The sequence below is a fragment of the Castor canadensis genome, chromosome 18, assembly GCF_047511655.1.
Source record: "Castor canadensis chromosome 18, mCasCan1.hap1v2, whole genome shotgun sequence".
NCBI lineage: Eukaryota > Metazoa > Chordata > Mammalia > Rodentia > Castoridae > Castor > Castor canadensis.
This window is the reverse complement of record NC_133403.1, coordinates 15,108,840-15,180,928: the sequence shown is the minus strand read 5'-3', so window position 1 is coordinate 15,180,928 and position 72,089 is coordinate 15,108,840. Positions and strand designations below refer to the sequence as shown.

The window sequence follows — 72,089 nt, the reverse complement described above, 5'->3', positions numbered from 1 at the left end:
GTTGAATAGCCAGCAAGGCTTTTCTCCCATTCTATGAGATGTCTCTTGATCCTGTTAATTATTTCCTTGATGCACATGAGCTTTTTAAGCTACTTCAACCCCATTTTTTTATTCTTGCTCTTATTTCCTGGGCAATTGAAGTTCCATTCAGAAAATAATAACTTGTGCTTACATCTTCCAGAATTTTCCCTAAGTTTCCTGTACTACTTTCAAGGATTCAGATATTACATTAAGATCTTTAATTTGTTTTGAATGAGTTTTGTATATGTTGAGTGATCACTGTAGAGTTTCAGCATTCTACATGTAGATATCCAGTCTTTCCAGTGCCATTTGTTGAAGAAGCTATCTTTTATGCATTGTATGTTCTTGGTTCTTTTGTCAAAAATCATATTGCTCTTTGCTCAGTGTGTTTATTTCTGTGTCTCCTATTCTTTTCCATTGGTCTTTGTTACTATCATATTGTTGCTGTTTTTGTTACTATGTCTCCACAGTATAATTTTAAATCTAGTATTATGATACCTCCAGCATGGCTCTTTGTGTTTTGGCTGTTGAGTGTCTTTTATGTTCTCATGTGTTTTAGGATTAATTTTTCCTTTTCTACACAGATTGACATAGGGATTTTGATCAGAATTGCATTGAATGTGTAGATTACTTTCAGTAGTACAGACATTTTCACAATGTTAATTCTGTCAATCAATGAACATGCAATGTATTTCCATCTTCTAGTGTCTTCTTCAATTTATTTCAGCAAAGTTTTTTTTATTTTCATTGAAGAGAACTTTCACTTCCTTAGTGAAGTTTATTTGTTCATGTGTTTTGAATTATGCTATCTGTGGCTTAGGGCCATTTGGTAAATCATAACTTCTGTGAACAAAGATGAAGCAATTACTTTTCCTCCCCCTTATTTCCAGGATTTGGAAACAATTTGTGACTATTATTTTCTTGGCAATATAGTTGTTTCCATAAATTCAACAGCAATCTGTTCTCTTTGTAACAAGACATTCACTAGAATGTCATATTTGTAAATATTTATCTAATCTAAAGAATGAAGGCTGACGTTACAGGGCCTCAAATCCCTTTAAAACCTGAGCTGGTATATGGCTTTAAGGGTTCCCCAGTCTTCAGGAAGGAAGGTCTGGCAATCTTAGAAATAGTTTGAGGACTTTGAAGAGAATGGAATTCTCCCAAGTCTTAGGTGTTGTGGGCAAGTTTGGATGACAACTACTTGTCATGGTTTCTCGCAAGAAGAAGATTCTGAAAGCCTCATCTGGGATTGTTCTTTAGAACTTCCAACACAGCAGAGCGTAGTGGGAATTTGTGTGTTCATAACCCCAGTACATATGAGCTTTGTGCAAGAGGATCATGAGTTTGAGGATAGCCTGGGCTACATAAAGCAACCCTATCTGGAAAGAAAAACAAACAGAGAAAGGAAAGTAAAACATTTTGAGGAAGAAAACATTCAAGACCGTCTGTCTGGAGAAGAAATACAACAATCAAACCAAACAAACTCCAACAAAGCTGACTTAAAAAACACTTCAATACACATTCTCTATGGCTCAGCAGTGGCTCTTCTTGATCACCTCCACATATTGCTCAAGATTTTTAAGCAATTTTTTCATCATGATATACAGAGAAATTGGAATTGTATCAGCTTGGCCAACCCTCAGACAACACAGTGTGTCTAAGTGTCAGAGCCCTGCCTCTGGCCCTGGCCACCACACCTACATGTTGAGTCACAGCAGGTAAACATGGTGTTCCTTGTTTTATGTAAACCTTACATGTTGGGATAGGTTTAGAGAAACTGCAGGCCTTAGGGGCAGGTTTGCAGGAAAAGCTGAAAAGTCAGCCAAGTGTCTTTTCCTTGGGACTTTGCACACAACATCCTAAAAGGCACTAAACTATTATTGTTCTGTGGCCTGCCAGTAATGCCATAGAAAATTCCTCAAGAAACTACATATACAGATGTCTTCACTATATTTACTTCTGAAAAGCCCTTTGTTACTGAATTTGCCTTTCTGCCCTGCTGAATAGCAAACTGATATTAAGGTCCAATGATTCACTTAATAAAATATGACAGCCACTGACATTTGGGACTGCTCTTCTCTGGAGACAACACTGTGGGTCGCTCAGCATCAAACTGGTGTCTCAGTAGTTTGTTTTCTGCATGTGAGGCAAGTGGTGCCCAGAGTGAGGAACTACAGCAGTGCTCGGGGAAGCCTGCTTCCTCAAGCCCAGGGAAGAGAAAGGACTTCTGCTCATCCAGTTAAGAACCACAGGCACTGGATGCCTATGACAGAATTAAAGTAAGACATTTCAGACCTGCCCTATCCTAATGCTTTGCCCTTTCACTTTCTTTCCCTTTCATTCTGATGCTTCATTTTTCGCTTTCACTATGGGCCCTTCATTTTCTTGCTTACGGACAGTACACAAAGAGCAATTGCCTGCACTTTTACATTCAGCAGGATACAAGGTGGCAGAAAGATCTTACTGATTTTCTTAATACATTTTATCATCACCACCCAGGACTTCCCAAAGACACAGTTAAATGATCCTCCACAATCCAGAATAATCATGAAAAAATGTTAAATGTAGGTGTACACTCCTAGAATGCTCAAAGGTCCAGGATCAATACAGAATACTATAAACATCTATCAATTACAACCAAATCTTACTTTTATGAGAGCATACGATTGGACTAGAGTCAGCTGGCTGATAACATCTATGTAAGGGAAAGTACATAGCATTGTGAGGAAGTTACTGACATCATACTGATTGAAAATTCAAGGTGGTCACAAGTACCCTGTGCCATAAATCGCCAAAATATCAATTGTTTTACAAACTTGGAAACACAAATTTTAAAAGAAAACTCATCTCAATATACATTACACTACTTAGGAAACATATATTGATATTAAATAGAAAACAAATTAAATTTTGAAGTGAGAAAAAATAACATTAACAACATTTGTCAGATAAAAACAAAAAAGGAGACCATTACATATTTAGGGATAAATTAAATGAAATGGATTGATCAATTATGTAACATATACAAAAAGTCATAATATCATTATGCCACTACCTATATAAACTCTACTCTAACGTTCACAAGAAAGATCAATTTGAACAGGAGCACAATAGAAAAGAACAAAAAAAATAAGGTCCCTTAGAGAGTTCAAAACCACAGTGAAATAAGTTGCCTTTCAGACTGTGTATACAGAGACTATCAGAACATCTTGAATATGGAGGATCTTCAAACCACAGGAATAAAAGCCCAGCAAAGATGGACCTTAGTTCTACATGACAGTAAGGGACAAGACCTTCATATAAAGTTTGTTTGTAGACATAGGAATTCATAGAAAATCCTAGAAAGTAAATACTTGTCTTTATCAGTAGAAAATGCATTGATATAGAAAGAGTAAGAAATGACAAATTTCAAAGTAGACTATGTGGTGGGAAAAGTATTTATCAGAGACTAAATAAAAGAGACAATTATGAATTGAACCTAGATATTACATATCAAACTTTAGAAGGTATGAACAAAAATCTCACTGCCACATATTTTACTTATTAATAAAAATGCCAATTCTATAATATAACATACTCTAATAATCAGAAGAAAAAGATCTGGCTAAACTCAGATGAGCATCTTTAAAGGAAAAATTAAGTGGAGAAGGTAAAATTTCAAGTGGTCATAACCAAGTCGTAACTGCAGTGCATGTGAGAATGATAAATGCCATGTTAATATTTGAGGGAATCAGAATTCACAAGGAAATCTCCTAAATTGAGGACATGCTCTAAGCATCAGCATAGGCCTGACCACACATGATATTTTCATCCAAGTGTTGATACAAATATACAGACAAAATCCAAGGAAAAATGCTTCCAGAAATTGTTATAAAGTATCAAGATACACTAAGTTAAAATCCAATAATTTGCATGGATTAATTGTATATTTAGAAGGAGACATTAGAGTAGCATATTAATAATCATTAAGAAATCTATCCCCACAACATGGAAAACACCCAGAAGACACATATTCATAAACATAAATTAATACAAAGTAAATATGAGAGATTAATTCAAAATTTAGTAACAGTCCTAGAACTTTCTAGGGTAAAGTCCTAGTGTAAAGTCAAAATGCTATAAAAGTCTATAAAAAACAACAAAATATTTAGTACATGCAAAAGTATTTGTGTAGTGTCTGCTTATTGCTAAATGATGTGTATGTGAAGATTATGAAAACACCATAGAATTGAGAGAAATTTTCTCATATTTTGGTGAGAAATAAATCAAGGTGTCCATAGATGACAAGCACCAATAATAGCCAATTTTACTGGAAGATTTACACAAAAGAACATAAAAATTTGAAAGAAACTTCTTAAATTGTGTTTCACTTCTCAGGAAGTATATATTGAGATTAAACTAGTATTTAACATTGAGATGCATAAAATTTTAAAATAAAAGATATTCAAAAATAAAAACATTATTCTGTGATATAAGATTGAGAATTGAATATTGTGTTTTAAGGACAAAAAGAACCTAAAATCAATTAATCAATACTGTTACATATACAAAAAACCAACATGGCACAATATTTAGATCTTATTTCAATTTTCTTCAGAAAGAAAAATTTAAATCATCCCAATCCATAAAACAAATCAATATTATCCCTGAGAATTTGATAAATTATAATGAAGTAAGTTGACTTTCACCCTACTCTCTTTCTAACAAGAAACCCAAGAATATTGCAGAAAGTTTGGTCTTTGATTAAAAAGGATAGAAGAGAAGGAATACAATTCCATGTGGCAGGAAAGGCCAAACTGGGATATGATATATGTTTATTGAGATTGGTAGAAACTCACACTAATATACAGAAAGAAAACAGGCACAAAGTTATCATGGTAGAAAATACACTTGTATGCTAATGATAGAAAAGGACCAAATTCAAAGAAAATATAATAGAAAGGGAAGTAATTAACAACCTGTGGAAGGCAGGGGAATGTAACACTATATTCTAAAAATGAAGTAAAAATTCACTAGGCATGAATAAAAAATTAGCTACACCTAACAAAATAACAATTATGGAAATGTGCCAACACCTGGATAGAATACATTTTTCATGAGAGAAGGGATTGTTTAAAATCCAGTCAGTGTCTCCAGAGCTAAAACTGAGTGGAAAATGTGAATTATCAGGTTGCCATATTATCAGGTTGCTATAACCTAGTTTTTTCTATCACTATGGACCTGTACATAAACTGGACATATAAGAATTTAAGCAAAATCTGGGAGTTCACAAAAACATCTTAAAAGGAACTCAGCTCATGTCCCAAGCTTTATGATGGGCCTAGCCTAAAATCATCAACATTCACTCAAGAGAGCTAGAAATGTAGACAAAAAATGAAATGAAAAGAAAAACAAACTGATTACCAATCTTTAGTTATAAATTATCCTGTGATGAAAGTGTTAAAAATTTGGTAATGTGGATAAAGCAATAAAACTTTGTGATGTGTGCAATGAACTTCATGAATAACAATCCTTATACATTCCATCACAAAAATGGAAAAAAAGAAGCCAAAGATACATGCCTTAAAATTACCATCTGCTTACCAGAGTAATCATGAAGAAAAGTTACACCTAAACTCAGACGTGCACTCTATAAATTTTCACAAATCCAAGATAAACAGAAATCTCCATAGAAATCTAGAAAATGTAATAAATACACAATACATGGAAACTAAATTAATGAAACGGTTTCAGCTGACTGCTAAGCACTATGTATATGAAGGTTAACAGAACAAAAAAGAACATTTAGGGATTGTCTGACACCACAATGACAAATAAAATAAAGATAGCCACAGGAAAGTTAAACTAAAACTTGCCTATATATGCTAGTACAGATTACAGAAAGAGACAAATACATTTAAAGGAAACCCATTCTTAAATACATTCCACAATTTATGAAATAAGCACATTGAAATTATGGAGATAAAAAGAGAAAATTTTCAAATAAAAAAATTACATATAAAAGGTGAAACTGAATAAATAGACTAATGTATTTTTAAGGAAAAATGAAATAATTCCATCCACAAAACATAATCAATTCTGTAACATACTGGCATAACAATGTCACAAGCCCATTGTGAATGTAATATATCTTCAGTAACAAAGAAAATAATTAACCCTACTATTATCTAGAAATTATAAAAATTTCATCATGTGGAACGAAAATCAGATTGAACAAAGTAGGATTTCAGTCCAATATATGGATAGGATATGCCACAAACTTGATATCTTCAGAACTGTTGATATAAAGGAAGAAATAATGAGGTCCACAATCTTTGTATTAGGATAGGCCAAGTCCATGATATAAAATGAGTTCATAGAGACAAACTGAAAAATATGGAGAAGCATAGAAGGAAAAATATGACTCAGTACAAAATACAATAGTATAAAAACAGTAAGAATGAGTAGTTTCAAAGAAGATATAATGTAAGTAAAAGACCATATTAGAAAACTACATAAGGGACAATTACTGGTACATTTCAGAAAAGAAGAAAAAAACCAGAAGGCATAACAAAACAGTCACTATATGTCTGAATAATTTTAAATGATGTCAATATCCAGATATAATTCCAAAAAAAGGATCCAGTTAAAATCTAGTCAGCATCTGCAAAAAAGACACAATGTGAATTCTAATCACTGAACATGAAGATAACCAGAATATACTAGAAATTGAACATAACAGAGAACTCACAAAGACATTTCTTTAGAAGATGAGGGCAAGGACCTTGTCTAAAAGCATTAAATTTTCCCTGAACCTCTGACAGAAAGAAGAAAATCAAAGTAAATCTGCTTTCAGATGTAATGTTATACTGTGAAGAAAGAGTTAATAAATAATCTGTGTGGAAAGATAATGTATTGAGAAATGTGCGTGACAGTGTTGAAATAACACCTGTTAAAATTGATTAAAAACACATAAAAATACCTGAAGAGACATATTTATAAATTTCCCTCCTCCATATATCAAAATAATCTTGTTGAAAAGATATTTCTAAATATATATGTATGTTCATGAAACTCTCGAGTCTAGGATTAACTCAAAATGCCATACAAACCTAGAAAATGTAACAAATATATATCACATGGAAATGGTAATATATTGCCAAGGTTTCAGCTGGCTTCTAAACACTGTATTCCTAAAACTGACAATGAAAACAAAGAGTTTAGAGTGTGTTTCTGGCATCACAATGATAAAGGTGTTCAAGGTAGCCACAGGTTAACTGGGCCTAAATTATCCAACCTAAATAAGTAAAAATTTATGCAAAGGGTAATATAAATTAAAAAGAAAGTCTTTCAAATACATTCCAAAGTTTTGTAAAACTAAAATTAGAAAAAAAGAGGAAAATAAATTTTCTTAAGTGGCAAAATAGTAATGTTTAGTACATATGTGTGATAAAATTGAATAATTATCCAATGCATGTTAGTGGAAAAAAGAAAAACATCCATTCTCACAAATCAATAAAGCAAACTTGACAAATAACCAGAACAATCATGTCTCAGGGAAACTATTCAAACCATTCCACAAAGTCTTTGTGTGAAAGGTTTAGAAAAAAATGACAAAAATACTATATTGCAGGATTAATTGTTAGAACAAAGTGAATGATAAAGTCAGGAGCCCAAAAAATGTCTTACCTGGAAAAGATGAATAATCAAACTATTTTAAGGTGACTATTTCTAAGGTGACTTAGAAACACTGGGTTTATGAACATTTCCAGGACAATTCAGATAAAAGATTGAGGACTGTGACTTCACAATGAAAAATCCAACCAAGAAAGCCATATGCTTACATTATTTAGCTTTGCCTAGGCAGAGAGTGACTTTATATTCAATGAATGAATACAATATTTTAAGAATTAAAAAGAACAATATAAACAAACCTTGTGACATAAAATACATGTAAGATTATTATAAAAATATTAATAACTTGAAAACAGTGATCACAAATATAATATATAAAGGAATATGTTTTTCTAAAAGTCCATTAATACTAGATTTAAAACTATTTTCAGAATGTAATAAGTAATTCAAACAAATATTCCATAAACAGATAAATAATAATAGAAATAAAACAATGTATGGACAAAAACTTTTGGATTTTTTGGAAGTCATATGTAATGTAAACTCCCTAAAGTCAGAAAAAAGGGAAAAGTAAGGAAAAGAATAACAAGATTCATGTAAGATTTCACTGAAACTGTACACATGAAGGTGAACAGAAATTTGAAAAATACTGAGGAATAATCCAACTTCACAATGAAAAAGACAACAAAGATGGCCACAATTCCCCATTCCCAGAATATAATATTAAATTCTAACAATAGTCATAAAGGAGTGTATTCTCATGTCTCAATATGTTGTGTTAAGAGATATCACAGAAGAATAAATTGGAGTGAGCAATAATAGAGTCACAACTATATATGAGATACTGCTGAAAAAAGATTAGTAACAAAAGAAGAAAAGTGCAGAATATACTAAACAAATATCATCTTACATACCAAAAAACTTCTGAAAAATACCAGTATGTACATATAATCTATAGCAACTCTGAAAGAAAAGAATGAAGTTGAATCCCCTAAATATCCAGGATATGGAGAAATGTGACACCTGTAAACTGAGTTTATAGATTAGTCATATATACCTGTTCAAGACTGTACTTATAGTTGGGGCCAGTGGCTCATGCCTATAATCTTACCTACTTGGGAGGCTTTGATTGAAGGGACCAATCTTTGAAACCACACTTGGCAGGGAATTCATGAGATTCTATCTCACCCAAGAGCAGGTTATAGCATCATGTACTGTGATGTCAAGCTACTCATGAGACTGAGATTGGGAGCATCACAGTTCCAGGACAGCCCTGGAAAAAAAAGAATTTGTGAGACTCCATTTCAGCCAATAAAATCTGGGAGTTGTGGCAGGAGCCTGTCATTCCTGCAATGTTAAAAAGTGTAAAATAGGAGAAACTTGACTCAGGGCAGCCTAGGCAAAAAGTTAGACCCTATCTCAAATGTAACCCTACCATAAAGGGCTGAAGTTGAGGATTAAGTGGCATAGCACACACATGGAGATACTGAGTTAAAAAAAGAAAAGCAAAAAATGGAGATAGTGTTTATGAACAGGACAGTGTAGAGTTTTGATGAAGTTGTTGACCACACAATGAAACAGTCAAGAATGATGAAACTATTTTCTTCAGACCAGATTGACTTACTGAAGATTATAAAAGACTTACCCAATTTAAAAGTATAAAGTTGAAGGACATAAATATTCGTATTCTAGAGTAAAATATATGAATACAGAGATAAATAATTTGGAAGAAACAATGTTGTACTGGCATGTACACATGAGACACTGATGAAAAATAGATCATTAACGTTATAATAAATAAAAGAAGGAAATAACTTACAAAGATATGTATTAAACAAATACCTCACCAAATAGCCAAATAATCAAAAAGGAAACATGCCAAGCCTACATATACTAGAACTTCAACATTCAAGCAATAGTTATTTTTCCATAACAATGTAGAAAATTCTGTAAAATATTTTACCTGGAATGGATGAGTAATAAGACTGGCATAAGCTGAAGCTTACTGAGCTGTCATGAAGGTCACCCTGACAATAGAATTGTGACAGTATCTAACCTCACAAAGAAGATGCCAACCAAAAGGGGTACATGTTACCAGTGCCAGAATAAACCCCATTCTTGGATATAAATATAAAGTGCATTAATAAATAGAATTAAATGCTAAAAGGCATTCCAAATTAGAAAACAAAATAAATTTTGAGAAGAGCATTTATAAATAGATGCAGGAGCAAATAAGCAGTTACAAATGTATGAGAAAGATTGCTGAAAAACAGACCTATACAATTACCCTAAAAAGTTTGCAGAAGACATAAACTTTATCCTGCCAAAACATTACAATAATAATAAAGGGAATATAAATATACCAAGGTATATTTTAATGAAATTCCAAAATTCATGGATAAATTAAAAATGTATAAAAACTAATATAGGTAGACAGTATCTTCCCTATGAAGGATAAATTATAAGACAGGTCTAGTTGGCTCTTGATAACTGTGTAATTGAAGTTCACAAATCCAACATAAGATTTTGCTGGAGTTCTGACCTCACAATGAAAAGGTCAACCAACAAGTGAACATATTCACAGTGCCCAGAAAGGATTACACTAGAATGTTAAAGATTGACACAAGAGATAGATAAAAATTTAAACATAAAATCAGTCAAAAAGATAATTTTAGAAATGGTAAAAGAGTTATTGTGATTAAGAAATGAATATTTTTTAAGAAACAGAAAATAAAGAGAAAATATATGAGTGCTGAAATAAATTGTTAAAATTAAATGGAAAAAGGGGTAATTTTCAGAAAAATTAAATTATATCAGAATGATAAAAAATGAATGATGCATATAGACAGACATACTATAATATACAAGAACTTTCAAAGTAAAGGCTGAATTTAAACTCTCATAAAAAGAGAAAATAAGAATATATTACCTCAAAAAGGTAAAGAGTCACATCAGCCTAATATGGCTACTGAACAGTATGTAGATAAATGTTAAGAAGAAAATGTTTAATTTACAGGAAGATTCAGAACACACAATTAAAAGCCAACTAAGTTAGTCACATGTTTCTAGTGTCTTAATCAGTTCACATTGTCAACTTAAAGACTGAGACTAATAGTACATGTAGTTTTAAATACTGAAACAAGCAAAATGTGGTATACTTGTAATATAGCACAAAATATATTGCCATTAAAAAGTAAAAATGAAAAAGGAGATAAAAGGGTAAACAGTATTTAGGAAAGAGTGCTGAAAACTAGACCATCAAAATTAAAGTGTAAAATAATAGAAAATTTCCAAATCGCATAAATTAAGTAATTACTGAAGCACACATCACAATATTCATAAGAAAGAATTTTAAATTTAAGTATTATTCAATTTAACTTTCAAAAGCTAAAATGAATTTAAAGATAAATGATAAAAACTATAAAGGATAGAATATGGAATAGTTGAATTATGTGGTAATCCTATGTGATTTCTAAAATATTGTGTACCCAAAGATCAACATAACAATTTGAAATTTTGAGAGAGGGCCAAATGTGAAAATGAGAAATCAAACAAAGAAGACCACATGATTTAGGGGACAGAATGAGCTCATTCTTGGTATCTGAGATGTACAAAGACAAAATATAACTTAAAAGACAAAGCATATGTAAATGACATTAAAAAGTAAAATAAAAATGTATTGTAATTACAAAACAAGAAATGCATCATACAGAAAGTACAAAGATAGAAAATGAAGTAAGTAGCAGATAATGCTCAAAAATGGATCATTATACTGATGCTTTGAACACATGCTAAATTTCTCAGATTTACTGTGAGTTTACTTATGTTCCTCAAATTATCATATGTTCTGTTTGGATGCATTCTTCCCAATATATTAATGCTCAATCCTCACGAATTTTCTTATTCTTTGTTAATAAGATAATTTATAACTTAATATCTGAAAGTATTTTTTTCTTTGATATGGTTTGTATACTTCTAAAATCATGCAGTTGAAAATGTAATGCCCCATTCTTGGCCCATCCTGATGTTTGGAGCATGTGCTCTGTTTCTGAGGAGATTTCCCTATGAGTTCTTCAGGTCCATCAAATTCAAATATTACTTAATCTTTTTCATAAGAAATTTACTTAGAAACAATCTTAGGAAAATCTAATAATTCACTTCTCCAATCATATTTTTCTTTGTAGATGATCATTTTATATTACCAAAATCATTCTCATGAAAATTTGAGTATTACATTCAGCTGTTGGCATCTTATTCAAGATGTTTTTGTTATATCTTTTGAAGTTTTTCCTTTTTTTTTCTAGAATGTTAGAGTATCAGTCCTATTTCTGAAATACCGCATCAAAATCTAGATATACAATCCTGGAACTTTCAAGGGTCTATTATCAACTCAAAACTATGCAGAAATCTAAAACATGTTACAATAAATATATTATATGGAAATGATAATCAGAGATATTTCAACTACTAAACTCTATACGTGAAATTGACTTGGAGAACATACTATTTTGAGGAAGTTTCTGATATCACACTATAAAACAAGCAAATTTGCCACAGTCTATCTGTGAAAAGAATCACAAATAAGTTAGGATTTACACAAATGAAAATGTAATTTAAAAATGAACTCATTGCTAAAATATATCACACTATTTAAGAAAAATAAAAAGGAGAAAAAATAATTTTTTTATAATTCACAGATGACATTTTTATTTGAAAACTTATAAGGAATTCAAGCATAAAATAGAAAGAATATTAAATGAATTCAGCAAACCTGAGAGACACAGACAACCCTAGAAAATCACTTGTATATCTATGCATTAGTGATAATTAGTCCAAAAAGAGAAATAATTAAACAATTCAATTTACACTTACTTGTAAAAAAATATTGAAAATTAAATTTATTAAGGAAGGAAAAGCTTTGTATAATGAAAGATACAAAAGTTAATGAAATTAAATGAACGTTTTTAATAAATGGAAAAGCATTCTGTTCATTGACTGGAAAACTTGCATTGTTGGGGAGTGAAAGAGGCTACGCCAAGTGATTTTCTTTTCTTTTATAGGTACTATGTCCACAAATATGACACTCTCTCAACATTAAATGACTGACTATTAGTGTATTATCTAAAATGCCATACAATACAGACAGGTAAGTCTATTCTGGTTTGTAAAAAAAGACCAAGTAAGAGTCACTCTAGCTGAAGTAATTAAGATTTTTTTTGTGCATTCTTTCATGTAGAAATAAGGTTTGAGAACAGTCATAAAAACATGAGTAAGAACTTTGAATTGTTTCTCTTTCCTATATTTCTTCTAGTTCAGTGATAAAATTCTGAAAGAACAAACTTACAAGTTTCCAAAAGAGTATGAGATGACAGTTTAATAGAGTCACCAGTTTGTCTCCATATGAATTAAAAATCTAAAAATATGATATTCTTCCCTTATTTAAAATTTACAATGATACTATATTTGAAGTGCAGTGCTCTCATCAAACAAATTCAATGGTCTGAAAGGAGGAGACATTGGAATGTAGCTTATTTATATGGGATTTTAGAGTATGAAAAGGCCTCTCTTCCAAATAAATGTCAGAATGTACCACAAATTTTGATAGTAAGCCATCTTGACACAATGCTTTCTGCCACAAAAATTTATAAAGATTTCCTTTAATCCCCTCAAAGTAAATGGGTTAGTTGTTACTTTCTGAAATCATAAATACTCTTTTAAAGTCAAGTTACAGTATGATATACTCATACTGTCTCATATTATAATATGATACTATATTATATAATATGTAATATTATATATATTATATAATATGATATTATATTATAATATAATACTCATATTAGTCTCAAAGCAGAGACTAATGTGCATCATTAATGGAATTTGTAGGGAGAAATAATGTAAATTGTTTAATAAAGATTTTATTTACATTCAAAATTATCATCAATTGAAAACATTTACTTGACTTTGCCCTGCATAAATGAAGACATAGGAGAAATTTGTTTTGTCATGATCAGCTCTGAGAATAAGAATAGAGGATATTTACATGCAAATTTGCATGTGTAAATATCTGAAAAGCTTTCAGGTATTCTGACAATTACAAAAATGGCTTGAGTACTTCCAAAAATTAAGTATATAAGGGGAGCTTTTAACTACAATACAAAGTAATTTTTACATCAAAATGAAAGCAGTCTTTTTCATTGAACACAAAATTTCATTACCAATTTACATGGCTGTTTATCTATACAATTATTTTTGTGTGTATGTGGCTTTGCGTATCTTTTATAACTCAATTATTGATTTGTTATCTCACAGGTCCTGTGCAGAGGTTCCAAACCTGCTAAATCAGTCTTATATGCCTTCCTTATATTCTAATATAAGTATACAAATGCATAATATATTTATGTTCAGAAAGATCCACATGATGTTATTTTTAAAATGTTAATATTAGTATGATATGAAAATACACATGCAAGTGTAGGATTGTCACAGAGTCTAGAAATGTGAAAAATTTGACAGGAATTATATACAGCAGAAGAGAAATAACCACAATATGGCAATATTAAAATGCATCAAGCACGTGTTCAAAAGCCATTTTTTAGAGAAATGTATGTAGTGAGTTATGTGGAAATTTTGAGACTGGCCTAAGATCACATTGCCATTTACCACAGAAGATTACTTGTAATATGCCAATTTGAAGGGCTAAACTTCACTTTGAGGAATCCAACCAAGTAGAAAACGCATTCCTTGTACTAGAACTGGCCTAAACTAAGACTTTAATATTTACACAAATGTTAGATATAAGTACAATGACAAAACCAGATGTTGCTGTAGGTGTCCCTAACACGTTTACCACCAGGAATCAGTGGATTCTTATTTTTTGTTTCATATTTTATCCCAATTCAACTTAGTACTATTCAATTTTACAAAGCTAACTGGGGAGCTTGGAAAAGAATAGTGATCTTGTCCAAAAATGGCACCCAAGAATGCCACTTATGTTTGTGTAAGCTGAAGGCGGAATGACTATAGAGGAAGTGTCCATGCTATGTAACAATTCAGAAAAGCCTTTGTTATCACATCACAGTTGGTTAAAAACCCATGAAATTTTAAAGGGATGAAAGCTACTACCTAGCCAGCATCCAGGACAGTATGTGTAGCAAAGGAGGAAGAAGCTCAAAGAAACTTCCCCTGTGCTGTAGCGAAGACATCTCAGGTAAGTTTAGCATCAGGAATCTGGGCAGGTACAGCAGGTCCACTCTGCACAGTAGAGTTAAGGCATTCTACTCTTTATGTGCAGACTCTGCTGCCATGACCAAGGGAATTAGAAGGTGACCACAAGTCTCTGGGCTGGTTTGCCATCTTTTCCTTCTGCCTTCAGATTCTTAGCATGAACTAGGCTTAAATCTACGCACAAGCACTTAGACATCATATCAGCCTAAACCTAGGGCAGCAAACATGGGATTTATATCAGAAGTAGAGGGTATTTCAAAGAAAGGAATTTTGTTGGGCTTTGGATGTCTGGGAATGGAAACAAATGACCTCTGCTAAGTGTGCTTGAGAGAGTCTCTGCATATAGCCATGGAAACCTTGAAATAACTGTTTTGCCCAGTTTGGACAGGAACACACTTTTGACAAAGATGGCCTTAAACACTATGAGGGCCAGGCCAGCTTTCAAATCACTGTGCAGCCCAGGCCCTTCTTCATCCCTCTGGCAGCCAGGTTGGCCTTGAACTCAAAGTGAATCCTAGGTTATCTTTGAAAGCGTATATGCCTTGCACAGCCTTGAATTCTCTGTGCAGACCAGAATAACCTTGAACTCACTGTGGCACACAGACTTCCCTTGCAGTCATGCACTGGTGACCTGAAATCACTGTGTGGTCCAGGCCAGAGTCCAGGAAGGCCTTCAACACACTCTATGGCCCAGGCAGGTTTGGAAACACCACGAATCTCTGGTGACCTTGAAGTCACTATATTTATTTTTATGTATAAAGGGTGTAATATTTCCTGTCTTACAGGATATGTTTTGAAATTGAGTAATTTAATGTAAGAGAGTTTCTTTTTATGCAGTAATATTTGGTATTACTGATAGTTTCTGTTTATTAGGTAAATATTAATACATTAATTTGCTATGTAATATTTAGAACACATTGAATATACCAATATTTGTTGTGTTGTATGTATTGTGTGTGTTTGTGTGTTTTGATAGACAGAAAGACAGAGAATGAGAATTCATTGATTCCTGGTGGTGAATTTTTCAGCTCCACCTAAGGAAACATCCTATGAAGATTGAAGATACACTTCTGACAGGTGCACAGAATTGTACAAGGTAAAACTTTTAGAAATTGCTAAAAGAACTCTTAATGGCATGAGGCATTTTTGTCCTCTGTACTAGGATTCACTTCCTCTATACCCAAATTATAATCAAGGCTTTTGAGCATTTTGGAAATCATCACATATTTTATCCTGATTCAAAGTTGTACAGTGTGATAAGAGAAAGCTGACAAAAGAATGTGGAGGCAAACAGGGATCTTATTGTCAAAAATGGTGACCAGGAGCTGCCACTTTAGTTGGTATAGTCTGAAGGGAGTGTGGCTCCAGATGCTTACACAATGTGACCATTCAGTAAAATATTTTTATAATATTACATTGGTTAAAAATCCTTGAACTTTGAAAGGGCTTAGAAGTCATTGCCTGGCCAGGGGCTATGGCAAAATGTTTAGCAATGGATGATGAACCTGGAGAAACCAATCCCTGTGCTATTGGGAAGACATATTTGGTATGTTGAACTTCAGGAAGCCGAGTAGGTATGGCAGGTCCACATAGCCACTCTCAGAACAGAAAAGGCATGGATACCATTCTCCACATCCAGCCATTGCTGTGGTGACCCAGAGAGTTTTAGGGTGGTCACAGGGCTCTGGGCTAACCTACTGACTTTTCCTTCTTCTTTCAGACACTTAGTATGAACCAGGCTTAAAACTTCCAGCAGCTAGTCATCAAATCAGTCCAATGAAGATCCCTGTCACCTTTTTGGATCCAGTTTGTGCAATGTTGAATTGGGATAAAATTTATGATGATTTCCAAAACGTCATTCATAAGTCTTAATTATAATTTAGGTGTAGAGGAAATTACCCGATAGGGTACTAAAACACTTCAAGCTATTAAGAATTCCTCCAGCCATTACTAGTAGTTTCACCTCGAACATATGCGTTCCCCTCTAAGAAGTGTATCTTCAATCACCATAGTATGTTGTGTTAGGTGGACCTGAAACGTTAACAACCAGAAATCAGTGGATTCTTAATTTGTCTGTTTCTCTCTGTTTCTATAACAACACACACACACACACACACACACCACACCCCACACACACACACACATCAACACATACCAATGCAAGCATGGGTATATTTACGTATGCTAAATGTTACTTTGTAAATAAATTTAAGCGCACAAAAAGGGCATGCTGCCAGAGGTACTGGCCAGGTAGCAGCTGCTACCCCCGTTCAAAATTCTGTGATGTGGAAAAGATATCTCAGGTAAGGTGAGCATCAGGAAGCTAAGTAGGTCTACCAGGTCCACATGGCCACTCTCAGAACATATGAATTAGGGGATTCCACTCTTCACCTCCAGCCAATGCTGCAGTGACTCAAGGAGTCAGAGGGTGGCCACAGGGCTCTGTACTGGCTTATGGTCCTTTTCTTCTACCTTCAGATCCCAAGTGTGAATTAGGATTAAACCCCTCTGTAAGAACCTAGGCAACAGGTAAGCCTAAGTCTAAGGTGGCCAGCATGGGACTCCTACCAGAAGTAGAAGGTATCTCACAAAGAGGAGTTTTGTTGCATTTTTGGGGTCTAAAGATAGAAAGAAATGTCTTCCTCCTGGTGTGCTTGAGCCAGAGTCTTCCAATATAGCCAAGGTAGGCCTTGAAATAACTGTTTAGACCAGTTTGGACAGGAAAACCATTTCAACCAGGACAGCCTTAACCATGCTATGTGGCAGGCTAACCTTGAAATTACTGTGCAGCTAAAGTGCATTTTTCAACTGACTGGCAGCCCAGGCGACACTTGACCCCACTAGTTCATTCTTGAAATCACATTTTCCCTAGGTGACTTTGAAATCTCTGGGCAGACTAGTCTGGTCTTGAATTCAGTGTGTCACACAGGCTGCCCTTGAAGTTACTGTCATCACTGGCCGAGCAGAATTCACTGTGTGGTACAAGGTGGCAGTCCCAGTAGGCCTTGAACTCATTCTGAGGTCCAGTCTGGAATTGGACTCACTGTAAGTCCCCATCTGTCCTTGAACTCATTCCACTTCTTCATCTGTTTAAAGGTACAATATTTCCTGTTACATAGAATATTTTATAATTAATGCAGGAGGATTTCTTTGTATTCAGTAATATTTGATAATACTGGAAGTTTATTAGATAAATGCTAACAAATAGATTTACTAAGTAATATTTCACATACATTGAATATACCTATGTTTGTGTATGTGTTTGTGTGGGTAAACATGTGTTTGATACAGACAGAGAGACACAGACAGAGAATGAGAAACCACTGATTCCTGGTGGCTAACATTTCAGGGACATCTAAGACAACATGCTGTGGTGTTTGAAGATATGCTACTGAGAGGAGAACTGACTTGTCTTAGGAAACCTATAAGTAATGGCTGAAGATATTCTCAATAACTTGAGGTTTTCACCCTCTATTAGGAGTCACTTCCTCTATACTGAAATTTTAACCAAGGCTTTAAAGTTCTTTGGAAGTCATCAGGAATTTTATCCTCGCAAAACATTGGATAATTTAGTTATCTGCAGCTGAATGTTAAACTTGGAGCAGAACAGTGATCTTCTTGACAAAAAGGAGCTTCCATCTTGTTGATGTAGGCTTAATGGACCATGGCCACATAGCAAATGCCTACACATGAAAACAATCAGAAAAATCTATGTTATGATATCACAGTGCATTTAAATTCTTTTGCAGACCAGGATCCTTTAACTCACACAGCCTTTATTTGAAGTCACTGTCATAAACTGGCTGACCTGTGTGGTACATGCCAGCAGTCCAGGGATAGCTTGAACAGCCCAGGCTGGAGATGGACTCATCTTGAGACCCTGGCTGACCTTGAAGTCACTCCACTTCTTCATCTGTATAAAGAGTGTAATATTTTCTGTCTTACGGATATTTTATGAAATTATATAATTCAATGCAGTAAGTTTTCTTTGTATGCAGTAATAGTTGGTATTACTGAGAGTTTCTGTTTAGGTGATAAATTCTAATAACTTAATCTACTAAGTAATATCTAGCATACATTTAATATACACATATTTGTGTTGTTTGTTCATGTGTGTGTGTTGTATTTTGACCAAGACAGAAAGACAGAGATAGAGACTAAGAATCCATTGAATCCTGGTGGTGAAAACTTCAACTCCACCTAAGGCAAAATCCTATGATGACTGAACATATACTTCTGAGAGGAGAACTGACTTCTCCAAGGTGAAACTACTAGTAATGTCTAAATGAATTCTTAAGAGCATGAGGTGATTTCCACCTCTGTATCAGAAGTCACTTCCTCTGTACACAAATTATAATCAAGGCTTTTTAATTTTTAGGAAATCATCAGATATTTTATATCAATTCTCCACCAGAAGTCATTGAATTCTTCTCAGTATCTATATCAAAACACATAAACATACACACAAGCACAAACAAATGTGGATATATGCAATGCATGTTAAATATTACTTAGTAAATTAATTTAATTGCATTTGTCTAGTAAACAGCAATTTGCAGTATTACCTAATGTTACTGAATATGAAGAAACCCTCCTGTATTATATTATTTAATTTCAAAAACTAACCTATGAGACAGGAAATACCATACCCATTATAAAAATGAATAAATGGCAAAAGTTCAAGATCAACAACAGCCTCATAGTGAACCCAACATCAGCCTTGGCCTCAGAGTTCATTTGAGGCCTCCCTGGACTGAAAACATGTACCACTGAGTAAATTCATGTCAACCAGTGCCTGACAGTGAGTTCAAGGGCATCTTATGTGCCACAGTAAGCTTGAGGCCACCCTGGGCATATGTGATTTCAAGTAAGAACTGGACCTCATTGTGAGTTCAAGGCTAGCATGGGCTACTGGTGAGTTTAAGAAGGGCCTGGACTACAGAGTGATTGCAAGGCTGGCCTGGACCTTTATTGTCATCTCTGGAAAAACAGACTGAGCTGAACAGTTGTTACAAGGCTTGCCTTTGTTGTATTTGGAGACTATCTCAAGCACATTAAGAAGGCATTTGTTTCCAATCTAAAACCCTAAAAACCAAACAAACCTCCTCCTTGTGAAATGAATTTTACTGCAGGAATCAGTCCATGATAAGTGCCCTAAGTCATAGCCGATCTGTTGCCTAGGTGTTTGGAGAGATATGTTAGGCTCATTCATGCTTAGGATCAGGAGACAGAAGAAAAAGTTGATAAGCCAGTACAGAGACCTCTGGTTCTCTGGGTCACTGCAGTATAGGCTTCATGTGAAGAGTAGAATACCCTGACTCTTATGTGCTGAGAGAGACTTTGTGGACCTGCTGTACCTGCCTAGATTCTTGATTCTAAACCACCTGAGATGTCTTCCCCTCACCACAGGGGCAGATTCCTCAAGGTTCTTCCTCCTTGGGGCTCATGCAGCCATAGCCATTGGACAGTCAGAAGCTCCACAGCCCTATCAAAGTTCTAGGGCTCTTAAGCAACTGTGACATCATAAAAAAGGCTTTTCTGATTGGTTACACTCTATAGGAACTTGACCCTGCTCCCTACTGCCTAAAAAAACATAGTTGCAACACCTATACACTTATTTCTGGAAAGAAGATCACTGTTTTCTTACAAGTTCCCCAGTCAGCTTTTTGAAGCAAATTGTGCAAAATGGAATGGGATAAAATTTCTGGTAATTTCCAAGAGACAAAAAAACCTTGATTATTATTTATGTATAGAGGAAGTGTATACTTAGAGTGCCCAAACACCTGGCACTATATACAGTTCCTTCAGCCATTACAAGTAGTTTGCCTTGACAACTGAGTTCACCTTATAGAAGTATATCTTTAGTCACCATAGGACGTTTCCTTCAGTTTACCTGAAATGTTCAGCACCAGGAATCAGTAAATCATTATGCTCTGATTCAGTCTCTCTTTCTTCATTAAAACACACTGACACACATGCACATACACAAACATATAGGCACACACACACAAATAGGTATAGTCAATGTATGCTAAATATTACTAAGTAAATTAATTTATTACCTTTTATCTGGAAAACAGCAACTTCCAGTAATACAAAATATTACCAAATACAAAAGTCATCATGCATTATATTATTTAATATAATAAAATATTTTATATGACAAAAATATTATACACTTTACACAGACAAAGATATGGAGTGAGTTCAAGGTCATCCAGGGCCTCCAGTTGAGCACAGCTCAAGCCTGGGCCACAGAGTGAGTTAAAGGCCTCCCTGGATTGCCAGCATGTACCACACAGTGAGTTCATGTAGGATGGTGTATGACAGTGGTTTCAAGGGCAATCTAAGTGTCACAGTGAGTTTAACACAAGCCTGGTTTGCAAAGAGAATTCAAGGCCATGAATTGCAAATGTGATTTCATGAATAAAGTAGTCCTTACTGTGACTTCAAGGCCAGCATTGCCAGTGAGTTGAAGAAGGGCCTGGACTTCACAGCTGGCCTGGCCTCATGTTGAGGCTGGCCATGTTGAAACATTGTTTCTGTCCAGACTGTGCTACACGGTTATTTCAAGGCATACAAGGGATATTTTGGGAAAATCTCTGTGAAGCACACCAAGCAGAAGGCATTTGTGGACATCCCCAGAATCCCGAAACAAAAGAAAACTCCTCTCTCTGAAATACCTCTACTTATGATTCCAGTCCCATGCTGGCTGCCATGGGTTTAGATAAGTATGATGCCTAGGTGCTGGGAGAGAGATTTAAGTCTATTTCACCCTTACAACCTGGAGGCAGAAGAAGAAAAATAAGTAAACCAGTGTAGAGCCTTATTGCCACCTTCCAACTCCCAAGGTTACCACAGCATAGACTGCATGGGAAGAGTGGAATCTCCTGCTCTTCTGTGTTCAGAGTGGCATGCAGATCTGCTGTAGCAGCCCAGCTTTCTGATGCTCAATTTATCTGAAATGTCTTCCCCACAGTACAGGTGACGATTCCTTCAGATTCTTCCTCTTTGCTACTTATTCTGCCATAGACACTGGTGAGGCAGCAGCTACTTAACCATTTCAAATTTCAAGGGTTTTTTAATGAACTGTGATGTTATATCAAAGGCATTTCTGAATGGTTACACAATGTAGGTACTTCTTTGTGGCCACCCCCTTCAGTCCACACCAACTTGAGGGGCCAAACAGGGGTGCCATTTTTTTGGCAAGAAGATCACTGTTCTCAAAATTCTCCAGGTGGCACAAAAGGTCGGTAAGCCAGCAGAGATTCCTGTGGCTAGCCTCCAACATCCTGGATCACTCTACTGTTGGCTAGATGTGAAGAATGGAATCCCCTGATTCTTCTCTGATGCTCTGAGACACCGTGTGGAGCTCTGGACCTGCCCAGCTTCTTGCTGCTCAACTTACCTGAGATGACTTCCCTACATCATAGAACACTGAAATGTTGTAGCAGCTGCTACATGGCCAGGGCTATTGCAGCATTGTGCATCAAAGAAGGAACAACCTGGAGGAATCTGCCTCTCCCATGCTCTTAAATTTATTTACAATGGAGTATTTAGCATACATTGAATATACCCATGATTGTGTTTATGTGTGTGTATGTGTGTTTGTGGCTGTGTGTGTTTATGTGTTTTGATAGAAACAGAGAGACAGAGACCAAGAATAAGAATTCACTGATTCTGGGTGGTGAACATTTCAGATCTATGTAAGGGAACATACTAGGTCAATTGAAAGTTATTCTTATTTGAAGGGAACTCCCATGTCCAAGATAAAACTATTAGTAATGGCTGAAGGAATTCTTAATAGCTTGATATGTTTGTGCAGTCTTAATCAGGAGACACTTCTATACTCAAATTATAATCAGGTCTTAAAGTTTCTTGGAAATTTTTAGAAATTTTGGCCTTATTCAATATTGTTAATTTGGTTCCAGAAAGGTGATTGGAGAAGGTGGTTGGGCCAACCTGAATGTTTATTGAGAGAGATTTGTAAGCTTAGCACATTTTTAGTATCTGGAGGCAGAAGAAATTGTCTGTTATCAAGCCAATATTTCTGTTGTCAAAATCAAACTCCCTGGGTCACCAAAGCAAAGGCTGGAGGTAAGGCATAGATTCCTCTGTCTCTGCTGTGCTGAGAATGGCCATGTAGACCTGCAGTATCAGCCTAGTTTCCTGATGATTAACTTAACTAAGATGTCTTCTGCACACCACAGGAGCAACTTCCTCCATGTTCTTATTCTTTTGCTGCCCCTTTGTCATAGCCACTGAACAGGAATCAGCTTCTCAACCCTTGCAAAGTCACAGGGAATTTAATACCCTGTGACATCACAACAAATGCTTTTCTGATTGGTTACACTGCCTATGGCTTTGCCCTTCCAGGCTATACTCAGAAGGCTGGCAGCTCCTGAGAAACATTTTTTAGCAAGGATATCACTGCCCACCTCCAAGTTTCGTAGTCAGTTTTCTGGAACCAAATTGTACAAAGTTGATTTGGTATAAAATTTCTAATAATTTCCCAAAATGTCAGAAACCTTGATTATAAGCTAGGTACAGAGGAAGTGACTACAGATAGAGAGTACAAAACACCTTAAGCTATTAATATTTCCCTCAGGCATTGCTAGTAGCTTTACCTTGGAAAAGTGACATCACCTCTTAGAAATCTCAGAAATTCACCTTCAATCAACATAGGATGTTACCTTAGGTGACTAAAATGTTCACTACTAGGAATTAATGGATTCTTATTCTCTCTCTCTGTCTTTGAAACACACAAAAACACCCAAACACACATAATGACACACACAAACATGGGTATATTCAATGTATGCTAAATATTACAGAAAAAATTAATTTATTAGCACTTATGTAATAAACATAAACTATCAGTAATACCAAGTATTACTACATACAAAGAAACATTTTTGCATTAAATTATAAAATATCCTAAGTGAAAGAAATATTATACCCACTACACAGATGAAACAGAGTGAATTTAATGCCATCCTGGCTCACAGTAAGTGTATCTCCAGCCTAAACCTAGAATGAGTTCAAGGCCTTTCTGGACTACCAGTCTGTACCTCACCATTAGTCTAGGTCAGTCAATTGGTGATAGTGAGTTCCAGGGTTGCCTGTGTGCCACAGAGAGTTCAAGACCAACCAAGGCACATGTGATTTCAAGGATGACCTAGGATTCAGTGTGAGTTCAAGACCAGCCTGGGCTGCCAGCAAGTTGAAGAAGGGCCTGGGCTGCAAATCTGACTTAGGTCTCCTGGTGTGTTTAAGGCCAGCCATGGTGAAACTGTCTTCCTGTCCAGATTGGTTACACAGTTATTTGAAGGCCTGCTTGAGAAATATTGTGAGATTCTATCTCATGCAACCCTAAGAGATGGCTCTTATTTCCTTCCCCAGACCACACAAACCTCCTCTTTCTGAAATACCAACTACTGATATAAATCCAACTTCTGGTTGTGGAAACAAATACTTTCTGGCACGTTTGCTTAATGCAATTCCACTAATTAAGCCCAGGTTGACCTTGAATTAAGTGGCCCACTTTGGACAAGAATACACTCAACTCATACAGACTATGAGGCCCAGACCAGACATGAACTCACTCTGTGGCACAGGCCCATATTGAACTCTTTGCCAGCCCAGTCTAGACTTGAAGTCACAGTAGGGCTACTTTATCCTTGAAATAACAATTGGCCTTGGTGTCCTCAACTTACTGTGGCACACAGGTTGCCCTTGAACTTACTACCATGCACTGGTCTAACTGATCTCACTGTGTTGTACAGGTCTGCAGCCCAGGGAGGCCCTGAACTCACTCTGATGACCTTGCTGGAGTTGAACTCACAATGAGGTCCTTTCTGACCTTGAACTCACTTCATTTCTTCATCTGTATAAAGGATATAATATTTCCTGTCTCACAGGATATTTTATGAAGTTAAACAATTTAATGCATGAGGTTTTATTAGTATTCAGTAATATTTGGTATTACTGGAAGTTGCTGTTTACTAGATAAATGGTAATAAATTAATTTACTAAGTAATATTTAGCATAAAAATTGAATATATTCATGTTTCTCTGTGTGTGTTTATGTGTGCATGTGTATGTGTGTGTGTATGTGTGTGTGTCTGTGTGTCTGTGTATGTGTGTGTATGGACAGAAAGATAGTGAAACACAGAATAAGAATCCATTGATTCCTGGTAGTTAACATTTCAGTTCCACCTAAGGTAACATACTATTTTGATGAAGATATATTTCTTAGTGGTAAACTGATTATTTCATGGTAAAATAGTAGAAATACCTGAAGTAATTCTAAGTAGCTTAAGGAGTTTTCACACTCACAATCAGTAGTCACTTTCTTTATACCCAAATTATAATCAAGATTTTTTAGTTCTTTGGAAATCATTAGATATTTTATCCCAATTCAACTTTATATAATTCAGTTCAAGACAATTGACTTGGGAACTTGGAGGAGGACAGTGACCTTTCCAAAATGTGCCCCAAGAGCTTCCAGCCATTCTGGTGTAGGTTGAACGGGCCAGGGCTGCAGAGCAAAGTGACTAAGCAGTGTAACCAATCACAAAAGCATTTGTTATCATGTCACAGTGGGTTAAAAAGTGAAAACTTGAAATGACTAAGCAGCTGCTACCTGTCCATTAACTATGGCTGTGTGAGCAAGCAAAGGAATCTGGAAGAATCCAGTTCTGTGGAACATTTCAAATAAGTTGAGTATAAGGGAGCTTGTCAGGGGCAGCAGTAACATATAGCCACTCTCAGCACAGCAGTGAAATGGGATTCCACTCTTCACATCCAGCCCATGTTTAGGTGACCCAGGAATTGGAAGGGTGTTCACAGGCCTCTTTACTGGCTTACTGAACTTTACTTCTGCCTCTACCTTCTAAGCATAAACTAGCCATTAAGCACTTTCCCAGAATGTACACGTTGGATTTGTCAAGCCAAGACAGTCATCAAGGACTGATATCAGAAGGAGCAGTGAATTCAGAAATGCAGGCTTATTTGTTTTTTGTTATCAGGACATAAACATGTGCCTTCTTCTAGGCATTCTTGAGACAGACTCTCAAAATATAGCTTAGGCAGACCATGAATATCTGTGTTGCCCAGTCTGGACAGATACACACGGCTTCACCAAGGCCAGCCTTAAAGACACAATGAGATTCAAGCAAGTCTGGAACTCATTGTGCAGCCAAGGCCAGACTTCTCACTGGCATCCTAGGCTGTCCTTGCACTGGCAGTGAGGATAAGTTCATCCTTAAAATCACATTAGCCCTGAGTAGCCTTGAACTCACTGTGCAGACCAGGCTTGCCTTGAGTTCACTGCAGCACATAGGCTGCCATTGATCTCACTGTCACACACTGGCTCACATGTACTCACTGTATGATATAGTCAGGCAGTTCAGGGAGGCCTTGACCACCCTCTAAGTCCTAAGCTGGACATGGATTCACTGTGAAAATCTGGCTGACCTTGAACACACCTCATTTTTGCATCTGTATATAGGGTATAATATTACCTATCTCATAGGATATTTTACAAAATTAAATAACTTAATGCAGGAGGGTTTCTTTGTATTCAGCAATATTTGATAGTACAGGAACTTGCTGTTTAGAAAATAATTGCCAATTAATTACTAAGTAATATCTAGCATATATTAAATATACCCATGTTTCTTTCTGTGTGTGTGTGTGTGTGTGTGTGTGTGTGTGTGTGTGTGTGTTGAGAAAGACCAAAGGACAGAGATGAAGAATAAGAATCCACTAATTTTTGGTGGTGAACAATCAAGTTTTACTGAAGGCAATATCCAATGGTGATTGAAGTTATAATTCTAGCAGGTAAAAGGATTTGGCCAACATAAAACTACTAGGAATGGTTGAAAGAATTCTAAATAGCTTGAGGTTTTTGTACTGTGCAGGCCAGGCCAGATTTCCACTCACTCTTCATATACAAACTATGCTGTTGTTGCCCAGGGAGTTGGGGCATGGTCACAGGGATCTGAGCTGGTTTTCTGACCTTTATTCTCCCTCAAAATCCTAAATGTGTACTAGGCTTAAATCTCTCCCCCAGCAACTAGGAATCTAATTGTTCCAAAGCTAGGGCAGCCCTTATAGGACTGATATCAGAAGCAGGAGGATATTTCATAAAGAGCAAGTTTGCTTGGTTTTTGTAGTCTAGGGATGGAAACGTGCCTCCTTCTTAGTTTGCTTGAGACAAACTAAGCAGAAATATAGCCAAAGTCTAGACAAAACACATTGTTTCACCAAGGCCAGCATTAAACACACTATGGGGTTCAGGTCAGACTTAAAATCTTTCTGCAACATAGGCCCCTCTTCAACTCACTTGTTCAGCCTGGCCTTGAACTGACAGTGAGGCCTAGATAATCCTTGAAATCACATTCTCATTGGATGGCCTTGAATTCTCTGTGCAGACCAGGCTGACTAGAACTCACTGTGGCACACAGGCTGCCATGAAGTCACTGTCACTCACAGGCCATCCTGAAGTCTTGGTGTGGAACAGACCACCAGTCCAGGGTGGACTTGAACTCAGTATGAGATCCATTTTTCAGGTGAACTCATAATGATGAACCTGGTTGATTGGGTAATATCTGAACTTCATCTCTGTAAAGGTTGTAATATTTCCTGTCTCAAAGGATTTTTTTTGAAATAATATAATGAGGGATGAATTCTTGATATTTAACAATATTTGGTAATACTGGAAGTTTTACAGTTTACAAGATAAATGCTAATAATTTAATTTTATAAGTAATATTTAATTTACAAGTTCCTGTGTATGTGTGTATGTGTGCATGCATGTGTGTGTGTGTGTGTGTGTGTGTGTGTGTGTGTGTGTGTGTGATTTAGCAGAGACAGAAAATAAGAATCCACTGATTCCTGGTGCTGAACTTTTCAGGACCATTTCAGGAATCATCCTAATGTGATTGAAGTTCAAATTCGCCCTGAATGGCCTTGAAATCATTGTGCATAGTAGGCTGGCCTTGAACAAATTTTGACAGACAGGTTGCCCTTGAACTCACTGTCACACACTGGCCAACCTTAACTCATTTTGTGATACAGGCCAACAGTCCAGGAAGTCTTTGAACCCACTTCGAGACCCAGGCTGGACTGAGACTCACCATGAGACCCTGCCAGCCCTTGAACTAACCCCACATTTTCATCTGTATAAAGCATATAATAATTACTGTATTATAGAATGCTTTATGAAATTAAATAATCTAATACAGTCGAGTGTCTTTGTATTCAATTACACTTGATATTAACTAGAAGTTGTTTGGTACATAAATGGTAATAAATTAATTTATAAAGTAATTTTAGCATATAGTGAATATGCCAATAGTTGTGTATGTGTGTGTTTGCTTGTGTGCTTGATACAGACAGAGAGACAGAGACAGACAGTAAGCATCCATTGATTCCTGATGGTGAACATTTCTGGTCCACCTAACATCATATGGTGATTGAGAGTATACTTCTGTGAGATGAACTGATTTGTGTAATTAAAACATCCAGTAATGACTGAAGGAATTCTAAATAGCTTGAGGCATTTTTGCATTCTATATCAAGATCAATTCCTCTAACTCCAAATTATAATAAAGACATTTGAGATTTTAGGAAATCATCAGAAATTTTATATGAATTCACCTTTGTAAAATTTTATTCTAGAAACTGGGGAACTTGGAGGAGAATGGGGATCTTCTTGCTAATAAAGAGATGCCAGCCATGCTGATGTAGTCTGAAGGGTGCAGGGCCATGGAAGTACCTATACATTAGAACCAACCAATCATGGTTTGCTATGATATAACAGTGGGTTAACAACTCTGGCAACTTGAAAGAGCTGAGAGCTGCTGCCTGGCCAGTGACTATGGCAGAATGGGCAGCAAAGGAGGAATAACCCTGAGGAATGTTCCTGGGTGGGCTGGGCACACATATCAAGTAAGATGGACATCAGGAAGATTGGCAGGTTCAGCAGGTCCACATGACCATTCTCAGCACAGCAGTGTCGGGGTATTCACTGTTTACATGCAGTCTATGCAGTACTCACCAAGAGAGTTGGAGGGAGGTCACATGGCTGTGCATGAGCTTATGAAACTTTTCTTCTGCCTCATGATCCTGTGTGAACTAGGGTTAAATCTCTCCCCCAGCATCTAGATATCAGGTGTGCCCAAATCTAGGGTCGACAGCATGACACTATTATAAGAAGCAGAGAAGTGTTTCAGAAACAGTTGATTTATTTGGTATGGGAGGCTGGGGATGGAAACAATTGCCTTCAGCTTGGCATGTTTCAGACAAAGTTTCCCAATATATTCCAGGCACTGTATACATAACTGTGTAGTCTAGGCTGGAGAAGAGCACACAGTTTCACTAAGGCTAGCCTTAAGCACACTACAAGGCCCAGATCAGCCTTGAACTCAGTGTGTGGCACTGTACCCTGTTCAACTCGCTGCCAGCCCAGGCTGGACTTGAACTCACAGTGAGGCCTAGTTTATCCTTGAAATAACTTTTGCTCTGAGTGGTACTGAACACTCTGTGCAGACCAGACTGGCCTTGAACTCACCATGGCCAGGTTGCCCTTGAGATCACTGTCACACATTGGCTGACCTGAACTCACTCTTTGGTATAGCACAGCTGTCCATGGAGTCCTTGAACTCACTATGATACTGAGGCTGCTGCTGGACTAACCCTGAGGCCTGGGCTGACATTGAACTCACTCCATTTCTTCATTGTATAAAAGGTTTAATATTTCCTGTGCACAGGATATTTTATGAAATTAAATAATTTACTGCAGGAGAGTCTTTGTATTCAATGATATTTGGTATTACTGAAAGTTGCTATTTACCAAGTAAATGCTAATAAATAAACTTACAAAATAGTATTTAGCATAAATTGAATACACCCCTGTTTGTGTGTGTATCTGTATGTGTGTGTTTGTGTGTGTGTGTGCATGTGTGTTTTCATACAGACAGATTGACAGAAATAGAGAATAAAATTCCACCGATTCCTATTGGTGAAATTTTCACGTCCACCTTAGACAATATCCTCTGGTGATTAAAGATGTACTTCTGAGAGGTGAGGTGACTTGTCCAGGGTAAAACTACTATTAATGGGTGAAGCAATTCTAAATAGCTTGAGGTATTCTTGTGCATTGTATATCAGTTTCACATCCTCTATACTTAAGTTATAATTGAGACTTTGGGTTTTTAGGACTTCCTTAGAAATTTTATTCAATTCAATCTTATACAGTTTGGTTCCAGAAACTTTATCCGGGAACTTGGAGGATAAGAAGATCTTCTTGCAAGAAGGTGCTGCCCAGAAACAGCCAGACATGTTGATTTTAGCATGGAGGGGGTGGAGTCACAAAGAAAGTGCCTATGTAGTGTAATGAATCATATAAGTCTTTGTTATGACTTCACAGTGAGTTCACACTATGGAAATTTGAAAGGGTTGAGCATCTGCTGCATGACCAGTGACTATGGCAGAATGGGTAGCTAAGGACTAACAACTTGCACAAATCTACCCATATGGTTTGGGGATGACATCTCAGGGAAATTGAGCATCAGGAAACTGGACAGTTACAGCAAGTCCACATGGGCACTCAACACAGCTGTGCGGGTATTCCACTCTTCACATGTAGCCTATGCTACAGTGAAACAGGGAGTTGGAGAGTGAAAATAGGGTTCTGAGGTGTCTTACCACCCATTTGTTCTGCCTCAAGATCCTAAGCATGAACAAGTCTTAAATCTTCTTCCTATCAACAAGGAATCAGATTGGCCCAAACCTAGAAGAGGCAGCCCAGGACTGATATCAGAAGTAGTAGGTATTTAAGAAAGAGAAGATTTCTTTGGTTTTGGGGGCTTTGGGATGGAAAAAATGTCTTCTACTAAGCATGCTTGAGACATACTCTCTCAATAAAGCCAACTTGGAATAAAGTTGTAGCCCAGCCTGGACAGGAACACACTATATCACCAAGACTACACAAAAAACACAGTATGAGCCCAGGCCAGCCTTGAAATCACTTAGTTGCACAGGCATTTCTTCAACTCCCTGAAATCCCTGGCTGGCCTTGAACTCCCAATGAGCCCTAGGTCATCCTTGAGATCACATTTCCCCATGTGAGCTTGAACTCACTGTGTAGTCCAGGCTGGCCTTGAGCTAACTGGGACAAACAAGTTTCACTTGATCTCCCTGTCATACACTTGTCATATTGAACTCACTGTGTGGTGCAGACAGGAAGTCCAGGGAGACCTGGAACTCACTCTGACAGAGACCCATGCTACAGTTGGACTTCCCATGAAGCCCTGGATGACCTGGAACTCACTTCACTTCATCATCTGTATAAAGGGTATAGTATTTTCTCTGTCATAGTGTATTTTATGATATTAAATAATTTAATGCCAGAAGATTTCTTTGTATTCATTTATATTTAGTATTAATACAAGTTGCTGTTTAGTAAAGAAATGCTAGTAAATTGAATTTACAACTTAATTAGCATTCACTGAATATAACTATGTTTATGGTTTGTGTGTGTGTGTGTGTGTGTGTGTGTGTGTGTGTGTTTTCATAGAGACAGACAGACAGAGACAGAAAATGAGAATCAACTGATTCTTATTAGTAAGGAACATTTCAGGTCTACCTAAGACAACAACCTACGTTAAATGAAGATGTACTTCAGAGAGGTGAACTGAATTATTCAAGGTAAAACTACTTGTAATGACTGAAGGAATACTAAATAGTTTGAGATATTTTTGTACCCTATATCAGGATCACTACCTCTATACTCAAGACATAATGAAGGCAGAAATTTTATTTCAATTCAACTTTGTAAAATTTGGTTCCAGAAAACTTACTGGGGAATTGGAAGACAACAGTGATCTTCTTAGAAGAAGAATGTGCCCAGAATATGTCAGTCATGTTGGTGTGAACTGAAGGTTTAGAGCTATAGAGCAAGACGTAAGGAGTGTATCCAAATAGAAAAGCCTTCGTTATAACGTCAGAGTGTGTTAAAATGGTGGAACATTGAAGGGGCTGAGAAGCTGAGAATCTGCTGCCTGAAAAGTGACTGTGGCAGAATAGGTTTCAAAGAGGAAGGACCTTGAGGAGTCTTCCCCTGTGGTGTGGGGAGACATCTCAAGTAAGATGAGCATCAGGAATACAGGCAGGTACAGCAGTTTCACACCACAACTCTCAGCATAGTAGAGTCAAAGGAGTCCAATCTTCACATCCAGCCTATGCTGTGTTGCCCACGGAATTTGGAATGTGCCCACAGGGCTCTATGCTGGATTACTTACTTTTACTTCTGTATCAAGATCCTAAGTGTGAACTTGGCTTAAATCTCTCTCCCAGCATATATGCATCAGATTGGCCCAAACCTAGAGCAGCCAACATGAGAGTGATATCAGAAGTAGAAGAGTTTTCATAAAGAAGACATTTATTTGCATTTGGGGACTTTGGATGGAAACAAGTATGTTCCGCTAGGCATTTTTGAGACAGAAGGTGGCACCTAGCAGCTGAACCTAGGTTTAGGCCAATCTGATGCCTATATCCTGGGAGAGAGATTTAAGCATGTTCCATGGTTTGGATCTGAGATGTCTTCCCCACAGGACAGGGACAGATTCCTTCAAGTTCTTTCTCCTTTGCTACCTATTCTCTCATAATCACTGGTCAGGTAGCATCCCCTAAGCACTTCCAGAGTTCCAGGATTTTTAACACACTGATGTTATAAGGAAGGCTTTTCTGATTGGATACACTATGTAAGCAGCTCCATCAAGCCTACACTAACATGGCTGGCAGCTCCTGGGAAGCACCTTTTTTGAGGAGATAGTTGTTCTCCAAATTCCACAATCAGTTTTCTGGTACCAAATTTTACAAAGCTGAATTCACATAAAATTTCTTATCACTCCCAAAAACGTCAAAAGCCTTGATAATAATTTGGGTATAGACAAAGTGACTCCAGATAGAGAGTACAAAAATACCGCATGATATTTAAATATCTTAAACAATTACCAGGAGCTTTACCTAAGAAAAGTCAGTTCATTTCTTAGAAATATATCACAGATCACTATAGGATTATGCCTTAGTTGAAGATGAAATATTTACCTCCAGGAATCAGTGGACTCTTATTCTCTGTCTCTGTTTCTCTGTCTATCAACATACACACACACACACACCCCCACACACACATACATACAAACACACCCACAAGTATCGGTACATTCAAAATATACTAAATATTACTTAGTAAATTAATTTAGTAGCATTTATCTAGTAAAGAGCAACTCCCAATAATATCAAATTTTACTGAGTATAAAGAATCCCACTTTATGAACTTATTTAATTTCATAAAATATCCTATGAAACAGGAATTGTAACCTTTATACAGATAAAGAAGCATAATGAGTTCAAGGTCAGCCTGGGCCTCATGTTCAGTAGAACACCCAGCCTTTGTCTCAGAATGTGTTCAAGGCATTCATGAACAGCTGACCTGTACAACACTGTGAGTTCAGATCAGTTAGTTATTGACCGTGAGTTCAAGGGCAGCCTGTGTGCCAGTCTATGTTCAAGGCTACCTGTTCTGCACAGTGAGTTGAAGACTATAAAGGGCAAATGTTATTTCAAGGATGACCTAGGTCCCACTGTAGGTTCAATGAGAGCCAGGGTGACAGTCTATTGAAGACGGCCATGGGCTAGACAGTGATTTCAAGATTGACCTGGGCAACATAATGTTTTAAAGGTCACCTTGTTGAAAAAGTGTGTTCCTGTCCAGACTAGTATACACAGTTATTTAAAGGCATGTCATGGCTACTTTGGAGACTCTGTCTCATGCAAGCCTTTCATGAGGTGCTTGTTTCCATCTACTGACCACAAAAACTAGACAAACCTCGTCTTTATGATATACAAGTCTGCTTCTAAATATCAGACTCACTCTGGCAACCACAGTTGGGCCAATCTGCAGCCTAAGACCTGGGAGAGAGATTTAAGCCTTGCTCACATAGGCCACAGAACTATGTCTGTCAGAGCCATCACAACAGCACTGATACAATTATTATAAGAACTATCGGCAATGAATAGCCAGAGTTTTTCCTTGAAGCTTGCCAAGAGATTTTCTCATAGCCTCCTAATGTGTCAATAGTGAGTGCCTCCACCACCTCCAGGTACCTGAAGGCAGACAGACCTAACATTTATGAGAAGATAGCCATATCAAGTGCAAATTCCAGTGCTGAGAGCAAGAAGTATTGTGTTCAGAAATCCTGCAGTTGTATGGTACAACAGACTATGTGCCTGTGTGAGCCCATCTTTTGGGCCACATAAGCATCAGTCCTTGCATCTTGAGAGAGCCAGTTTAGAAACCCATGTACTACCTTCCTGTGATTGACCAAAGCCCCAAAAGACACATTTGGATGATACTGCTTGGTGATTTCTATCTCAAAGTGAGGAAAAAGAACAAAATGATGAACTCATAGCACAAAGAGAAGGTAATACAAGAGCTAAATGCTGGTAACACTATGAACTCATACTACCTGAGATCCTATGGAGAAAGATTAGAATGGTGAATAAATGGGTGTGGCAACATGATTCCAGAGATTATCCCAAATTAGACTAACCACATCATATTGTGCAGCCTTTTCCCCAATATATGAAGCTTAAAAATGGAGATCAGAGAATGCAGAAGAAAATTTATATGCTGCTACTAAAATAAGATTCTAAAAAGACTCTATGTAGCTAGGCAGGGTGGCACATGCCTGTAATCATAGCAGTTAGTAGGCACAAGCAGGAGAATATTGAGTTCAAGCAGAACCAGGGCTACACAGTGAGACCCTGACTCATTAAAAAAACAAACAAATATGAATCAAGATCTCTTGATTCATTCATTCTTTGGGAAGTCAGTTGTGATTTATGAGCATGTGGAAGAGACCCAGTGAGGAAATGAGTCCACTGAGGAACAGCAAATGAGTGAGCTTTGAATTAGTAGACTGCTCAGCCCTAGTCAAGCCTTCTGAGGCAGCCAATGACGCCAAAAGGCAACTGCAAGTTCATGTGGAATCGAATCAGAACCAGCCAGATAAGCCACTTTTGAATTCAATACCTTCAGAAACTATGGGATAATAAAAAATTTCACTAAACAAGTAAGTTTTCAGATAACTTATAATAGTTGACTAATATAATCAATGGGTCTTATAAAGTTGTATTAACTAAATGGTGGGCATAGAATTTACTTATGACCTCACTTTCTGGTATTGAAATGAATTGATATGACCTCCCCTATTTCTGCATATGTAATCAATCTATGAAATCTGATATGCCTACTCACAGCTTCCTACACAAGCCTTGTGCCTGCCACCTTTAGAGAAGTTAGCCCTAGTTGGATGTAGTCTCCATTTTCTTTGGTTTGCTGTCTTTTAAGACAAATCATTTTCCTCATCTCAGGAAAAAGTCTTTAAGAAAAAGAGTATTGAAATGAAAACATTAAGCTTATTTTATCAAATACATATTTCCCTACATGAAACAGTATAATGCATTACCTAAAATTGCAGGGTATGTGTCAAAGCATCTTAGCCTTATAACATGATTAAAGAAGTCAGTTTCACATGACTTAATATATATGGTGCTTACTTTATTTCTTTCAGGAAAGCAGGTATATCACTGCCACCATTCCATCCAAGGCAAAACCTAAATAAATCCTCTAGTTCTAATTTATTTGACTTAGAAAAATTATAAATTTTGAGGACACACAGCTGGGGATTCTATTATTAGTTTCCCACTAGTTTTATTGTAGATAATACCTCGGAAGCCACCTAACAAGTTACAACTGTTCTGTGAAAAGTCACATGATACTAGCTTGTACAGTGACAATTACCTTTCAGTATCTTTCCTTGTTCTCCAGGGGGCAGTTGTCTTCCTCTGTTTTCCAGAAGACAGTTGCCTTTTATAGTGTAATGATCAACTGCAGCATTAAATATTCCTGAGGAAAAAGTTAAACACACACAGTGGTGGCTTTCTAATCAGCAACTTTTCTTTAGGTTCACAAAACGGATAACATCAGTGAACTACAGGTAACAGCAGAGTTCACATCAGAAAAGCAGACCACCCAAAATTTATAACTATATTGGTGGCAGTCTATCTGGTATGCCTACTCACAACTTCCTACACAGGCCTTCTGCCAGCCACCTTCTGACAAGTTAGTCTTTGTTGGAAATAATCTCCATCTTCTTTGGTTTGCTATCTTTCAGGATAAATCTTTTTCTCTGTCTCTCTTTCGAAGTGGCCAGGAATGAACTTGAATTTGTGGCAAAACTACCATCAATTTCTCCGTTGTTTAAGGAAAAAATATAGAGGTCTCCAGAATTGTTTCAATCAACAGTTCATTTTGATTTACTATACTCATTCAGATTCTCTCAGGAAACTCAACAGCAATGTTGTACTGCAGCAAAGGAGACAGAACAAGAAACAAAGAAACAACCTAGGTGGGTTTTATAGGTCCCTTATGCTTAGCTTTCAGATGTGTGCTGAAACTTTTAAGTGCTTGGGATAGACCAGGAAGGTGAAATTCACATTTTTGACATGACTAGAGAACAAGAGTAGGATGATTTACACATTCTAAAATATTTTATAGCCAACTGTCTACCTAACATGGCCATTGTGAATATGATTAAGTATCTCATACTTAACCACAGAAGAGAACATATTTCCTTTCACCCAAATCTATCAATCCATTGTACCTTAAACTGGTAAAACAAAATATCACTTCAACTGAGCACTATCCAAATCAAACTAGGCTCTCAAGAAGACTTAATTATGGTCCAGGGTCTGCAGTAGAGTCCAGGGAGATAGACATTAAATAAGCAAGCATAAAACAAACAGGGCATTTCAATATGGGAAAGAGGCCAATAAATGAGTTTCAAACCTTTTAAAAGCTTTAAGGATTCCAGACATGCAGAACTCTTCAATGGGAGTGGGACTGGAGTAACAAAACTGGCTCATGGTTTTTAAATGCTCAAGGCTACTAGTGGGGCCAGGCATGAGTAGCCAGGGTGGCCCATTCTCCAAGAGGTTGCTGGACATAGCCCTAAGCTAGGGATGTCCTGCATTGGGGTGGAGGGACAGCTGTAATCAACTGTGCCACCAGCTGAGATTAGGAAAAGGAATGTGTGAGGAAGCATAGGACCAACACCCCCTTCAGAAGACCAGGGCACTGGCAAGGTTGCTTGGTCAGCACAGGGGCAGCCCATGCTCTAGTGTCCAGCTAGCAGAGTGGGGGACTTGCAGTACCATGGAGTTCCTCCTATTTCCCTATGGAGTCTCCTTCCCTGCTGACAGTAGGTGGTCAGTGACTTCCACAGTACCTGTTGATGTATCCTCAAGGAGGTATGCAGGTGAAGTCCTTTGTCACAGTGTCTTCATAGAAGTCAGAGCTACTGTCAAAACTAATGGCATTTGTTTCTCTGTATGAAGGTCTATGAGGAATTAGGATTGGCTGTCTGCTGAGAAGCTGGTTGTGTTCCTGGGGCTCTGTAACCTGAATGGTCAGGAGGACTCATTGGGACATTCCTGCACTCTGGCACCCCTTGTGACTACTGCAGGGCATGGGGTCAAACTGAGAAGAGTGAAACCAGTGGCAGTAACCCTGATCTCACTAGTTTCTGGAGCCAGACAGAATTCAAGGCCACTGTGGGCTTCCTGTCCACAGGGATTTGTTTTCCCACAGTGCCCAGCAATTACAATTGCTAATTAAGATCCCTTTTCAGAAAAGCACTAACTGACTCTTCCACACTTAAGAAACTTGACCAAGCAACTGAGCCTGAACTCCACCTGCAGCCAATCCACTCAAGTAATCCACCCGTTTTCCAGCTTGCAATGAACAAAGAGATTTTACTGTTTTTCAATTACTTGAAAAAAATCTAAAGGAGAATGTATTTTGTGGCATGTGAAAATTATCCAAAATTCAAATTTCAATGTTCTTTAAAAATGTTTTGGAACACAGCATAATCATGCAGTTAAGTAACTGCCTGTGCTTGTTTTCCTATGACACCAACAAATTATATTAATGGCCAGAGACTATGTACAATATTTACTATTGATGCTTTAGAGAAAAAAATTTGTCAAGTTCAGTTTAATTGGTAGATTTTGCCATGTTAATTCACTAATTCTTCTAGATCTTAATCTATTTTAGTAATATTTTTTTAAAATGGTTTTGGTTTTATTAGTCAATGATATTTTATTTTCTCCCTTTTTTTCCTCCACTCTATTATTTTCTTCCTTCTTGTCTTTTTCTCTGGCTCTCTTCCTTACAACTATTTCAGATGAATGTCACTTTTGTGTCAAAACTCTTATTTTTCTTTCATGTAGTGCAGTAATTTTACATTTAAGTACCCACTTAAATGAGTACCACAACTTTTTCTTGGTGAAATGTTCATTTGCCTTTAATTCCAAGTATGCCCTAACTTTCCTCTGTATTCTTTTTTTAAAACAAGTGTTATATAAAAGATACTATTTTAAAAAATCTATGTAACTTTTAAAAGCTATTTCTTCATCAATTTATAATTTGATCGCATTATGTTCACATCACACATTCTGAATATTATTGGTCCCTTGCATTTGAGGTTTATATATGTAGATGTAGGAGTAATTATATATGTATATTATATATATGTATATATATATTTATATATAATATATGTGTGTGTGAAATAATCTGCTTTTGGGTGCATTTTAATTCAAATACACATCAACAAATATTATTTATTGAGCTCTAGCTTTAGTAAAATTTCATTAGTTTTTTCCAAGAATGTTCTTTCTCTGATTCAAATTCCCAATCCACTAAGTGAATTGCACTTAGTCATTCTGTCTTAGCTGACTCAGGTCAGTGACATTTTCTTAAACTTCCCTAGATTTTCATGCATTTGACAGTCTTCAGTAGGAACTGTCAGGCATTTTGCAGAATGTCTCTGAACTTGGATTAGATGTTTTTCTCAACTGTTGGAACACTATTAAAGATATGTTGTGCCCATCTTATCACCTCTCATCAAGGATCCATGCTATCAATATGATTTCTTACTGACCTTTCCAAAATAAATCTACTTTCTTGGCAGCAAGTCTCCATTTTACAAATGAGTAAACTGAGGTACAGAGAGGTGAAGCTGATTTTCCAATTTCTTTATCTGTGAAGGAATAAGAGACAACTTTCTAGTTTATTTTGGCATTTTTAAAAGCTTTATTGAGGTTTAATGTGAACACTGAGAAGGTAATGATTTACCTCTTCTTTTATTCAACTGCAAAGTCTCTTGTTCCTAAAGTATATACTAAAGCCCCTGCGTGAGATCATCCTCTTCTCCACACTGCATCTCCACAATGATGAGCCAGGGATATTTTTTTCTACAGAGTCCTAGGAGCTGAAAGAGAATCACAAGACTACCTGGGGATTCAGAGCTCTGAAATGGGGAAGTCTCCAGCTACCAGACAGTGACCTTGAAAGTTCAGATTTCTTTGAACTCAATATTGCAATACCTACCATCTGTCTTGCACAAAAAGAGGAAATTTTAATGCAGGGCTTGTGTGATACACACTCAGGGAGGTTGTTCAGAGTGGGCCCAATACCAACTTCAAGATTGAAAGGTAAAGTTCCAGGTCAAGTGCATCTTCTTCGACCCTACACTATTTCTCAATCAACATCTCTTCATTAAATTCCCCAGAGTCCAGCTGGAGGTATATTATTGAATCCAGCCTAGGCCCACCTGCATTTACGACTAACCATTTCTGAGGGCAGTTGGTAGCCTCTGAGCAGGAACAACTACCAGATTTCTTTCCATGATAAAACTAAATTTATTGATATTCTAAATCAAATAGACTCCTTGCTCATGCTCGCTGCCGGGGTTGGAGGTCAGGGCGAGCGTCTCGCGGGCCGAAGTAGGAAGATGGCGGTGGAATCGCGCGTTACCCAGGAGGAAATTAAAAAGGAGCCGGAGAAACCAATCAACCGCGAGAAGACTTGCTCGCTGCTGCTGCGGGTCTTCACCACCAATAACGGCCGCCACCACCGAATGGACGAGTTCTCCCGTGGAAACGTGCCTTCCAGCGAGCTGCATATCTACACTTGGATGGATGCAACCTTAAAAGAACTGACTAGTTTAGTGAAAGAAGTCTACCCAGAAGCTAGAAAGAAGGGCACACACTTCAATTTTGCAATTGTTTTTATGGATCTTAAAAGACCTGGCTATCAAGTAAAGGAGATTGGCAGCACCATGTCTGGCAGAAAGGAGACCTATGATTCCATGACCCTTCAGTCACAGAAGTTTCAAATAGGCGATTATTTGGATATAGCAATTACCCTTCCGAATGGGGCACCACCTCCTTCAGGGCGGTCTTGTTATGCAGCCTCTGATGTCCTCAAACTCATGATCTTTGTGGCTCAGCCTCCCAAGTGCTGTGATTACCGCATGTACTACCATGCCTGGCTAAAGAAACAAACTAGGAATGAGCAGGGTAACTTAACGTTAATGGGAAGATAATAATCTTCAAAAACTTCATGACTGAACTACATGTCAACAAGACTGAAGTTAAACCAAATCAAAACTCATAAAAAGGTGCTATGACATCAATGTCCATGTCCCTGGACATGGATTGCCTTCTTAAAGGAGAATGCGATTAAGTCCAGTTCTGCTTCCATCTCGTTCTGTTCAGTTTCTGCAATGGATGGATCTAGTACTCTTACTGCAAACAAGATACAAATGAAAAATGTCAAGGATAAATAAAAACCATCAACAAAATGACAACACTGTGACTATATATTTTACACTTACAAAAAGTTGGAAATAGATTCCCACTGAAGCCATCTAACTTGATATTTGGGAATTTAAGCTTCAAGACCCCAAGATCTACATCAAAGGTAGTAAAAGGCTGTTTTAAGTTGGCAAATGTCAATTAAAAACAAACTTCACTACCATTTCAATTACTTTTCAAATGTCATCCTCCTCAACTAACACCTATACTTTCTTAGCCTGGTATCCTACTCACTTTCACCAGTTTTCCTTGTTGGCAACATCTCGGATGCTCTGTCCTTCATGTCTGAGGAACCCTTTCCTGGAAGAAACTGCTTTAACTGCTATTGGCATAGAGAGGTTGGAGTTGTATTTTGGTAAAATCTAAAACAAAGCAAATTCATTTTTATCAAGTCAAATGAATGTTATAACGTGAAAGGTTTAGAAACGAGTGATGGAAAATTTAAGGTTGTTTAAAACACTAAGAATTGCTTTAGTGGTACATAGATACTCAGCAGCAATAAAAAGTTGTAGCAGTTTAAATTGCATGTGAAGGTTTGATTTCTAAAGCCTTCTAAAATATGTTAACTGTATGGAAACAAGGAGCAACAGACCTGAGAACATATTATTTACAGATGTTACAGAAAATATACCAGGAAAAACACGAAGTGCTCAAAACAAAAATCATAGGTTATAAACAGTATAAAAGGAGAATCTGAAATATTAGGAATATTTTTTCCATGCATAAAAAAGGTTTCCTTGAGACTTAGAATGTAGTTCAGTGGTAGGACACTCCTCTGGCATACATAAGGCCCTGGGTTCTACCCTTACAACTGGGGAAAGGGAAGAAAAAAAAGGTTTCCTTCCTTGGAAAGGAGAATGAGAGAGCGATTGACCATGGTGAAGACAACTCTACATAAAAATGTCTGTACAGACAGATGTTCCTCCTCACTCAATTGGTTTTATCTCTCAGGATAGCAGAAAAGACAGGTATCTTAGGATATTTATTGATGTCTAAGGATGAGTCCTATTGGCATTACAGGTATTTCCCCAAGTGGTTTATCTTTCTTTTGGCTCTCCATAAGCCAAGAACATTTCTAGAATGTGTACCTACGCAATAACTGGCAAACACTGTAACTACAATCTCAGAGTCAAAGAATCAGAGTAGTAATTTAGTAGAGTGTACCACTCAGTAGTACACTAGTGGTAAATGATGTTATACTAAAGAATCAGATACTCTTACATAAGTAAATCAGTGTTCTTAACTGAGGTTCAAGAAGACTCAAGTTCAAGAAAAACTGATAGAAGTTATTAATGATACCCTACTCTGCAGAATTTTAGGGTAAATGACAGTTTTGATTTCCGATGGAACAATAGTCAACATGGCAACCACAGATGGACAATGACTGGAAATAAGAATACATTTCAGAACATGAAGTTAAAGAGAAAATGCAAATTTAGGGTGATAGGGACTTAGGATAATATCACCAAATATTTGAGAAGTTGTTAGCTAGTGATCAGTTCAGGACAGCCTCAGCTGCATGGCTTTGGAAGGGTGCAACAGTCTAGAGCTTAGATTTTCTCAATACCAAAACAAGCACATTATTCTGATGATAAGTAAGACAGTAAGAATACTAAAAATAAAACAGCCTGGAAAAATGACCTGGAGTATGTTTTCTGGAATTACTGTTACTTCTGGAGGTGTAGGTGTTCTGAGCAGATCTTCATAAGAAGAAATTGTAGGAGAAGAAGGATCTGTAAAATTCTCAAAGCACTCATCTGAACTTAAAACTAATGAAGTACAATCTTTAACTTCCAAATCACTTGCTGAAATATTTGTTTCTGGTAATGGAAAATTTGTGGATACCTACAGAATAAAAAGATATGGTTGAATTATGGTGGTAAATAATATCAAGGAAAAATTGTTAGTTCTGTGGGAGTGTGTAAGCCCCAAGTGACTCCTACTTCCTTGACCAAATTCTAAACAAAATCAAGAAAAACAAAGAAATGTTATATGGAGAACAAAGCACCATGTTCATTACTAACAGCTGGGTGTGAGAAAATAGAACGCTGACTAAACCCCAGCTTTCTAAACCCCAGCTTTTGGTGGACTACCCACCCATCTCAGCAACACTAAGCTGGGTCAGATGAGAGTCAGCATGGATGAGCAAAGTGTCTCCACGTGTTCTCCACAGGCAGACCCACTCTTAAGAGGAAGAGAGCCCATGTGAGGTAAGCCTAGCACACAGTTCACTCATGCCAAGTTGATTGCTTGGGTAAGTCACTCTGTTTCCTGAGGTCAGAGTTAATAAAAATAGATACGGGCTAGGGTGCCACATCAGTAGGGTGTCTTCCACATGAACAGACTCATAAAGGAAGTTAACTGCAAATGGAAGTACCGGCAAGTGGATAACGTCATACTGCAATTGATAACAAGGCAGTGTCTGTCTACAGCTGCAACTGTCAAACATACTAGCTACAAGGCACATGAGGCTATTCAAACTTAAATAAAAATTTAAGAAATTAAAAATTAGTTCCTTAGATGTACTAGCCTCATCTTGATGCTCAATAAATACATGTAGTGGTTACCATACTGAGCACTGCAGACTAAAGGACATTTTCATTACAGACAGTTCTATTGGACACCCCAATACAGTACTGGTTTAAGTGTTCATCCTGATTCTAAAGAGTGATAATGGTTTTGATGTTAAATTTGTTAACCAGAAAAATTTGGAGGGAAGGAAAAAGGTATTAAGTTGCCCACAAATCTGTCACCCAGCTTCTTTTTTCTTAAAATAGATGTGTATGTATAAGTACATGTGTGTACCACACATACATGTAATTTTTCATAATTACAAATTTCTTGAGAACATTTTTTGTCTGCTCTCATCTGTTTTTGAAAATATGGCAGTTACATAACACCAGAATTCTGGATATGCCGTGCTGCATCCTGTTTCTTTCCCTCTGGTATTTACATGTCTCCAGTGTTTTCATGGTTCTCCTTGTGAATTGTTTTAAAGCTCTCTCCCAATTTACCTTGAACAAACTTTGATATGGTTAAGGGCTATGAAAAAAATTTAAAGCTCTTGACCTATGGTGCTAAATTGCCTTCTAGGAATGTATTGTAAATACACTCCTCAGAGCTAATTTATCTAAGTTTTTTTAGGTAAGACTGTGTGAGTCTAGAAGTAGTGGTGTATCTGAGTCACAAGGAGAAAGATTAGAGCGAACATTACCAAAGCTGTGCTGTTCTTTGTAGAAGGAATTTTCAAACCAGGAGTGCAGAATGTAGGTGCCAAGGGGGACTTTGTATACTAGGCACCTAGAATATGTAAAATGGGTATGAAAATAATGATCAGAAAATAAAGCTATAAACACTGTCAAAAAATCAATCAATCAATCAATCAAATAAGATACTTACACATGAAGTTGTGCAACATGTCTGTAGCTATATTTCAGAGCATCCTCCATTTTACAGATTATGAGAAAAAAGACCTGGAAAAAATGATTTGGTAAAGGTTCTAAAGCAGTTGTAACTAAAGCAGAAATCCCCATCTCTTTTCGAGTTCACATAGCTGATATATATTCTGATGAATATTTAGCTGGGAGGCATATTAAAAGCATGTATATGAATTTTGTTTTGTTTATTTTTTTAAATGAGGTCTACTTATGTTTTCTAGGCTGTCCTTGAAGTCCTGGTCTCAAGATATCATCACACATCAGCCTCTGAGAAGAGTGTATGACCACACCAGGTTTTATAACATCTGCTGGAGAAAGCAGTTTTTATAGTACTCCAGAACAATAACATGAAATATTTTTATGCTTAAAAAAATCAATCATTCTTTTTTGATTTACAGCTGTAGTTTGTGTCACAAGGTTGTCTAGTTTCCAGATCCTCATCTGAATTTTTGAATCCCTCTCTGAACTAAAATTCTGAACATCCTACAGATTGTCTCTTGCTATCCAAAATTGCATTAGATAAGCTATTTGCTAGGGAACACATTCAGGTCTTTGTCTTTTCTTTTTTTTCTTCATACGTGCATACAATGTTTGGGTCATTTCTTCCCCTTCCCCCGCCCCTCCTTTACCTACCCCACCCCTTCCCTCTCCCCCTATACCCCCTCACTACCAGGCAAAAACTATTTTGCCCTTATCTCTAATTTTGTTGAACAGAGAGTATAAGCAATAATAGGAAGGACCAAGGGTTTTTGCTAGTTGAGCTAAGGATAGCTATACAGGAAGTTGACTTGCATTGCTTTCCTGTACCTGTGTATTACCTTCTAAATTAATTCTTATCAGACTAACCTTTTCTCTAGTTCCTGGTCTCTTTCTCCTGTTGGCCTCTGTCATTTTATCTGCATTAGTTTCTCTGCATTGAGGGGAACAAATGCTATCTAGTTTTTTGGGTGTCTTACCTATCCTTATACCTCCCTTGTGTGCACCTCCCTTGTGTGCTCCCCTTCATCATATGATCATAGTCCAATCCCTTGTTGTGTTTAAACTTGATCTAATGTCCGCATATGATGGAGAACATATGATTTTTGGTCTTTTGGGCCAGGCTAACCTCACTCAGAATGATTTTCTCCAGTTCCATTTATTTACTTGCGAATGGTAAGATTTCATTCTTCTTCATGGCTGCATAAAATTACATTGTGTATAAATATCACATTTCCTTAGTCCATTCGTCAGTAGGGGGGGCATCTTGGTTGTTTCCATAACTTGGCTATTGTGAATAGTGCTGCAATAAACATGAGTGTGCAAGTGCCTCTGGAGTAACCTGTGTCACATTCTTTTGGGTATATCCCCAAGAGTGGTATTGCTGGATCATATGGTAGATGTATGTTTAGATTTTTAAGAAGCCTCCAAATTTTTTTCCAGAGTGCTTATAGTAGTTTACATTCCCACCAGCAGTGTACAAGTGTTCCTTTTTCCCCACATCCTCACCAACACCTATTGTTAGTGGTGTTGCTAATGATGGCTATTCTAACAGGGATGAAGTGGAATATTAGTGTGGTTTTAATTTGCATTTCCTTTATGGCTAGACATGGTGAGCATTTTTTCGTGTGCTTTTTGGACATTTGAACTTCTTTTGAGAAAGTTCTGTTTAGTTCACTTGCACATTTCTTTATTGGTTCATTAATTTGGGAGAATTTAGTTTTTTGACTTCCCTATATATTCTGGTTATCAGTCCTTTGATGTGTAGCTGGCAAATATTTTCTCCCACTCTGTGGGTGTTCTCTTCAGTTTAGAGACCATTTCTTATGTTGAGCAGAAGCTTTTTAGTTTTAGGAAGTCCTATTTATCTATGCTTTCTCTTAGTTGCTGAGCTGCTGGGGTTCCATTGAGAAAGTCCCTGCCTATACCTATTAGTTCCAAAGTATTTCCTATTCTTTCTGGTACCAACTTTAGAGTTTGGGGTTTGACATTAAGATCCTTGATCCATTTTGAGTTAATATTGGTATATGGTGATAAACATGGATCTAGTTTCAGTTTTATGCAGACTGCTAATCAGTTTTCCCAGAAGTTTTTGTTAAACACACTGTCTTCTCCATCATATATTTTTAGCCCCTTTTTCAAAGATAAGTTGGCTATAGTTGTGTGACTTCATATCATGGTCCTCTGTTCTATTCCAATGGTCTTCATGTCTGCTTTTGTGCCAGTACCATGCTGTTTTTATTGTTATTGTTTTGTAATATAGTTTGAAGTTGGGTATTATGATATCTCCAGTGTTGTTCTTTTTGTTGAGTATTGCCTTGGCTATTCATGGCCTCTTATGTTTCCAAATAAATTTAACAGTTGATTTTTCAATCTCTTCAATGAATATCATTGGGATTTTGATGGGAATTGCATTAAACATCTAGATTGCTTTTGGGGGTATAGACATTTTTACTATGTTGATTCTACCAATCCATGAGCATGGGAGATCTCTCTACTTTCTATAGTCCTCCTCAATCTCTTTCATCAGAAGTTTATAGTTTTCCTTATAGAGGTCATTCACATCCTTTGTTAAGTTTACACCTAGGTATTTGATTTCTTTTGAGGCTATTGTAAATGGAATTATTTTCATATATTCTTTCTCAGTTTGTTCATTATTAGTGTATAGAAATGCTAATGTTTTTTCTATGTTGGTTTTATATCCTGCTACCTTGCTATAGTTGTTGATGGTGTCTAGGAGTGTTTGAGTAGAGTTTTTTGGGTCTTTAAGGTATAGGATCATATCATCTGCAAATAGGGATATATTGACAGTTTCTTTACCTATTTGTATTCCTTTTATTCCTTATTCTTGCCTAATTGTTCTGGCTAGGAATTCTAGGACTATGTTGAATAGGAGTGGAGATAGTGGGCATCCTTTTCTGGTACCTGATTTTAGAGGGAATGGTTTCAGTTTTTCACTGTTAAGTATAATGCTTGCTATGGGTTTGTCATGTATAGCTTTTATAATGTTGAGGTAGTTTCCTTCTATTCCTAGTTTTCTTAGAGATTTTATCATGAAATGTTGTTTGATCTTATAAAAGGCTTTTTCTGCATCTATTGAGATGGTCACGTGTTCTTTCTCTTTGCTTCTGTTAATGTGGTGTATTGCATTTATTGATTTTCATATGTTGAACCACACCTGCATTCCTGGGATAAAGCCTACTTGGTTGTGGTGAATGATCTTTTTGAGGTGTTGTTGAATTCAGTTTGCCATTATTTTATTTAGGATTTTTGCATAGATGTTCATTAAGGAGATTGGCCTATATTTCTCCTTTTTGTAGGTGTCTTTGCCTGGTTTTGGGATAAGTGTAATACTGACTTCATAAAATGTGTTAGGCAGTTTTCCTTCCCTTTCTATTTCATGGTACAGTTTAAGGAGAGTTGGTATTAGTTCTTCTTTAATGGTCTGATAGAATTCAGCAGAGAATCCATCAGGTCCTGGACTTTTCATTTTTGGGAGAGTCTTGATTGCTGCTTCAATTTCATTTTGTGTTATAGATCTATTCAGGTGATTAATGTCCTCTTGGTTCAGTTATGGATGATTATAAGTATCTAGAAATCTGTCAATTTCTTCAAGATTTTCAAATTTATTTGAATATAGGTTCTCAACGTAGTCTCTGAGGATTTCCTGGATTTCCATGGTGTTTGTTGTTATCTCCCCTTTTGCATTCCTGATCTTACTGATTTGGGTTTTTTCTCTCCTCATTTTAGTCAGGTTTGCTAGGGGGTCTATTGATCTTGTTTATTTTTTCAAAGAACTAAGTTTTTGTTTCATTAATTCTTTGTATAGTTTTTTTGCTTTCTATTTCATTGATTTCAGCTCTTACTTTTATTTTTTCTCTCCTTCTATTTGTTTTGGGATTTGCTTCTTCTTGTTTTTCTAAGAGTTTGAGATGTAGCATTAGGTCATTGATTTGAGATCTTTCAATCTTTTTAATACATGCATTCATGCTTATAAACTTTCCTCTCAGGACTGCCTTTGCTGTATCCCATATGTTCTGGTAGGTTGTGTTTGCATTTTCATTGACTTCCAGGAACCTTTCAATTTCCTCTTTTATATAAACAATGACCCATTGTTCATTAAGCAATGAGTTATTCAGTTTCCAGCTGTTTGCATGTTTTTTGTCTTTATATTTGTTGTTGAGTTTTAATTTTATTGCATTGTGATCAGATAGAATCCATGGTATAATTTCTATTTTCTTATATTTGCTGAGGCTTGCTTTATGCCCTAGGATATGATCTATTTTGGAGAAGGTTCTGTAGGCTGCTGAGAAGAATGTATATTGTGTAGAAGTTGGTTGAAATGTTCTGTAAACCTCAACTAGGTCCATTTGATCTATGGTATGTTTTAGATCTAGGATTTCTTTATTAATTTTTTGTTTGGATGACCTATCTATTGATGATAGCAGGGTGTTAAAGTCTCCCATGACCACTTTGTTGGAGTTAATATATGCTTTCAGGTCCTTCAAAGTATGTTTGATGTAATTGGGCATTGATATTGGGTGCATATAGGTTGATAATTGTTATTTCCTTGTTGTCTATTTCCCCTTTTATTAGTATGGGATGTCCTTCTTTACTTCATTTGATCAATGTAGGTTTGAAGTCTACTTTGTCTGAGGTAAGTATTGCTACTCCTACCTGTTTTCAGGGGCCATTGGTTTGGTAAATCTTCTTCCAGCCTTTCATCCTAAGCCTATGCTTATTTCTATTGAGGAGATGGGTCTCCTGTAAGCAACAAATTGTTGGATCTCCTTTTTTAATCCAGTTTGTCCAACAGTGCCTTTTGATGGGGGAATTGGGTCAATTAACATTAAGTGTTAGTATTGACAGGTATGTGGTGATTCCTGTTATTCAGTTTTCTTAGTTTTTGAGGGTTTGATTGGGTGTAGCTAAATCGATGTTACTCTCTACTTTCTTGCTTTTTCTTTTCCTGTAGTTTGGTACTGCATGCCCCTTCATGGTTATGTTAGGTCTTACTTTCTGTGTGCAGAGTCCCTTGAAGAATCTTTTGTAGTGGTGGCTTTGTGGTCATGTATTGTTTTAGTTTCTGCTTATCATGGAAGACTTTTATTGCTCCATATATTTTCAATGATTGTTTTGCTGGGTAGAGTATCCTAGGGTTGAAGTTATTTTCATTCAGTGCCTGGAAGACCTCACCCCAATCTCTTCTTGCTTTTAATGTTTCTGCTGAGAAGTCTGCTGTGAATTTGATGGGCTTACCTTTGTATATTATTTGGTTTTTCTCCCTTACAGCCTTCAATATTCTTTCTCTAGTCTCTGTACTTGTTGTTTAGTGACAGTATGTCATGGGGTACTTCTATTTTGGTCAGATCTGTTTGCTGTTCTGGAGGCTCCCTGTACCTGAATCACATAGTTTTTTCTAGATTTGGGAAATTTTTCATTATTATTTTGTTGAATATATTATGCACTCCTTTTGCTTGCACCCCTTCTCCTTCAATGTCCATGATTCTCAGGTTTGGTCTTTTGATGGAGTCAGTAAGTTCTTGCATTTTCTTTTCACAGGTCTTGAGTTGTTTAACTAAGAGTTCTTCAGTTTTTCCATTAATTGCCATTTCATCTTTGAGTTCTGAAATTCTGTCTTCTGCTTGTTCTAGTCTGCTGTATTAGCCTTCCATTTTGATTTGCATTTCTGTTTTGTTCTTTTTTCTGACGTTTTCCATATCCTGAGTCTCTTCCTCTTTGATTTTGTCTATTTTCATTCTGAGTTCACTCATCTCTTTTTTTTATTGTGTTCTTTGTTTCACTTTGGTTTTTATACAGTACTTCTATAGTTCTTTTATTTGTTCTTGTGCTTTCTCAAATTCTCTATTATTGTTGTCTTGGAATTTCTTGAGTGCCTCCTGTACATTTTGGTTGACCATATCCAGTATCATCTCTATAAAATTTTCATTGATTACTTGCAGGATTTCTTCTTTCAGATTGTTCTTGTGGGCTTCATTGGGTTCTTTGGCATAGTTTATCTTCGTTTTGTTGGAGTCTGGATCTGGGTATCTGTTTTCTTCATTTCCCTTTTGTTCCTGTACTAATTTATTATTGGTGGGAAAATGGTTTCCCTCTTTTTTCCATCTTCCCATCATTGCCCTTGGTATTGTTACTGTCCCTGTACTGTGTGTAATTCAGTATTATCTAGCTTGCAATAATAATGGTGTAATATAGAGTGGAAGGGTGAGAGGAGAGGGAAAGCAAGAAGGTAAAGAACAAGGGAAAAAAAACCAAACCAAACAAATACACAGACACACACACAAACACAAAATACAGAGCCAAAGAAATAAACAGGGAGAGATAATGTACTAATCAGTGGTGAGCTAAACAGGCATTAGAGAGACAGAGAGAGGATAATAATAATTAAAAAAATCCCCAAGATCAAATGCAATAAGGTGTTAGTCTTAATAATTTTGGTTTTATCCTTTAGCCTCCAGTCCTGGTTTTGGTTTCTGAGAAGAAGTTTTGTCATTATCTCATCAAAGGGGAAAAAAACAAACAAAAAAAAACCCCAAAACAAAAACAAAACAAAAAAATCCCAAGTAAAAATGCAATACACTTTCAGTTAGTCCTACAGTATCCAGTCCTAATTCTGTCATTGTCTCATCAAAGGAAGAGAAAAACAAAACAACAAAAAAAGAGTCTGGAGACAACTTTGTGAATGTCTATCTGAGGCTGGGGCTCACCTGCCACCTGCTGTCAACCATCTGCTGCTGCAGGCTTTATTTATGCAGATCTCAGGAATAGCTTTACACTCACCTAGCCCCACAGGCTTTGTTTATTTAGAGTTCTCCTGGATGCATGCCCCTTTTGTTTTCTCCAGTACACAGCCCTACCCATATTTTGCAATTGCAGTACTTTTTTATTATTTAGACTTTGCATGGGGAGATGCATGGAAATTTCTTTCTCAACAATGTTCTATAAATACTTGTTTCCTTTATGTCTACTTTAAAAATTTTTTTCTTACAATTCTCAAAGTAATGTATTTTCTACTGTACAAATTGAGATTATTTTCTCTCTCTTTTACTATGTTTCTATATAAATATTCATTATATTTTCTTCTTGTCCCTCCCTTTTCATGTGAAAATATAACACTCATTTTTGTTCATATCTTTATAAGTTCTGAACTATGACTTCATTCTAAGTTTTCCTGACAGACTTGTCCACCAAACTTATTGTTCAACCTCTTTGAGAAAATATTCTATTTTATAACTAGTATTCAGTTTAATTTTTTAATTTCTTAAGACAATTATGATAAACTATGATAGACTATATGTAATTTGTTGTATCTTATTTTGTTTTTTTTTATATGTTGCATAACTGATTAAGTTATTTGACTGGATTTTTTTCCATTTTCCTACAAATGCGATGGGGAAACTTCCAATTTTACTTCTCATATATTTAGCAGTACTTTTGTCACTTCAAATTGTTATTTTCTTCTGTATTTAATTTCAGTATATATTTCCTAAAAAGAGAATTTTTGTTAAGAGGCATTTCCTTCAAATCATTCTGCTTCTTTGGGTTTTGCTTGTTCTTGTTTTTCTAGGAGTTTGATAGGTAGCATTAAGTTGTTTGTTTGACATACCTCTGTCATTTTAATATATGCAGTCATGGCTATAAGCATTCCTCATAGCGTTGTCTTTGCTGTGTCCCATAGGTTCTGGGAGGTGGTGTTTTAATTTTCATTAACTTCCAGGAAACTGATCATTGAGCAATGTATTACTCAGCTTCCAATTGTTTACATGTTTTCTGCTCTTATTTTTGTTGTTGAGTTCTAGTTTTATTGCATTGTGATCAAACAGAATCTAGGAGGTTGTTTCTATTTTCTTATATTTGCTGAGGCTTGCTTTGTGCCCTAAGATATGATCAATTTTGGAGAAGTTTCCAAGTGTTGCTGAGAATAATGTTTATTGTGCAGATGTTGGATGAAATATTCTGTAGACATCAGTTAGTTCCATTTGACCTATGGTGTGATTTATTTCTACAATTTCTTTACAGATTTTTTCTTTGGATGACCTATCTATCAGTGATACGTGTGTGTTGGAGTCTGTGTGTACTTATAAGTCCTTTAGAGTATGTTTGGTGAAATTGGGTTCTCTGATATTGGGTACATATAAATTGATAATTGTTATTTTGCTTTGGTGTACTTCCCCTTTAATTAGCATGAAGTGACCTTCTTTATCTTGTTTTATCAATGTATGTTTGAAATCTACTTTGTCTGATATAAGTATCACTACTCTTGCCTGCTTTCAGGGGCCATTGGTTTGGTAAATCTTCTTCCAGCCTTTCACCCTAAGCCACTATTTGTTTCTGCCAATGAGATGGGTCTCTTGCAAACAACAGATTGTTAGATCTTCCTTTTTAATCCAGTTTGCAAATGGTCTGTTTTTGATGATGTAGTTGAGTCCACTGATATTCAGTGTTTATATTCATAGGTATGTGATCATTCCTGCCATTTAGCTGTTTTTGTTGTTTAAGCCTTTGATTGTGTGCACCTTAATCAATGTTACTGTCTGATTCCTTGTCTTTTCTTCTCCTTTGGTTTGATACTTCCCGTTCTCTTGAGGTTTTGTTTGTTTTCATCTTCTGTGTGCAGAATTCCTTGGAGAATCTTCTGTAGTGGTGGCTTGTTGATCTTATATTATTTTAGCTTCTGCTTGTCATGGAAGATTTTCATTGCTCCATCTATTTGGAATGATCGTTTTGCTGGGTAGAGTATCCTAAGTTTGAAGTTATTTTCATTCAGCACCCAAAATACCTCACTCCATGTCCTTCTTGCTTTTAAGGTTTCTGTTAAGAAATCTGCTGTGATTTGAATGGGTTTAGCTTTATATGTTGTTTGTTTTTTCTGTCTTACAACTTTCAATATTCCTTCTCTGTTCTCTGTGCTTACTGTTTTAGTGATATTATATTGTGGGAAGGTTCTATTTTGGTCAAGTCTGTTTGGTGTCCTGGAGGATTCCTGTACCTGAATGTGCAAAGCTTTCTTGAGATTTGTGAAATTTTCTATTATTATCTTATTGAATATATTATGATTCCCTTTTGCTTGGATATCCTCTCCTTCTTCAATGCCCACAATTCTCAGGTTTGGTCTTTTCTTGGAGTAGCTGAGTTCTTGCATGTACCGTTCACAGCTCTTGAGTTGTTTGACTAAGATTTTTTCTGTTTTTTCTTTTATTTCTATTTCATCTTTGAATTCTGAAATTCTATCTTCCACTTGTTCTAGTCCACTGGAGTGGCCTTCCATTCTGTTTTTTGTTTCTGTTTGATACTTTTTTCTGAGTTATTCCATATCTTTGGTCAACTCCTCTTTTATATTTTATATTTTCATCTTTAATTCATTTATATCTCTTTGTATAGTGTCCATTGTTTCACTTTGATGTTTAAGTCATCTCTGAGTTCATTTATTTTTTTCAGTGTCTTCTCATGCTCTTTATCTTTGGTGTTTTGAAATTTCTTGAGTGCAGTGTGTACATTTTGGTTAACCACGTCTAGTGTCTTCTCCATAAATTTCTCAGTGCTTTCATACAAGATTTCTTCTTTGAGTGTGTTTTTGTGGGCATCACTGAGCTCCCTAGTGATATTTATTTTTGATTTTTTGGGGTCAGGAACTGGGTATGCATTTTCTTTATTTCCCACTGAATCCAGCATTGAATTTCTTTAAGGAGAGTGGTTTCCATCCTTCTTCTTCTTCCCATCATTCCACTTGGTGCTGTGAAACTATGTTCTTCATAGTCTTTTTGGTGGTGTTAATTGCCTCTTTTCTTTCCCCTGACTTAATTTTTATGTTGTGCCTGTCTTGGTTTTTAACTAGGTTGGTGTGCTATTTCTGTAACTGTACTGGAGGTGTAATTTACCAATAACTAACTCACTGGTTCAATGCCTGACCAGGTGTTTATTTATTATATAGAAGACCTCTTGGTGATATTATCTATAAAGAGTGGGTGTTGGGGCACAATTCTTATTAGGCTAGATATGAAATTTGGTAAATTGGTTAAGATGGCACTAAAAGGGGGGTCAGAAAGTGGGGTGGATGAGTCAGGGAAGAGGTATGTGGCCCCTGTGTGCGTTTGAGTGTATTTCTGTTGTTGTAGTGTAAGGTGCTTGTTCAGAGATTTTAGGGGTTTGGTGTTGTGTAAAGTTGGTGATGTAGGCTAGTCAGCAGGTGGTGAGTGTGTAAGAGGGAGGGGTAGTATGGTGATATGTTTGGTAAGGATGGGAGGGAGAGATAAAGACAGGGGGAGAAAGTGGATGAGAAGGAGCAGAAAGAATAGTTGGGAGGGAGAACATTGGATTGTACCACAGGAGAAGGATGGAGAGTGAAGGGGGTAAGAATAGAGATGAGAAGATAGTAATGATAAAGTTAATAATACAGGAAGAATAAAAGAAAATAGAACCATAAATAAAATTTTAAAACCTAGAATAATAGAACAAAAATTTAAAAAGAAAAAAAAAGAAGGAGACAAACCAAAAAAGAAAAGAACAATAAAAAACCATCAAGTTTAGGAAGAATACAATTACAGACTTTGGTTTAAGTTCTGGAGTTATTGCTCTGTCATCCAGTCTTGGTATTGGTGTATAAGCAGAAGGTCTGATGTGGTGTCACAAGGTGACTGGCTTGTGAGGAGTGTTTGGTTCTTCTGTCCACCAGTTTAATTGAAATTGTGATGTGAAGTAGTTATGCCAGATCATGCAGGGTGGTCAGACCTGTTGTTTTCACCAGCTGGCAGCTGTGTTATCCTTCAGCTGCAGTTCTGTTTCGTTTACTCCTCCTCCAGCAAGGTAGGGCAGTTTGGTTTTGAATACTGCCTTGTGGCCTAGGAGATCAGCTCTGGGATCCACTACTTGCCCAGCTTTGGGAGGTGGCTTATCACCCCACCACTGTTTTCAGCCTTTTCTGCTTGTCCTGTGTTTGTTCATTGAGAGTTTGGTGGTGTATTTAGCTCCTTGCCCTTACCCTTTTCTCCAGGACAGGTCCATCATTCCACCCCCAACTCTGCTGTCAGTGTTAGATTAGAGTTTGCTATTCATGGTTTGCAGTTATGTGGGCAGTTCGGTTTTGAATGCTGCCCTCTGCCTCTGGAGATCAGCTCTGGGATCCACTACCTTTGCTGCTTTGGGAGGTGGTTTGTCACCCAGATCCTGCTCTCAGCCTTTGCTGCCTTACCTGTGTTTATTCACTGATAGTTCTGTGCTGAGAGTTTGGCTCCTTGCCCCACCCCTTTCTCCAGGGCAGTTTCTAGATTCTCCCCCAGCCCCCACTATTGGTGTTATATTGTAGCTTGCTGTTTATGTGTTTCAGTTTTTTTTGGTGTTTTATGTCTGCCCAGGGGCTGCACTGGCTTATGTTTCCAGGGGGTGGGTAGGGAAGTCATGCATGGTGCATGATTCTCACCTGTTCACCTGCCAAATCACACACAGGCAGGTTTAGAGTCAACGGTGGCAGGGAGGAATGGTGCCAACTTTTCTCAACATAGCCTTGCATGGAGAGGCCTTCCACAGACTAAGGCTTCAGGATGTCACAGAATTTAATTGTGATTGATGCTGTATCTTCAGCTTAATGGAAGAAGAAGAAGAGAAGTAAAGAAAGAAAAAGAGCAAGAAAAGAATGGGGGGTGTTTTTTTCTAGGGCCAGACCCACCTTGCCGGCTGTGCTGTGGGTTGTACCTGTTAGCTGCAATTAAAGGCTGATTTAAGTGTCAGTCTTTTAACATTTTTCTGCATTTAATGTGATGGCAGTTATTATTTTGGCAAGAAGCAATCAGAAAAGTGTAGCTCCAATATCTCAGGGTGGTTTCTGGGGTCACGGAGCTACAGTTTTTACTTCTGTTCCCAAGCTGGTGTCTTGGATTCTCCCAAGAGAATGAACACTCTTAATTTCTTTCTGTTTATTGAAGAAATGGATGCAATTTTTTCCCATTTAGAGGAATGTTGTCTTTATGTTTGTCACATAAATCCTTTATTATATTGAGGGATGTTACATCTATTCCCTGCTTCTCCGATGACTTTGTCATAAAGGAAGGATTTTTCTCTATCACAACAAATCATGTGATTTTTCCCCCTTTATTTTGGTTATATGTGGTATTGTCATTATTTATTTTCATATGAAGTATCATTGCATTACTGGAATGAAGCCAAACTGACCATGTTCTTTTAATAATTCATAAATTCAGTTTTAAGCATTTTACTGAGAATTTTTGTATTTATGTTCATCAAGGAAATTGACCTATAATTTTTTGTTTACTTTGTGACATATGTTTCGTTTTCAGGGTAATATTGGCCTCATATAATGTGCTTTCTAACCTCACTTCTCTATTTTGTGAAATAGATTGAAGGTCATCAGAGTTAGTTCTTCCTTAAATATCTTATATAATTTTGCAGTCACTCAGTCAAGTCTTAACCATTTCTTTCTTTGTACACACTTTATTACTATTTCAATCTCAATGGTCATTATAAGGATGCTTAAGTGGTATGTATTTTTTATGTTAATGAATATAAGTCATATACACATAGAATTTCATTCAAGTTTTCTACATTTTACAGTTTATTTGAATGTCAGTTTTCTAATTTTTTCCTTTTTACTTAATGAATGTCTTTGGTATTTTTATATCAAATTTTTTCATCTCTAATTTTGTTAATTTAGGTCTTCTTCTGCTTTTTTTTTTTTTGTTATTTGGCTCAGTGTCAATCTCTATTCTCATCCAAAATAAACATCTTTTATTTCCTTGATTTTTTTGCATTGCTTTTCTAGTTTCCATTTCATTAATGTCTGCCCTGTCTTTACTATGGGATTCCATTTACACCTTTTAGTTTTGATCTTCTTCTGTTTCTAAGAACTTGAGGTTCCAAGGGCAAACACAACAATGGAATTGGACTTTGAGCACATAATAAAAGCGAGAGCACACAAGGGAGGGGTGAGGATAGGTAAGACACCTAAAAAATTACCTAGCATTTGTTGCCCTTAACGCAGAGAAACTAAAGCAGTTACCTTAAAAGCAACTGAGGCCAATAGGAAAAGGGGATCAGGGACTAGAGAAAAGGTTAGATCAAAAAGAATTAACCTAGAAGGTAACACACACGCACAGGAAATTAATGTGCGTCAACTCCCTGTATAGCTATCCTTATCTCAACCAGCAAAAACCCTTGTTCCTTCCTATTTTTGCTTGTACTCTCTCTACAACAAAATTAGAAATAAGGGCAAAATAGTTTCTGCTGGGTATTGAGGGGGTGGGGGGGAGAGGGAGGGGGCAGAGTGGGTGGTAAGGGAGGGGGTGGGGGCAGGGGGGAGAAATGACCCAAGCCTTGTATGCACATATGAATAATAAAATAATAAAAATAAATAAAAAATAAAAAGAACTTGAGGATCTTTCATTGCTTCTTTATTACAGATGTCTCTGGTTTGTTTAACGTAGTCACTCTTAGCTATAAATCTACCTCATAGTATTGATTTTGCTGGGTCTCAATGTTTCTAGCAATTAATTTCATTTTTATTTCATTCTAGCAATTTTTTCTCCTCCCCTTATTTCTTTGATGATGCACTAATCACTATTCCTAGTGCAGGAACCTGTAGTTACCTCGATATTCTTTGTCATTTTAATGTTTGAAATTTCCTCATAAATTGTATTTTATCTGGATAATGTTTATGTACATGGCGTGTAGTAGCTATTTGAAAATCACCCTATGATTTAGTTTACACATAGTATATTTTTTAGTTGTTTGTTACACTTTCTCTAATTTCTACTGCATTTGACTTCATCCCAGAATTTTGAAAATTCTAATGGTTTCTCTGAAGAATTATATTAAACTGTAATTCATGATTTTTCTGGTCTGTGACCATTTTAGTGTTCTGGTATTCTGCCCTCTTTTTGGGATTTATATTGTTATGCTTACTATTTCAGTATTCCCATGCATATTTATCAATGTTATTGGTCCAACAAATACTGATTTTGCACCTCTTTCTTCATGTAATAAATATAACAAAAATCTTAATGCATTTCCTTTCTATTTTATTTTTACTTTTATACAATCTCTACTTTTTTTAAATTTAATATCCTAGACAGACCTATCGTAATATTTGGATCATATCCTCAACTTCTCAAGCAATTTCCATATGAGTTCCCTGATTCCTAAATTCTTAGATGTCCTGGTCGCCTATATGTGCTGTGTGATTGGATACTAAGTTATGACAATCTGTAATTATCCTTTTCCACGCAGATTTTCCTTTGGCAAAATTGGATGGATTTTTATCAACATCCTCTTCTAAAATCTGCATTGATTATTATAGATATTCGTGTATTTCTTTCTAATTCAGGTTTGTGGTGGTGATGATTTTTTTCAATGACTTCATAAATTTCATTCTTCCTTTCTAAAATTGAGTAGTAATGGTATCTTTTCCCTGTCACTGAAGGACTTTTGTTCCACTCTGTCTTCTGGGTCTTCTTTGAAATTAGGTTTTTTGTTTGTTTGGTTTGGTTTTGGCATACATATATATTTTCTTCAGCAATGTGATTGCCGATTTTCTTTTCCTTTTCTATGAATTTCATTTTATCTCTATGAAATTGTATTATATTCTGGGTATGGTCCATCCTTGCACATGAACATCCTTCCTCAGCCTAGGCTACTGTAGTCTGAACTTTCCTCCATATTCTTTTTTCCGGATAGCATTTGTAAATACAGTGCTGAAAGACTGATTATTTCAGTCTGATTTTCTACCCTCAGAGAAAATATTATTTTCCTTTTCTGGATTAGTTTTACTTTAAATTTTTTCTTTCATATTAAAAATGTAAATGTTTTTGTCGTGTATATTTTTGGGGTTTGGTATATACTTCAGCATTGATTAATTTTTGCAACCAGAATGTTTTCCCTTTATTGCCCTAAATACGAAATTTTCAAATTTCCTATTTCACCCTGCATATATACTTAATATTATTTTTAGTCACTACACAACATTATTTTCTTCTGCTACATCTCAACATATTTTCCTAAATATTGGATAATATTATGACCAGGAGTTTCTTTTTAAACTGGGTTCTCTAATAAGGTGATAATTCCTTAGGTAAACTATGAATCCTGATAGGGGTAAGCTGAGGCCACCTTATAATTCTTTTTCAGTGTGATTTCAGAAACATGTAATTCCATTTAGACTTCATAACCTTCATATCCATAGAGTTTATTAAGCATCTTGAATCCAGTATAATAATTTCCTTTAATCCCATAATTAAATTTCAGCTATGCACTCCCTTACTTTGATTCCAGAATATTAAATGTTTAGGTAAGCACATAAAAATATAGACTCTTTCCTTCGTGATTATTCTGGTATATGGATGGCAGTGTTTACAATTATGTCTGTTGGCATTTTTCTATGATCTGGAGTGAATTTCATATTGGTTATTATTTTAGCATTCTCATGAACACTTCACAGTATACTATTGTTCCATTCAAATTACTGATTTTATTACCTCTTTCATCACAGGATACTTTAAAAATTAACATCAAAGTTAATTTCTGTCTTGGATTTGACCTGTGTTCTTCTACCAGCAATTTATAACTTAGGCCATACCAATCTATATTTTCTGTACATGTGTTCTAATTCTTAGGAGATTTCTTCGTGAATTCTCAGAGTTTCTCAAATTCTAATGTGTCCTGGTCAAATTAACCTACACTCTGATTACAGCCAGGATATGACATCCTGATAATTCATCTCCACTCATCTTTGCCATGTCAGATGCTAATTGAATTTTAACAGATATTTCTCTTGTGAAAATTTTGTAATACTTCATCTATATACTTTCATTGTTATTCATAGATGTAACAATTATTTTAATGACTTTCAAGATTTGTTTGTTCTTTTCTAGAGTATACTTGTTATGACCCTTTTCATCCAGTACCTTCCTTCCTTTCTGACCTTTCATTTTTGTCATTTTTGCCACACTCATATCAATGTAATTCCTAATGTGATATTTGAGGGGTTATTTTGATTCTATATTTTATCTGTCTATCTCTGTGAATATGGTTGTTAAATGCTGGTCTTGGCCTACCCCATAACATGGATATAGAGCCGTGCTATTTTGTTTTCCATTACATGTCTGAACCTTCTTCACTATTTTCAGTTTCCTAATAATATGAGTACACCCAGCTAAAATTTAATTTACATTGGTTTCACTTTGTTTTCTGTCAATGAAATTTAGGTTCTGGAGAAGAGACTGGTTTAACAATTATCTGACTGGATGTTTTTCTTTTTTTTTTTTTTTGCTAAAATGCAATTGTAAAGTTTTCATTATTTTCTTACATACATTTTTTAATTGCCATTTCAAAATGTCATTTTATTCTTAGCTTAACATTAATGTACTTTTCTTTCATAGTGTAATGGGTATGAGAAGGAGATTTCTTCTAAATTTATGTCTTTTTTGTAGAAGTTTTACTTAGATTCATTGGTAATTTCTTGCTCAATTAATCTGTGACAACATTAATATATTTGTCACTGTGATGTAACAAATATGGGAGACCTGCATTTTAAATAAAATTGCCCCATCAAATATACTCCACTATTTGGGAAAAATATATTCAGATTTACATGAAGAAATTTTTCGACGTGGCAAATGCTAACATTTTATATACATGAAGACACACACACATATACATATATATGTCAAATTAAAAAAACTGGCCATTCAACTAGGGAAGAAGAAAAAAAAGTCATAAATTAGTATACTTTTCAACATATATAAGGAAAAAAATGAAGACTTCAATAACCTACCAGACTCTGTCCCTCATAAAAAGGGAAAAAAATACATCTAAACCCAGTACCAATACAGAAAAGGAAACACATCTGTATCTGTGTTAAACATCAGACTGAACTTAGTTTTCTTCAAACCTATTTATAGAAAGACTCAGAAAAACTAAAAATATGGTCTGTCCAGCAGTCTGGATTAAAAGGCTAAAAAAGAATGTCCACAATTCCATGTTCCATGTTGTGCCAATTCAGACATATAAATCATTCTGAAATTTACAGGGAGACATAGAAAGAAAATAGGAACTTAAGTATTATAGTACAAATGCACCACTATGAGAAATTTTATAATGCTTAATTTCAGCTAACTCACAGGTAATTTCCTAACATTTTGAGGACATAATCCAAGCATCTAAATGGGCTTTCCCTCAGAGATCAAATTTTCACCATGTGCTGAGAGAAATTTGCAGAAAAAACACAGAGAAAACAATGATTTCAGATTTCACTTATAAATGACATTATAATAAAGAAGTTTTAAAAAGTAATTAGCTTGGATTAAGCAATTATATACAGAGAAGTGCAACAGAGACTGCTAAAAGAAAAATTACAAAAGTGATGCTAAAAAATAGTGAAAGAATACCAAAGGACACCTGTTATACATTTTTATCAACATACCAGAATAATCATGGAGAAATGTAATCATGATACATTTAATACATCTGGAACATTAATTAATGTAGGATTATGTCATATTGGTATAGAAAGCTAGAAAGTGGAGAGCATAAATTATTACAATATGTTCTGATGGCTGCTAAACACTGTATAAATGAAGGTTATGGTTCTTTATTCTGATAAGTAGAAAACATAGAAGTGAGCTGTTTTAAAACACAATATTCCCTTTAGATTTGAATGGTCTAAGTAACCAATTCAAACACAAAGACTGTCAGAATGGACTAAGCAGCATCAGCAGTAAAAACACATACATTTCCCAACAATAAGTTGTGTACAAAAACAAAGTATTTCAAATATGAAAACACAGAATGTAAGTAGAAGGGTCCAGAAGCCTGTGCCTGCCATGCCAACCCAAATCTAAAGAAAGAAAAAGAAGTTACCTCAATTTCATAGTACACCAACTTCACAATAAAAGGATTTATAGGTAATCAGAGAGGGAAGCAAATCATGATGTTAAAGGAATCAATTCTTTTAGAGGTAATTAGAATCTTTAACATATATTTAACTTATCAATAGAACAGGTAAGGCAAAATCTTACATAATTACAAAAAGAAATAGACAAATCTTATATTAAACTTGGAGACCAAAATACTGCCATCTTTGTAAGTGATAGACACAGAATGAAAGTAAGCAGTAAAAACATTGTTGAAATGAGTAGCATCACCAATCACCTGCATCTAGCTTAATGTACACAGAATATTGCATTTGGAATCAGCAGAATATGCACTCTTTGCAAGCCCACAGGTTGCAGCAAAATATTTACCAATATTGCTCAAAAGTTCCCAGTAAACAACTGTACCTGAAGAGTTTGAAAAAATATAAATTTAGAAATTGTTTTTGGATCATAGTTTTTGTGTTTGCTTGTGATCAGTGCTGGAAATGGCACCCAGATCCTCACACACACTAGACAAGTGCTCTGACACTGATGTTGTGACAGTCCCAAAAATGGGACTGAAAAAAAGGAAGAAACAAGAACAGAAATGTGAGTAGCAATTCCCCAAATATTTTGAGATTGAACAATACATATCAAAGGTTTGAATCTATTAAGTTAAATTAAAATTAAAATATTTTAAGTTAAGTTAAATTAAAATATTTCCCATTAAATGAAAATGAGAATAGAACATCAAAATCTGTTAAAGGCAACAAAAGAAGAGCTTGGAGAAAATTTATAGCACTGAATTGATAAATTAAAAGGAAGAAAAATTTGATATAAATAATCTAAACTACCAACTTAGGAAACCAGTTGAAGTGACCAAATGAGAATCCAGAATACCTGTTATGACTCAGCCTTGAAAGTCACACTGTCATTCTGTGCCTTTGTTACCCAATCTTGTAGTCTATGGAGACTCTGTTCAGAAGATTTCCTGTGTGGAAACAATCCAGGGAGGACACTCAGATGTAGTATAGGAGATAAAGTTTAGTATAGGTGAAAGAAGGCACCATAAAAAGCAGTGGTGGTCCCTGTCAGGTAGGGTGGAGGGGCTGAAAGGAAGAAAAGGGGAGGTTGCTGTGGGATGGGTTAAGGTGATGCACATACACCCATGCTAATTTGAAGTACTCTAGCTACATGTATCAAGTGCAATGGTAGAATTTCTCATGGCTTCCTTGCATTGGCTTGATAGTCAGAATTTTCCGTGGCTTCTAACAGGTACAGGGGATGTGCAATTGAAAAGAACTCTGTGGATTGCTGAGATTTTATAATTGAAAAGAAATTTAGACAGAGAGGGTGACAAACTTGAAATGAACTAGAAAAAGATATATGGTGGCTAAAAGTCCCAATAATTCCTTTCCCTGGTTTCCAGCTTGCCTCAATTACAGCATTCTAGCCAGCCATGATTCAATAAAGAATTTGACTGTATGAGTCCATGATTATTTGGAAGTTTGGCTGTTGGGGGCTGTCATGGAAATATGCAGTCATTCCTGATGACACCTAGTATTTGTCAGGCACTATGCCAACCCCATCTCACTGAATTATTGGGATCTGCCCTCACTGTCTATCTTGTAATCAAAACACTTTCAATCCTAAACATTACATGTTCTTTAGCACAGCACTGTCTGCACAACATTACCTGATGATGGAAATGTCTTGTGTTTCTTCTGTTTGATAGAGAAGGCATGTGTAGATAATGAGCAGTTGAAATAAGACACATATGCCTGAGGAACTGAATTTTAATTTAATTTGAATAACTTCTGACAGTCCATATCTGGAGGCTAATGCTGACCACTCCTGAGGAATTGAATTTTAATTTCATTTGATTAACTTCTGAAAATCCATCTCTGGAGGCTAATGCTTACCACTCTTGCATGGAGTTTGAAAATCTCCATGGCCCCCCAGCACCATCAGGATCAATTACAGTCTCTTCCAAATCACCTATAATATTCTGCATGGTTGAATCTCCATCCACAGCCCTAGCAAGACTCTGTTACCCTGCCTGATTAAAGATTGTGGAAGCCAGCATGCTCACCTCCACTTCAAAGCTTTTATACCAGCTTCTTCATCTCTATGAACAGTGTTTATCCAAATCTTCACTCCATGCCACAACTTAACCTCCCACTTTAACTATCAAACCCAGAGTCTGTGCTGACATTCTGTAAATCATTCATTCTCTGTGTGTTTTGCAGGATTTGAGTTATGACCCTAAATTGTGAGAGTGATACAGTGGCCTCATGGGCTACCTGAGTTCTGGGACTATCCCTGGGTATTTCCAGGATAATACAGTAAGTTGGCCTCAGATAATTGAGGGGTAGTGAGTAGCATAAACAACAAGAACTTAAGACAGAACTAGAGACAGAGGGAAACACCATTTCTGCCACTTGTTTGTACTAGTCATTGCAAAATCCTAAGGAGCTGATAAATGCAGCTTGAATGGAAGGGAATATACACATGGACCAGATGCCCTTATCATCCCACAGTGTCTACCCACGTCCCATGGATTTGAGATATTTGAGTCTCAGGTATAGAAGATAGAAGTCACCTCATTGCTGAGTTAAGGGAAATGAAAATCAGATAGAGCCAAAATTCATCAGAAATTTCAGGAAAATTGGCAGTACTTGGAATTCAGATATGTGAATATTCTCAGAATTGAACCTGCCTGAAATCTGTCATTTTGGAGGAGGGGAGATCACACCAAACATGGTTCCATTTTCTAGTGGGGCATTTTGCCTTCCCCTGTTGGAAGCTAGAACTATCCTGACCTCTCTAGAAGAATCAGAGGCTGAGATGTTTCCCAGTGGCCCCTGGACGATGTGTCTGCAGGTAGGGAAGCTACCTCTACTACTTTCCATCCCACCTCAGGAAAAAGAGATCCATACCTGGTGCTCCCTATTCCCAGCCCTACCTATTGTCTTGGTCTTGGACAGTGAGAATAGTTTGACTGCAGCTGGAACAGGCTAGACATTGGACATTGGAAATTGGACAAATCACTGCCTCTCTCTAGGCTTTAGTCTCTCCATGTGTGGAAGACAGCTGCAACTCTGCAATCACTCTGAGTGACACCAATACTGGATACATTTATAGAGCACTTACTGTGTGCTCCATTCACTTTCCACCAAGTCTATGTGGCTGTCAGTGTTTTCAGAAGTTCCACAGGACAAGAATCTTTGATCAGATAAGTGGAGTGATTGCTCACAGTCATACAGCTGCAAGTAGTGCTGAAGGAATTGAATTTGCATCTATAGTCTAAATACCCTGGAATCTTTAGAGTGCTAGACAAACTTTTGAGGGGCTGCCACTATTGGCTCCAGCCCTATCCATTCCCTTTGCAGTCTCCATCTGAACGGGCTGATCTGGAGAAGCAGCTGCCAACTGCTGCACAAATTCAGGTGAGACAGCAAGGAAAAGGAAATTCTTACACATTTTTGGTAATGATGTAATTAGTGCAGCCACTATGGAAGTTAATATAGAGTTTCCTCAAAAAAAGTAGAACTAGATCTATCATGTCACTCTGCTTTACCACTCCTAGGCATATATCTGAAGTAGTGTAAGTCAACATAAAATGTAGGCACCTCCACATTCATGTTTATAGGAGAAACAGTCACAAAAACTAACACGGTTTTCTCACAACTGTTAATGGATAAATTTGATCTGTGTATATACACATATATAAACACACATATATACATAACATATAACATTTCTGAAGTATTGCTCAGACATAAAAAATGAAATGTTACTTGCAGAAAATTCACTCACATGATAATGAGACCGTTTTTTTGACTTGAATTTTTTCCTTCTTTCCTAGAATGTATTCAATGTTGTGCTTTTTTCCCTGTCACTGATAAGTACTTTTTACTAGCATTATTTTTGCATTCAAATTATGCACTTTTTTGCTATTTATTTGCTAAAAAGGTAAAGATGGAACATATTAAAACTCTCATTTTTAAGACAGTGTTACTTTAACACAGAGGAAAGCAAGCTATTTATTATCATTTTGTTGCACTCTAACAACTAATCCATCATTAAATTAATTTAGAAAAAAATTAAAATTTAACAAGTTGTGTGTCTTCATGTCTTCTCATAGCATCCCCAAAAATATAGTGAATATTATTTTTCTTGTTTACTAGGCATAAAAAATCTTGTAGCTGGGGTTTTACTCTGCAGTAAAAGTATTAGACTAGGTTTTGATAGATAGCACTTCACCAAAAAGTTTATATGTAGATTATCTAAATGTTTTTGACAATACTAGGTTTCCATAAACAAGACTAGAGAGATAACTGTTAAGGATTTTCCATGAATCAAAGTACATGTGAAGGGAGATGAGGAAGCTAATAAAAGTGTTTCAGTTTTCTTAACAGATATTCTACTCCAATATTTTAAAATAATTTGAAATCATTAAAGATCCAACTATAAGTGCATTATGGTTTTCTACAATTATTTATAGGGGTTGGCAGGTATTTCTATTCAATTTTGGGACAGAAAACATGTGCAAGTCACTCTACCAGAAGTAATGAAGATTTTTGTAAACACTTTCATTCAGAAATAAGTTTTGAGCAAAATATTTAAAAATACATATTCCAGAAATAGTTTGATTTATTGTTGCAACTTACCTTTCCTTCTGGTTCAGTGATTAATTCTGAAAGTACAAATTTGAGTTATATTCCCAAAATAATTTTAGTTCCCAATTCCAAAGAATTTTAGTTGCCCTTATATAAATTGACAAGATGAAGAGAAAAGATTTCCTTTCATTATTTGAAAATTACAATCATTCTGAAATTAAACACCATGAACTGACATGAGTTATTTATAATGTAGAAATGTAAATAATAGATAGCAAGCTAGACCAACCGTGTGAGATACGGTTGTCAGACTGAGACAGTGAAATCAATGCAGCCTATGCATGACAGTGAGATGAAGGTCAGTCTTGCCTGAACAGTGAGATCCAGGACACAACAGCTCAAGAGCCCTGTGATAAGACTCCACCCGTGGGGTCACTGCAGAATAGTCTATCTATGAAGAATGGACTCCCCTGGTTCTGTTGTGCAGAGATTTTCCATGTGAATGTCCTGTTCCTGTCCATGTTCCTGAGGCAAATTTAACTGAGATGTCTTTCCTCCATGACAGAGGTGATTTATTCTTCCTGCTTTGCTGCCTAGGCTTCCAAAGCAACAGGCCTGGAAGGAGCTCCCTTAACCCTCTTAAATTTCCAGGTGTGGTGATCCCACTGTGATGTAACAACAAAGGCTTTTCTGATTGGTTACACTGCTTAGGCACTCAATCCAAGGCCCCTACCCCTCCACTTTCAACAGATGGCTGACAGTGGCCTGGGGACCCCTTCTGACCAGAGAATTGGTTTTGTCTTCAATTGCACCTCAACTTGTTGGGACCAAATAGTTCAAGGTTGAATTGGGATGAAATTTATGAAGTTTTCCAAAGAACTCCAAATACTGAATTAAAATTTTGATATGCAGGAAATGATTCCAGGTAGACTAAAAAACGACCTCAAGTCTTTGGAATTCCATTAGCAATTATTACTCCTTTGACATAGGATGATTCTATTGCCCTCTCAGATGCTTCTTCAATCACCACAGTATATTGCCTTAAGTGGACCTGAAATGTTCACATCCAGAAACCAGTGGATTCTTATTCACTGTCTCTGTCTTCCTGATTTTATCACAATATGGGAACACACACATGCACACACACACCCAATGACATAAGCACACACACAGATACAGTGGGTATATTCAATAACTGTTAAATATTACATAGTAAGGTAATTTATTAGCTTTTATCTACTGACAGCAACATTCTGCAATACCAGAAATTACTGTATAGATAGAAACACTCCTGAAATAAATTAATTTCTACAAATATCCTTTCAGGCAAGAAATATTTCACACTTTATGCAAATGAAGAAGTGAAGTCAGTTCAACATAAGCCTGTGACCCAAAGTGACCACATTCTCCCCTACACAGGGGGCTAGACCCACACAGTGAGGTACACTGGTAGGACTGAGATAGTGAAATCAAGGCAGCCTATGCACCACAGTGAGATCAATGTATCCAGGAAAGCACAGAGAGATACACGACACAAGGACCCAAAAGCCTTATGTTCACTCCACTCCCAAGTCACTGCAGCTTAGGCTAGTTGTGAAGAATAGTCTCCCCTGATACTTTTGTGCTGATATTTGCCATGTGCCTGTGTGTACCTGTCCAGTTTCCTGACGCACAATTTAACTGAGCTGTCTTCTCCACAAGACAGGGGAAGTTTCCTTCAGGTTCTTCCTCTTTTTTCCCTGGTCTGCTCTAGCAACAGGTGAAACAGGAGCTCCCTCAGCCTTCTCAAGTTTCCAGGGTGGTAAGACCACTGTGATGTCATAACAAAGGCTTTTCTGGTTGGTTATGCTGCATAGGTACTCACTCTGAGGATCCACCCCTACCATCTATAACAGCATGGCTTGTAGTGTCCTAGGGCCATCTTCTGACCATAGGATCTTTGTCTTCCAAGTTCCCCATCAGTTTGCTGGGACCAATTTGTTCATGGTTGAATCAGACTGAAATTTCTGATATATCCAATCCAAATCCTGCATTAAAATTTTGGTATAGAGAAAGTGATTCCCAATAGAGACTAAAAAAAGGCCTCTTGCTCTTGAAATTCCATCAGCCATTAATACTTGATTGACATTGGACAACTCAATTCCCCTCTCAGAACTAAATCTTCAATCAACATACAATACTGGCTTAAGTGGACCTGAAATGTTCACCGCCAATAAACAGTGGATTCTTATTCACTGTCTCTGTCTTCCTGATTTTATCACAATATACAAACACACACATACAAACATGTACACACACACACACACAACGATTTAGTAGGTATATTCAATGAATGTGAAATATTACATAGTAGATCAATTTATTGGTTTTCATCTACAGAACAACAATGTACAGCAATATGAGAAATTACTGTATACCAAGAAATACCCCTAAAACTCCTGCAATGAATTAATTTCTACAAATATCCATTGAGAGAAAAAATATTATACAGTTTATGAAAATAAGGAGTGAAATCAGCTCAACTGGAGCCCATTCCTCAAAGTAACTTCATTCCTCCCTGTAATGCTCAAGAGTACCACACACTGAGGTACTGTGGTCAGTTTAAGACAGTGAAATCAAGGAAACTTATGTGCCACAGTGAGATCACGTAGCCTGGTCAGCATAGTGAGATCTATGCCACAAGGTTCAAGAGCCGCATGTGCATATTCCACTCCCTGGATCACTGCAACTTAGGCTAGTTATGAATAATGGACTCCCCTGATTCTGTTGTTCTGAGAATTTCCATGTGAATATCCTGTACCAGTCCAGGTACCTGAGGCACAATTTAACTGACATGTCTTCTCCATGTGACAGGGGCACTTTCCTCCAAGTTCTTCCTGCTTTGTTGCCTAGGCTGCCATAGCAACATCCCAGGCAGGATCTACCTCAGCCCTCTCAAACTTCCAGTGGTGGTGAGCCCAGTGTGATGTCATACAAAAGTTTTTCTGATTGGGTACACTACATAGGCACTACTTCTGAGGCTCTTCCCCCTCCATCTACTGCAGCATGGCTGACACTGGCCTCGGGCCACCTTCTGACCTTAGGATTGCTTTTGTCTTCAAGTTCCCCCTCAACATGCTGGGATGAAATTGTCCAAGGATGAATTTGTATGAAATTTCTGAAGTTTTCCAAAGAACTCCAAATCCTGGATTGAAATTTTGGTATAGAGGAAGTGACTTCAGGTACAGACCCCAAAGAAACCTCAAGTTATTTGGGATTCCATCAGTCATTATTACTCCTTTGAGAGTGGACAAATCAATTCCACTCTAAATGCTCCATCTTCAATCACATAGGATATTCAGGTCCTTAAATTGACCTGAAATGTTTACCTTCAGGAACTAGTGGATTCCTATTCACTGTTCCTATCTTCCTGACAATATTACAATATGCAAACACACACATATTCATGCACACATGTGCACAAACACACAGTGGGTATATTCAATGAATTGAAGTATCACATAGTAAGGGAATTTATTAACTTTTATCTACTAACAGCAACGTTCAGCAATATCAGAAATTGTATAAAAAGAAAACATTCTGGAAAGAAATTCATTTCTACATCTCCCCTTTGAGACAAGAAATATTATACCCTTTATGCAAATGAAGTAGTGAATTAAGATCAATTCAAGCCTGTGCCTCAAAGTGACCTCTCTCCTCCCTAGACAGCCAGCTGGTAATACACAGTGAGGTTCAGTGGTCAGGTTTAAATAGTAAAATCAAGGCAGCCTACACACCACAGTGAGATTGAGGGAAGCCTGGCCAGCACAATGAAATCCAGGTCAAAATGGCTTAAGAGCCCTGTAACCACACTCCACTCCCTGAGTCACTACAGCTTAGACTAGCTATGAAGTGTGAAATCCCCTGAATCTTCTGTGCTGAGATTTGCCATGTGCACATGCTGTTCCTGTCCAGTTTCCTGAAGCACATTTAACTGAGATGTCTTCCCCATATGACAGTCACTGTTGTCTCCAGGTTCTTCCTGCTTTGTTGCCTAAACTGCCATAGCAACTGGCTAGGCAGGAACTCCTTCACATTCTCAAAGTTCCAGAGATGGTGAGCCCACTATGATGTCATAACAAAGGCTTTCCTGAGTGGTTACATTGTGAAGGCATAACTCTGAGGCCCCTCCCCCTTCAGTCTAAGACAACATGACTGACAGAGCACTGGAGCCATTTTCTGAACACAGAATCCAAGTTCCCAAGTCAGTTTTCTGGGAAAAAATGTTCAAGGTTAAAATGGGAAGAAATTTCTGACCTTTCCAAAGAACTCCAAATACTGAACTGAACTTTTGGTAAAGAGAGAGTGATTCCTGGCAGAGACTACAAAACACCTCAAGCTATTTTGAATTCCATCAGCAATACTTATTTGACATTGAACAAGTCAATTCCTCTCTCATAAATATATGTTCAATCATGGGAAGGTGTTGTCTTAAGTGGACCTGAAATTTGCACCATTGGGATCCATTGGATTCTTATTCACTGTCACTATCTTCCTGATTTTATCACAATTAGCAAACATACACACACAATTACATACACACAAACACAATCACATAGTGGGTATATTCAATAAATGTTAAATATTACACAGTATATGAATTTGTTAGCTTTCATCTACTGAACAGCAACTTTCAACAATACCAGAAATAATTTCATTCAAAGAAACATTCCATAAAGACACTAATTTCTACAAATATACTCTAAGACAAGAAATATTATACCCTTGAGGCAAATAAATTGGTGAAGTCAGTTTAACTCAAGTCTCTGTCTCCTAGTGACCTCATTCCTCCTTAGACACCCATCTAGTATCAGGCAGTGAGGCCCAGTAGAGAGGTTGAGACAGTGAAATCAGCCTATGCACCACAGTGAGATCAAGGCCAGCCTGACCAGCAACAGTAAGATCCAGGCCACAATGGCTCAAGAGCCTGGTGAGCACACTCCACTCCCTAGGCCACTGCAGTGTAGTCTAGTTATGAAAAATGGAATGCCCTGATTCTGCTGTGTTGAGACTTCCCATGTGTACATGTGGTAATTGTCCAGTTCCCTGAGCTACAGGTTAACGGAGATGACTTCCTTGTATGACAGGAGCATTTACCCCAAGTTCTTCTCACTTGGTACTTATGCTGCCATAGCAACAGGACTGGCAGAAGCTACTTCAGCCCTCTCAATATTCCTGGGGCACTGAGTCCACTTTGATGTCATAGCAAAGACTTATCTGATTGTTACACTGTGTAGGCACTTTGAGGCCCCTTCCCCTCCAGTCTACAACAACATGGCTGGCAGTGCTCTGGGGCCATCTTCTGACCAGAGATTCACTTTTGTCTTCCATGTTCACCATCAGATTATTGGGAAAAATTGTTCAAGGTTGAATTGGGATGAAATTTCTGATGTTTCCAAAGAACTTCAAATCTTGGATTAAATTTTGGTATAGAGGAAGTGATTCCTAGTAGAGTCTGCAAATACACCTCAAGATAATTG

The 72,089-nt window shown here is 36.6% G+C and overlaps 1 pseudogene; it reads left to right on the top strand.

Moving 5' to 3' along the window:
• The first annotated feature begins 39,730 nt into the window (after window positions 1–39,730).
• Window positions 39,731–41,137, top strand: LOC109679954 (histone deacetylase complex subunit SAP18 pseudogene; annotated as a pseudogene).
• Window positions 41,138–72,089: the final 30,952 nt, after the last annotated feature.